Raw genomic sequence first — 59011 nt, 5'->3', positions numbered from 1 at the left:
TTCCGAGGCCTAATTAATTTCTGCTCAGAAAATTTTTAATCTATTGATTTTTTTATATTAAATAATTATTTCCACGTAAAAGCGAATCTGGCAGCCGAAATAATTGCCGGGGAATAAATACCCCAAAAAACGTGTTTTTATAGAGAAACTATACGAAAAATTTAAAATAACCAAAAAATGCTTTTATTCGATAAATATAGCTGCAGGCATTATTATTCTTTCATTTGATAGGCTTGAAAATTTACGCGTGCAGTCTACATTGTTTACAAACCAGTCGACAGTATAACACAAAATTTCTGATTTTCATGCTATTAAAATAGGGAAGAAACTGAAAGAAGGTAAATATCAAAAATTCTACTGAATAAAAGACAAATAAAACCTGCCGATGTCATAAAAATCATCCAATAGTATTTTAAAAAACTGTACCGAAGTCAAAACGGTCCTATAAAAGTTTAGAACGATTTAATTAATTTGGTTAAAAAAAACTCTGATAAAAAACAATCAGGCAATTAATATGATAATTAATAAAACATCATTAAAAACTTTCGCGGCAAAAGTAATTAATAAAATTTTCATAGGTCATAGATAACGATGTATACGTACTAGCCCATACATTTTTGGAAAAGGACCGTTTTTTTCGTAACGCTACGTAAACTGTCCGAGAGGGCAGAACTACGTAATTCGGGCGAAGAACTTAAGAATATCTATATAAGTTCAAATTGAGTTATGACACAGGTAAAACTTTATAGCAAGCTATAGAAAAAATTAAAATTTATAATGGTTCAAAATACTCACCCAGCTGTTGCAGTTCCTGTATATCATCCCGTAGGTGGTTATTTTCAATACGTTTTTTCGTACGAGCGACTAATCCAGCCGTTTCTTTCCTACATATTTTGCATCGCACCCTGCATGCCGGTTTTCACGGATTTCCAGAAATTAGTTTGTACTGGTTCCAGATATTATCGAGTCTTCTTCCTGCACTCATTTTTTACTTAACAAGTAACAACGACGATAATAATGTCTTTTTCCATCCAAGTGATATTACAATACATTGGCTGTATCGCTAACAGTGTGAACTGGCATGGAATCAGGAAAATGTCAGGATATCTCCTCTTAGTGATAAAAGTCGGCTTGTCACGTGCTTTTATGACCCATGACAGTGAGAAAAATTTCCCATTTTCACATTCATGTTTAGCTCACAAGTCAGAAAAAGTTTATTTACTAAATTTATGTAATAAAACATTTTTTTAAATTTAAAACGTTGTTTTAAAACAGTATTTTATAACGTAATATAAAACTGTTTTAAAACAAAACAAAAACCAAAGGTTTCTAAATAATTTATGTTTTATTTGAAAAAAAAACGACAAATTTGCCAACCCTGTCGTATAGTGGGGAATATGACGGATTACGAAAACATCAGATTTGCATTAGAAATGTGAATATACCGAAAATTAGAGGTAGCATATATAATTAAAATATATAGACAATATATTATATATTTTTCAGCTGTAAACATCCGTTCGAATGCGCCGCTGCGAAGGTGATTTACTATCCTCTTTAAAGTGCGGGAAGATATTCGGTTTTCTCGCATTTATGACGCCATTTATGATCTTAAGTTTCTTCTCGTTACTGTTATACTACGATTATTGTCTAATGAATGAATAACTTCAAAAAGTTTATGGTTTTTTTTTTTTTTTTTTGTGTCGCGAGCTTAATTCCAACAATAAGAGAAGTTTAATAGCATTAATGTGTATGACGATAAACGGTGATTGACAGATTAACCAGATTAGTCTTCTCTTGCCACGATGTATCGTTTCCCGCCCTTATGTTTATAAACCTTGCGACGAATTCCCGACAATTTATTCTCCTGGATAAAGACTTTTTTCTTTTGGACTGAACATTTAAAGTGACGTCATCAACATTTTTCCATTTTTGTGACAGTCCGCGGACCACAGTTTGAGTTCATATTTGACAGTGACGATTTATTATTCAACATTAATTAACTCTGTAAAAGCGGAACAAATCTAATAAAGAATTATAGAATTATTTTAAAATTCAAATGAAACGCTTATAATCCTAAATAAATAATTATGAACTTGTTACCTAAATTTACAAAAATACAGTATAGTTTTTTATATAACTAAATTATATAAAGCTTGAGATACGAAATAATTAATTGAACAAATAAACAATCGTCACCTAATTTGTATTGAAAAACAATATTCTCCTTGGATTCATTCTTCAAAATCGAGACCCCAAAATGGCCGAAGAAGAATTCACTGACATTTTTGATTATACGTGCGCCGTGTGTATGGAAATTTACGTAAATCCGGCCATAACAGAGTGCGGGCACGTGTTTTGTATGAATTGCATCGATAGTGTCATGAAGCTGTCGAGTCCGTGGTGTCCGATTTGCAGAGCCCCAGTATTTCGCATAAAACGAAGAGGAAACAAAATAGACAAAATTAAAACTAGCATGCGGAATCACCATGCAATGTGTAACCGATGTAAAAAAGCAATTATTTTAGCAAAATTTCGTAAGCATGCAGAAAAATGCGAAAAGGAGAAAAAGGCAAAAAAAAGAAAATTAACTGTTGAAAAAAAAATTCTAAAATGTCTTTTGTGCAAAAAGATAATTTCTGAAAATAAATTACTAAAACGATTAGGAAGAAAAAGGGGCAGGAATTCTTTTATTTGCGCAGAATGTTGGTCGAAAAATCTGTTCCAAAGATAATTTCGTAAATTAATAAAAGTTTGAATGAAAATTCTACATCAATAAAATTTGATTAATGTTAATTATGGATAATTTGGTTTATTTACAACAAAATGAACGAGGGTTTATACGTTTATTAAGATTCGTAATAACTTTTTGTTTTAACAAGAATTTCGCGGAAAAACACGAAATAATTTGTCAATTCGGATGAAAACATAATGGCGCGCTGATTTATTCGGATGGCAAATGAAAAGAGACCCGCCAGTTTACAAGTCCCAAAAAAATTAATTTTTTTTCCTTATAATCTTATGGTATTTTATTCTAAATTAGGTTAATAATTGAATCTATGAAATAAGGCAAAGCAACGTACATACACGTAGCGTACAGTACATACATACGTAGTTCACTTTCATAAAATAACGTGAACTATGAATAAAATTAAGGTTATTTTGAAAATATTTGAACTCGAGTTAATTCTTTGAAATGTCTAATATTCTGATACTATTGTGAGAATACGGGGGTCCTTACTAAAACCTTGTAACGCGTTCATCCTATCGAATCGTTAGATCCGCTCACTGCATCTCGCCCTATTAATTGGATAGCCTTTCTATGAGTGGTAATGGATGATCGAGGTGGTGAAACCCGATCAACGTCGGGATGCCGACACCAGATAAGGTTGTGAGTTGACGCCCTATCACGCCTAAACTAAAGATGATTTCTAGGAGAGCTTTTCTATTAATGGAGTGTGTCGCGGTACTGGCATCGTACGAGCTCAATCGACCGGACCATAATATACAGTAAACAACAACAATATTTAATAAAGCAAATGAAATAAAATACAATATACTGAGAGATTAAAATATACTAATCTAATCTATGCACGTGAGAGAGGTTTCACATAAATCTGCATATTATACTACCTTTACAGTATGAGGCTTATTCTTGTCTTCGGTTGACTTTGCGTTCGTTATATTGGGAGAAGATCGGGAGAAGAATGCGAATCTTGTAGCGTAACTTCTACGTGCGCATTGTAAAGTATTGCCGACTTCTATGTGGCTGCCCTACGGCAGGTCGAACCTTCGATCAGCCGCTGCCCGGTTATTTGGCGAATTCTGTCTTCGAAGAACTGCGTGAAAAGGCGGGAAATCTACCCCTTTTTATAGGGACGGCTGTATAACTGACTCGTCGTCTTAGGACGGTGAGTAGTTTTTAGTCAGTCTAGAAAGGAAGTTCGTTTCCTCCCTTTCTCGGAAACAAAAAACGTACATCCATTTTGTTAAAATTTTATCAAAGAAATAAAATATCTTGTTATAATATTTTATAATAATTAATCCCTTAATTTGTGGATCACACACTATTAATTGGATAAAGTCCAGAATAGCCTTTGAATGAAAAGAAACTAAATTCGGAATTATATAAGGAATTTCTGGAAGGAACTCGGGACTCATCATTGCTATCTCGATCCAACCTTTCTCTTCCATGCAGACAATATCTTTTACTACGTGATTTTTCTGAACGTATCTACAATAGTATCACAATTCTGTAAAATCCCAATCGTCTGCACGCTATTTTCATATTATACGGGGTTCCTTCGATTCTGTGAAAATTAGCTTAGTATGTGACATTCCAAACTATGTTACTCATTCTTATATCTTCGCTTCTTTCGTACTTTTGATCAATTATTTTAAGTACTTGGTTAAAATTCATATTCGAATATAAATTCGTACTGTATATGCGTATTCCCAACGGAAGTGCCGTTTGTCGAATACGGAACAGCTTCCACGGCGAAAATATTTGAATGGTGTAAAGATTTTATGCATTCGCGCATACGCTTTACACAGCACCAACCTCACGCGGCCCACCAGTGGCCCAGCGGTCTTTGTTCTCCGAACACTGGGAGTTCGGTCCTGGGTTCGCGCCTCGTTCGGACAGGCCGGTACGTGAAGTTTTCCGGATTTTCTCCACGTCTGTAACGCCTAAATAGGGGACAGTTTCCCTTAAAAAGACCTACCGGAAGGCACCTACCGGAAGGCACCTCCCCCAGGCAGATCGCCCAAGTGTCGCGTTGCCTATAACTAAACAAACCAACTTGGCGCAATTTAGCTGGTGGATATTACACACCGAAATATCGCATAACCTTGCAATGATTCTATTAATTAGTCACTGGTAGGGAACTATTTGACTAAGTGCATTATTTTAAGATTTAAAAAGTAAAGAAGATTCAATGTTATTTTTTCGTGCGTATCTTTACAGCAAAGCTATATTTAATGATGATTTACTTTTAATTATAATTATACTGACAGATTTACAGACGTGAAATCTTTATAATTTTATCACTTTTACACGTTAATAATTTTAAATATTATGAAATACAATTTTCTGAAGAGAGTTTTAATTCTGTAAGTAAATTTTACAGAGAATTTTTTGATTTATCCGAAATTACGAAGTGAATTGCAATATTCGTATCCGTGTCCAGACTCTATTGGCGAGTCAGTCTTAGACGTAAAAAATATTATAATTAATGACAATCCGAACAAAGCCGTGCTAAAAGAATTATACGATTTAACATCATTAATTTTTACGGTACCATCTACCAGTGCGTGTGTCGAGCGCTGTTTTTCACCGGTTAAGCGAATCGATACATCGGCGGGGGGACACTCGGTTTGAGGAAAGATTGTCGTCATTAGCGTCGCTTTCGATAGAAAAAGAGCTTTTAAATACTTTGACGGAATCGACGACCAGCGATTTTTACGATAAAGTAATCGAGGACTTGGCAGAAAAAATTGCCGAATAAAATTTGTTTTTAAAAGATAATAAAAACAAGTTTTTGTATCTTCGTTTCGTGCCAATTATCTATTTTAAAATTAAAATAAATAAACTGTTTATTTTTGTCATTTTTGGTGTTTGTTTAAAACTTTTATGGAAACGCAGCTTCCCTATCACCAAATGTCACGGCCATTGGTACTACGTAAATTCCCGTGTATGCTAGTTACGCTGCTCTTTATTTTTTCAATAAATTGTAAGTTTTCTGTAGTGCTGCTATTTTCATAACATGCCAAGTGTATTCTTTTTTTCACATTTATAGTCTGTTTGCTATAATTTCGTACATTCTTCCTCATGAAATAGTTTATAAACCGTGTACTCTTTCTTAACAATTGTATCCGGGACTAAATCTATAATAATTAACACTCCCACACGACTGTTTTGACCGCTCGACCGTCGTGACCTCTTTCCACCCAAATCGGCTAACCTCACAATCGGAGCGAACTGGAAATTTCGATTACTAGGGTTCAAATCTCGCTTTGCAGGTTCAAAAATCGTAAAAGGGAAGATCTTATAAAGGATCTTTTATATACTTGAATAAATGCTCAGAGTTTTAAAATTTCACTACTCAGACACCTTATACCCCTGAGAAATTATTAATTTAATATTGCAAACGTTTTCCACCTGTTCCACAGGTCATCTTCAAGCAATTTTTACTTTTGGAATGTTATCTCGTGCAGGTTCGAATGTATATGCGCAAGATATTTCAAATTTTAAAAACCGTTGGAACATTCCATGTAAAATATAAAATATAAACAATAATAAAAACAATCCTCATACCGGTACATCTAAAATCCAATATAACTTCTTAAGCCTTTTAAGTTTCCGGTACCAAAGACAAAAATTAACAACCAACTAACGTTTTCGATTCTCCTCCGAGATCTTCGTCAGGTTCTTTGACGGTTTTGAAATAGAATGCAATGAAAATAGAATGTTTTTGAAATTCAGAGCACCAGCGCAAATTTGACCAGCGCACGGTGGTCCAGTACAACAGAGGTCTGCATGCCCTATACAAGGAAATAGCGCGGAAGAAGGGCACCAAGTTGGCGTACTCAAGAACCCAATCGATCTATTCGCTACTCAGAAACGCCAAAGACAGGCCGGATTTTCTAAGAGCGCCAGGGTTATATAGTATCCCGATAAGAGATCACAGGTCCCAAAAGGACCTAATATACATCGGATCTACCAAGCGGTCCGTTCAAAGAAGGATCTCGGAACACAAGTATGACGTTGCCAAAAACGACACACCACCGCCCTGTCGACGTACGCCACGGACCCCGATATAAAGGCAGATTTTGATAAAACCAGCCTCATCAAAACATCATTCGATACGGACCGTATCAGGGCCTTGGAGACCCTTGAGATTTACAAAAATCTCAAGAGGCGTCAAAATCGGGAAAGTGTATTAATTTCAAAGATGGCAACGTTTTATCGTATGCGTGGCGATATATCTCCGAGGTGCACCCGCAATAGTAGCCGTGTAGTATTCCTGTACGGATGGACAGCGTCGTTTTTATGATAGTATCATGTATATTAAATGCATGTTAGATCAGTCTCAATGATTGCACGCGGGAGATGTTCTATCATTTGAATTTCAAAAACATTCTATTTTCATTGCATTCTATTTCAAAACCGTCAAAAAACCTGACGAAGATCTCGGAGGAGAATCGAAAACGTTAGTTGGTTGTTAATTTTTGTCTTGGGTACAGGAAACTTAAAAGGCTTGAGAAGTTATATTGAATAATAAAAACATTAATAAAATTAATTAAATAAACGTATTGATCCGCTAAATAATAAGTTAAGGGATGTAAGCTGACATAATATATATCTATATTTTATACGGGATGAGAATATGCTGTATGCTTGATTAAATGGGGTGTTTGTCAATCATGAATTTTCACGCAGTCGGCAAATTCGTCGCGTCTTTATAGTTCAAACATCTACCTGTTGTCCCTGATCTGTATATTTCAAATTTTTCCATGGTTAAAGCTAACGGTGGTGAGCTTACTTGTTTGATAACTTTGGCTTCATTCCAATTAATTACTGATCCTTCCGTTTGTGCCATTCTTGATAAGGTGGTAGTGCAGTGTCCTTTACTGATGTCATACATGTGTTTTTTTAGTCTTTTGTTTAAGCCTCTGTTAGTGACTCCTATGTATTCTTTATTCAGGCCCAATTTCGTATGGTATTTTATAGACTCCAGAGCATTCATCCACTTTTGTGCTATCTTTGTCGTTCCTGAGGGCACTGTAGATGGTGGATGCCCGCTTATAAATCAGCATTGCATTCTTACATTTCGCTATTTCCTTCATTATGGTGGACAATCCTTCTCTGTACGTGAATTTAGTTACTTCTCCGTTTGAATTCCCTTTCGGTTTCTTTTTATTAGGTGTTATGTAAGATTTTATTAGGTTTTCGACCATTGACTTTTTAAATCCTAGGGTTGTTGCAATGGTTCTAATTCTATTCAACTCTAGTATTCTGTCATAAACGTTGGAGCAATAGGCAAATGCTCTTCTAATAATGGCCCTAAATGCCGATAGTTTGTAAGTGGGCGGATCGTTTGATGTGGAGGGAATGTATAGTGGGTCATGCGTGGGTTTGATATATACTTTCGTGGATAAGGAACCTTATTTAAATGTAACACTGATATCCAAAAAATGTACCTCTGTTGCGCTGAGCTGTTCCAGTTTTAGCGTTAGGCCATGGTTATTCGAATTCATCGCATTCAAAAAATGTTGTATTTTTTCGTCTTTCTTCCATACAATTAGTATGTCGTCTACGTATCGTTTGTATAAAACGATATCATTCTTAAATGTTCTAATAGTAGTTTGCTCCAACCTACTTATCACCAATTCACAAAGTAGCCCAGACATTGGGCTGCCCATGGACACACCTTTCTTTTGCTTATAAATCTTGCCATCAAAAACGAAAACTGAATGGTAACATATTAGGTCAGCCAGTAGTTTCATGTCTTCAGGATAGGCTGTTACCCTTGGGTCTAACGTGCTGAGGGTGTCCATCAAAGCTTGAAAACATGCATCCAGTTTAATTGATAGATATAGATTTTCGAAATCCATAACTGAAGCAATTTCTTCTTCTACTAAAGATATGTTTCAAAGCTCGTTAACCACGTTCGACGGGTTTTTTTGTGAGATATTGGTTATTCTCAATGTGCTCCGACAGATATCTATGCAGGTTCTTTTTCTAGTTTGTAAGTTGGTCCTTTGTGCTTTTCAACCACTGGTCTAATCTGCTTTTTATCTTTATGCGTTTTAGCGAATCCGAAGAGTCTCGGTATACTTGGGCCTGTTATACTTGTTCCTTTGAGAAATGGAAGTATTGTGGTGATTGGTGATTTCTGTAATTTTTTGACCTTCCTGTCTAGGTTATCAATTATATTTTGATCCACCCTTTCGCATTCTGTATTTCTTATATATTCTTCCAGTGTGTTGATATAATGTTGCTTATCCATTATTACTAAATGTTTGCTTTTGTCTGCTCGTGTCAATATTAAGTTGTTGTCGGCCAACCACCGTTTCGTGCGCTTAATTTGTTTCACCTCTGTTTGCCTCGGTCTTTGGTTCATGCTCTTAAGGGTTGTTTTCCAACGAAAATAGTCTTTGTTCACTTCTTCCATGCCTCTGATTCCTCTTTCAATTTCCGCCATGGTGTTTTTCCAGTCCTTGGTATTGTCTAAGGCATAGTTGGGGCCTTTTTCTAGTACGCTTTTAATATCCGGTGGAATCGATATCTGGTGCCATAATATATACCGAACTGGCTTGTCCTTTGTAATCTTCTTTATTTGCTTGGCACATATCCAACTAAATTTTTCCTTATACTTCATTCTTAATTTATGCTGTAGTTTGTCCGTTAATTTGGTAACACCCGCGTTGATATCTACAAGCACACTACGGTCTTGTACATTTATTTGATTCTCTAGTTGAATAATTTTATTTAGAGTTTTATACTTTACATTCTCGGTGTGTCTGACTGACCTATTTAAGCAAATCTCTTGTATTCTTCTTCTTACTGATTTGCATTCTTCTGGCAGTTTGATCCGAAATATTGACATCGGGTTCACCCCATTTAATTTGCACTCCTTCAAGAATTCCAACTTAGTATCCATTCTTATCATTTTAACTGCTATCTTCCTATAATTCCTATACAGTGTGGCCGGTGACGCCATTTCTATACTTGAATAAATGCTCAGAGTTTTAAAATTTCACTACTCAGACAACTTATACCTCTGAGAGATTATTAATTTAATACTGCAAACGTTTTCCACCTGTTCCACAGGTCATCTTCAAGCAATTTTTACTTTTGGAATGTTATCTCGTGCAGGTTCGAATGTATATGCGCAAGATATTTCAAATTTTAAAAACCGTTGGAACATTTCATGTAAAATATAAAATATAAACAATAATAAAAACATTAATAAAATTATAACTCATCTTAGACTGCATACCTTATTAAAACACCACACTCAACACCTTATAAATTTGCAGCCGTGTTTATTCGGTACAAACGAACGTTTTCGGTCGTATTTAACGACCTTCTTCAGGAAATATCCAAAAAATCGAACACAACGAAAATCTGCAGTAACGAACAAGCGTTTGGAACGTTTTTTAAAAAATATTCTAAAGAGAATTGCGTGCGCCATCTCTACATCGATACTTATTAAATAACACAATACATGAGAATAAAATAAAATAAATAAATAACAGACAATGAAAAGTAATATGCCCCTTGGAGACATTAAAAATAAAATACGGTGCAAGCCGAACGGCGCAAAGAACATAGGGAAAGGAGAGGAGCTGTGCAGAGACAATAACTACGGGTTCTGTCCATGAGTAAGCTTCCGTTTATCCGCTTTTCTGAAGTTTACATATCGCCTGAGCGCCAGGCTGCAGATACTTTACTAGCCTCTCTGAAGTTGATAGATTGTCCTTTCTGGCTTGCTTTGCAGATATGCCAAGCTTCTGTATAACGGAGGTACTTTATGTTGCGAACTGTTTGTATTAATCTTGCTTGGGCCCATTCAGCTTGGACTTCTTGGGGATCTGCCAGGACGTAAGTCGCCAACGCTGTGCATGGTTGTTCGCTTCTTATATTTCTCTGATCGTCCGCCAGCCTTTCCTTGAGTAATCTTCTGGTGGCTCCGATGTAAAATAGTGTATTCTGCCTCCGTGTGTCCGGATAAAGACGCCATGGACACTCACTCCCTTCCGGGGGTTCACAGAATCCCTATTACGAAAGCGGTCTCGGCTCAGGTAAAAGGTGTAATAATAGTAGATACTTGTATTTACAGGCAACAGATGGCGACTCCGGACGACTGCAGGCGGCAGACTTGGCCCGCGGGCCGCTTGCGAGACGGCGGCGGCGCGGACAGGAGGGGAGGCGCGCGGGGGCTAGGAAAGGGGGTGCGCGTTTTTTTTAAACACCGAGAGATGTAAAAAGCGAAAAAAATCCGTCACGTGATCACGACCCTTTTGTCCGCGAAGCCCCGTGACCGGAACTGACGTAGGCGCATCTTTCGAGAGCTATCCGCGCATTCTTTTATTCAGCGCGCTTGCAGCGCTTTTAGCGCATGTGTTCAATTATTAAGCCTACTGCCAGCGCGCTTAAGCTACGCTTTCAGCGCACTGGCAGCACCTCTCGACCACGCTAAAAATACTGCTTACAAGATGGACGCCTCCGTGAAGAAGTATCTTTTTCGATTACCAAACGATAAACAGTTTTTTTGCTACATTAAATGAGCAGATTTTTAACTCCTTTGCTTCAAGTATCTTTTTAATAAATGTGAAATGTATAATAACAAAACGAAATATAAGAATCTATTATTATTGTCTTTGTTTATGAAGTCAAACCTACCGTTAAAAGTTGGTTTATGAAATACTGTTTCTAATTTTTATTTACAGATTCTAGCAATTTACTGCAATATTTGAGAGAGAATAAAATTTTGCCTTCTGAAGTAGACTTATCATCATTAAATTATTTAAAAATACATAAAGTGTTAATAGAATCAGTCAACGCCAATGACACAAATAAATCATCATTTCTACGTTTTCTTATAAAAAACATCGAACTTAATGGCTTTTCTTCTAATAATACTGAACAAACGCACGTAAATATAGCAGTAAGAGAATCATCGTTTACATCGGCCATTTTGAGATAGCTTTCTCTCCAGCAAAAGTGTTTTCGACCGTCAGCAGCAAAAACGTCACTTCCGGTAGCAACTGCTCAGCGCACTGCTGAATAAAAGAATGCGCGGTATGTCTCGCGAAGGGTCACATATAGAGGTATGGTTCTTTTGATTTTTTTGCTCGCACAAGGGAGATATACAATTTTGGGGAGCCCGCCCTCTCACAAACATCTAGAATATTGCCCATTTTCTCTTGTGTGAGAAAGGATTGGAAAGATTCTTAAGGCCGCCACACACGTTAAGGAAATCCTTTGAGGAATAACTGTGCAGGCCTGGCCTTGAGGAATTCCTGAACGTGTGTGGGGGAAAACTGTACAGTTTCGGCAGCCTGTACAGTTCACCGGAGTAGAAACGATAAACCATTTGATTTTCCTGCACAGTTTTGGACTGCGCAGGCCGACCGGAATGTGTGTGGAGTCGTGTGGTTCAGTTGTGAGGGAGGCCGCTGAGTAGTGAGAACAATGTCCCGTGAATTTTTGGAGGAATTTTTAAAAATTTACGAGAGCGAACCATGCCTTTGGCATGTAAAAAATAAAGAGTACCACGATAGAAGCAAGAAAGAAGCTGCTTATTTACGTTTAATTGAAAAACTAAAAGAAATGGAGCCAAACGCTAATAAAGAAAGCGTTGTAAAAAAAATAAACAACATCAGAAGCGCATACAGAAAAGAAATTAAAAAAAATTAAAGCGTCAATTAAATCAGGAGCAGGAACTGAAGATATATACAAACCAAAGTTGTGGTATTTCGAATTATTAAGGTAAGCTTAAATTTTTAACAATCACATGGAAATACGATCCTCTTTTTTTAAAGCCACTCTTTACACCATAGACTCCTACGCACATGTTTTTTCTTGCGAGTTTTAATGCAATTCGTTGCCAATAAGCACCCAAGAATAGCCAGTACGTCGTCATCAGATGCCATGGTCGACTGACGAACTGAGAGATTAAATTGTACTTGCGATAATGTAAAAAAGATTTATACAGGAGAAACAAAACGGATGTCGAACGACAAATTGAAAGAATACAAAGTGGCAGTTTGATTTGAACACGTGCACTGTTTCCACGAATCGAACCCTTCTAAGTGCAATAAAATGACAACACCGACTTAAAATCGGGGAGAGAGCTTTTGTTTACAGGGCAATAAAACAATTTAACTGAGAGATTTTCCTCCTCGTATGTGGGCGACAGGAAATTCTGAATTTCCTCAAGGCCAGGCCTGCACAGTTATTCCTCAAAGGATTTCCTGAACGTGTGTGGCGGCCTTTAGGAAAACTTTTCTATGAATCTCACACTTTGTGCCCTTACCGTACATTGTTCTCGACATCTGGAAACCATTAAACGCAATGTTTCCTCTTAACTGTTTAACAGAGAAAAGGGAACGGCTGTCAGTGACCCCGACTTTTGCCTTCGGTCACCGTTCAGTACCCTGCCTCCAGCGCCCCCTAAATTTACTTACCGTCCACAAGGGGGCGTTATCGCACACTTTGAGAAACACTGTTCTAACCTAACCTAACCTATTTTAGTAAATTACCATAATTATTAGCAACAAAATGATTAGAATAGGTTAGGTTAGGTTAGAACGTGCGTCCCACTGTTTTCCTCGCTGGAATCAGACGAGCCGCCATCTTGGAACCATAGGTAACATTAGCCGAAAAATGCTTTATATAAAATTCTTAAGATTACGTTGTTTTGATAAGTAACATTATTAGAATAAACATATTTAAAATTAATAACTTTTTAAAACGTTAAAATGAATATTTGGAATTCCAGACGACGAAACGCTTAAAGCGTATTTCGAAATTTCGAATGCAAATCGAATTCGGTTAGAATAATTTGGGATTCGACGGCTAAGCTATCATTTTCATGCGAATAGTTTGGAAAAAATAAAGAAATGGACGCATCTAAACAAGAATTTAGCGAAGTAAACGACGGTGAAAGCGCGAAAGACGTGACGATTCCTCTCGGGGAGGCGAGAGGAGCCATACTCGACCACGGGGACATTCTGCACCATCTCCCATAAAATTCGGGAAAGATTACAGAGAGAAATCGCCGTATCTGTTTGGACCCACCAACTGGATTAGAAGAATCGCCCGCTATATCGTCACTCACAAGTTTTTCGATAGATTCATCATCGTACCTGTTATTTTTAATCGCATTTTATTGGCGCACAAGTCCGATTACAATTTGGATTATTTATTTGTCTCCATTTATATTCTCGAAGTAATGCTGTATTGCATCGCTCGCGGATTTGTGATAGGAAATTTTACTTATTTGAGATCTCCGTAAAGATGGTTCGATTTTATTATGGTGGTAATGACTACCGTTACGTTCGGCTCGAACGTCTTCGACTATCGGAACGAATATCTGAACGGAATAAGATCGCCGAAAGCCATTATAATTCTGAAGATAATTTCCATCATATCGGGTCTTCGCACCATCGCCATCGGAATGCTTCGATCCATTAGAGCTATGGCCGGTATCGCGTTGCTTACCGTCCTTTTCGTAATAACTACCAGTCTGGTAGCCAAAGACCTGTATGGGAGTCCTTTTACAAAAATGCGTTTCCGACAACATCCCGTTCACTTTGTCTAACATTCAAAACAAATCGTATTGGTTGTCGGACGACGAGGGACATCCTTTAGAGTTTCACGACCTTACATTCAAGTAATGGGGCCGCACTGCGGAATAAACGATCGCGCCCACGTAAATAACCGGATAATTTTGTTTTCCAATTAATTAACGCAATGGTATAATTTTAATATTAATTACGTACAAGGAAACATTTTAATCGAAGGCGATCTTTTAATTGCAAAACGTAATTAAAACGCATCGGGAACCAGATTAGGCGACGGAACGTAACCTCGAAGAAGGATTTCGCGTCGTCGACGTCGGACGTTTTTCGCATGGAGTAGTGAAACGAACTTCATCTAATTTCATCCGCATTCTTATTAATCGTTTTATCGAGAATAAATTAGGAAAATGTTGGGAAGAAGCTGGATATTGCTATTACTGATTTTGCCTTGGACGTTTCTCCTCGGACGAGGAGGTAAGCAAACATGGGAAAATACATCGACGTGGCATTGATCCCGTCCTTTTTATCCGGCATATTTCTCCGCTAAAGCCTCGGTTACGTCTATAATTTACCTAATTGTCCTCGTCTTCGCCAAAACAAAGCGACCAGCGCCGGTTTGCCGGCTCCGCGTACGTAATCGTGGCCACAGCTGTTGGCAGATTCCACGTATTCCTACGGACGAGTCGCGAAATGCTTACGTCGTTGCTGCTTTTTCCGGAAACTAATGTCTAGGAGCGGTAATGTTAGTATGTGGCATCCTCCGGCATCTCTACGTTGTAATGATCGTCTTGTCGGATACCGTGCAAACATTAGTCAGAAAATACGCCGTTCTAGGAACGTGCGTAGCTTTGTGCAGAATAGAAACTCGATATAATACGAGAACGTGCAAAATATAAATCTTCGTGTGTTTCTCTGCTCCTCTTTGACTGCGTGCGATGACGGTCTTGGGTTGCCCTCTTCCTGCCCGGCACTTAAAAAATTCGGAGGGGACTGCCTTTCCGTGCCCGTCCGTCTCGGACTGCCGCAAAATTTCGGTTTGCCGCTCGGATAAGAATTCTGCCGCCGCCGACCGACGACTTTGTGGCGTCGGTTTTTTGTTTTTCCGTTTGCAAATGCCGTTTTATAATGAGATAAAAATTGTGAGACTGTTACGAAAACTCGATTTGTCTTTGCGTGACCAAAGACAGAATGATACTTTTATAAACGTTAAGTTTGTAAGCCCTTAAGTTGTTTAATGACGTGTATTTTTCTAGTTATACAATATTTGTACTTCTCTGATAACTAGTTACGTATTTATTTGGACGCAATAATTTTTTGACTTTTTTTTTTTACAATTTAATTTTTCAAACAGAAAGATAGCTCATCCAACTATATTTAATATAAAATGTACTCTTACAAATAAATGGCAGTTGGCATACGTATGTGGCTATTAAATAATTTACGAGCGTTTGGTCTCGTCGCGTGGTTAGACGTCGTCGGATCGGTTATCTCTGTTGCCATAATGCTTTTATTTTCTTGTTACCTGCGACAATCTCCTCGTCGACGAGTGTTAAGTCGGGACTTTTTAAAATTGGTAAACTTTTCTATATAAATGTCGATTAACTCTTACTTTTATACTAAAAATATAAAAATTGCACATTCATTCTGTATTAAACTTCTACAATTAGTGTACTGCAAGAAAATTCTTGGGAGACGTTAATGCAGACATTTGGTATGTTATGTACGTACGCTTGGCAAGAACTAAATGAATATTTTTTAATTGTAAAGTGAATTAGGTTGAAATTGGAAAATTTATTTGAAAAAAGTTTATTAGGTTGAAATTGGAAAATTCTGAAAAGATTTGTAAAAGTGTATTATATAACTTTAAAACTCATCGTAGACTGCATAACCTATCAATACAACATACTCGGAACACTTTGTAAATTTGCTGCCGTATTTATTAAATACTAACGTTTTCGGTCGTATTTAACGACCTTCCTCAGAAAAAACAGCAAAAAATCGAACACTTAAAACATTTGCAGTAACGAACAAGCGTCTTGGAACGTTTTTAAAAGATATTCTACAGAAAATTAAGTGTACCATCTCTACAACGGCTAACATTAAATAACAAAATAAATAAAAATAAATAAAATCACATTGGAAAAATAATAGGCTCCAGGGAAAAAATAAAAATAAAATACAAAAATAAAGTGCAAACCGAAAGATGCAGCTTGGCATTCAGCGTTATGTAAGCGTCAGAAAAGTGGATAAGAAGAAGCTTACTTAAGGGCAGAACCCGTTAGTTAATGTCTCCACCCAGCTCATTTCCTTCTCTATGTTTCTTGCATTTTTCGGTTTGCACTTTATTTTTGTATTTTATGTTTATTTTTATTGTTTCCCTGGAGCTTATTATTTTTTCAATGTGATTTTATTTGTTTTGTTATTTAATGTCAGTCGTCGTAGAGATGGCACACGTAATTTTCTGTAGAATATCTTTGAAAAACGTTCCAAGATGCTTGTTCGTTACTGCAAATGTTTTAAGTGTTCGATTTTTTGCTGTTTTTTCCCGAAGAAGGTCGTTAAATACGACCGAAAGCGTTAGTATTTAATAAATACGGCTGCAAATTTACAAGGTGTTCCGAGTATGTTGTATTGATATAACTTTAACATTATCATCTAAATTATATTAAGATTTATCCTTATCTCGATCGATATCGATTTGTTATAAACACTGATTACGGTAAATAAATTAATGCAATGTCAGCAGACTAGTTTGGATAATTTCTTTGCAAAACAGATCAGAAAATTGTGATGATAAGTTGTCAGTTATAAATTGTCTTTCTTAACATTGTTTTAATGAAAATACAGGTTTTCTAAATGTTGATTTTATTTATAAAATCTCTTAATTTTTCAATTGGATAGTTTTCTTCTAAAAACTTACTTTGTTACAAATTTAAACTTTCCTTTGTAGTTTCTCAAACATTTGAGCATTATTTAAATGATTAAATAATGGAATTTTGTATGCTTAAGTATCAAATCTTTAATATGATTTATATTAAATTTTATTATGCAAACTATTTTTTTTTTTTTTTTTTAATTTGTGCATGATGTATTTCCAAACTTAACTGAAATATCTAATGCTCTGTTTCCTATTGGCTATTTTGTAATATAATGTTTCATTTAAGTATTAAATTTTTAGTATGCTGCATACATTATTAAAAAAAATGTACACGTGTTACGTTAATATTTTGAATCACATTAATGAGTGAAAATGAAAATGTTACTTAATTTTCAGCATTTGAGAGGTGTTGCGTTAGTAAAAAGAAAAAAATGCAATAAATTTTTATTTTTCGTTAGGTCTTGGCACGCCGGGTTTTGCTTTAGCGGACGACGTGGACGTGGCCGAAGGTGAAGACGAGGAGGAAATTCAAGTGGAAAGCGAACCGGAAACTACTCCCGAAACCGAAGATTCTGTGATACCTACAGGTGTAAGTTTTTTCATATATTAGTTAAAATTTATATCTTTGTCAAAGAAATACTTAAAAATTTGTGGAAATGTTTACACAAATTTTTTCACATAAAATATACAAAGCCATCCTCTTACAACTCCTTTTCAAAAGTTTAGAAACTTTGTTATTAAAAGTATTGATATCTACAAGCAAAAATACTATTTATACAGAAATCTAACTTTCTACTGTATATGTATAAATAGTATTTCTCATGTAAATAGCATATAAATGTCTTTTAGTGATTGTAGATTACAGTATTTTATATTATAATTTAAAATTATTAGCGTAATTTTTTGCAAAAGACTATGCAAAGATTCTTTCAAAAGTATAACAAGCACTGTTCTTTGAATGTTGAAAGTGCATAATCATCATCAGATTTTTGTTGATTGCTGTGTATGCTGATATATTTTGTGTATTTTTTTGTAGTTCGGATTAATATGGCAGCAGGCAGCGTTGCTTTGAAGCTAAGAAATTAAATATTTTAAACAGATTTTAGCTTTATTTTAACATTAGAAAATGCTTAAAAATCTATATATACATACAAACTCATATATTTGATAAATATTGTAATAAAAATTCTCTCGTAAATGCATCAAATTGTGTTGAAGGTTTACTTTCGTCCATATTTGAACCCATAAATGATTCAAATCTGTATGTGTAAACGTGAGTTAATAATGGACAGATTAATTGATAGACAATTTGTATTTGGCCAAATTGGCTTTTTGGCAAATTAGGTGGCTAAACAAATCAAAGTTGTTATTAATCATTACTTCTGTTAAGTTTAAGTTGGGGAGAATTACAATGAGGCAATTTTCTCATACTTTCTGATCCTTGTGTTTGAATGAGTCATAGCTGCTAGTTCCATTAAATTAATTAATTAAGCATTTTTTTGACTGCAAATAGTAATATCGATGACGGAAGTGGAACGTATGTCTCCCTTTCATTTCAAAACGTGAAGCTTAGCTCCTGGAACCTTTAAAAATTAAAAGCAATGGTTTACTAGAAATTTCACTCAATTAAAAATAGTTAAGATGTACTAAATTGTCATATAAGTACTTGCTGATCATCCTGTGAACAGATTAATGTATTTTGTTAGTGATTAAAGTTGAAATATTAATAGAGAAATTGAAAAATGATCAGCAAGAAGTCACCTGACTTTCTCTGTTATTTTCTTTTGCTTGATTTATAAATTTTTGTTTCTTATATTATTATTATATATGTAATTGTTATTAATTATCCTTAATATTTGTTTTTATATCTGCTAAATGTAGTCGTGATAATAGTAACGATATAGTATTTTGATCTGTTGTAATTTGACTGTAAAATATAAAGGAATTCTGCTCATAGTTAAAGAATACAGTAAAACCTCACGCAGGTATTTGTGGCTGCCCAAAATTCTTCTGTAAAACTGAATAAGTTTTAATATAAATCAAACTCTGTCTTGACTGTCACCTCAGTTAAACGTTCCAGATAGAAACATTCAAAAGTGACGTTTATCCTCATTTATGTGGCTGACGGAACAAGAAAATCTCGCATTACTAAACTCGACATTGTTTAAAGAACTTTAAATTAATTAAATCTTTTTGCTGTGGTTCTTGACTGCATTCAAGTAAAATATGGGTATTCCTCATACATCACAGTTGGAAAATTGGGGATATCCCCCATACAACACAGTTTCCAGTTTTGCTCTAACATGGTTCAAGAATTTGGAAAAATTCTCCATGCAAAATGTCACAATTTTTAAGTCAAAACTCTGCTATTTGAGAATTTTTTCTTTGAATAAGCATGTATATTGTCTCAAATTTGTTCACAGATTTTACAGTATTGAAGTTTTCAATTTGTTTTGTGTCTTTTGTCGGATTTACTATAATGAAAACCGATAGTACAATTTTTCCTTCCTTGTCCCAGCTTACCTATCAACCAGTATTATTGATGTTTCTTTCGGACTTTAGCCTTTAAGACTGACATTGTATTTTGATTTTATAGATTAATCTTTGTATTTAGTAAACTTTTTTTGAACCCATCATTTCCCAGTATTACCTACAGGTTGACAGAGGTTTGCAACTTTTTTAAATATAAAATTACAAGATATAAAAATAAAAAAACTATCATCAAAATATTTAAAGTAAGTAGTATTTATACTTTTTAATGGAAAACATTGACATCAAATCATCTCTCAAAATGTTTCAAATATTTCAAATTTGTTTTGCATTTTTACAACTTACATGTGTTTTACAGTATTTATACATGAAAAAAATATGACAAAGGGAAAGTATTCAAATTTTTTTAATTGTATCTTTTTCTCGGAGTATCAATCGTACATTATTACTATATTATACTAACAAAATAATAAATTATGTTGATATTTTTTACTGGGAAATGTATGAACTAAACTGCTTTTTGTTTTCAGTGTATAATGATTCATTTATTTTTTTACTTGATCTTGAAGTATTAGCATGGGAAGGAACATCATTTTTGTTTTCATCTGAAAATGGTACAGTCACCAGTGAAGACAGTGGGAAAGACTGAGGGCAATTTTGTTTGTTTTCCTAGTCAAATATTACATTTGCATGTGGAAATGCAAGCCAGGGTTTCCAATATAAATTCTAAAGATAAAAAAAATAACCACTGAACCTGTTGCCAAGAAGAAAAAGGAATTCACAATAAAGTAGTAGTTGAACAATATATCTGTTTTTAATTCTTATGTGAAAGGTGATTGCAAAAGTTTTTGGCAAATATCAAAATGGTCTAAATATCACTGAATGGTTTGAGTTGTTATATGGTGAAAACATTACAATATTGATGGACACTCCAGCTGACCACATAGAAAGGAATACTTGCAATGATAGTGCATATTGTTATGACTTCACACAAAAAATGTTCTTGAAATGCAATATAGGTTTGCATAAAAACTTCTTTATAAAAACAAATTCCACAAGTAATAAGAAAGTCTTAAACTTTTTCTTATAATAATAAAGTTTATTCAAAGATAATTTGTATTTTCTTATCACTGTTACTATTTACATACTAGGTTTTATAGGATGCATGATACAAATATTGCACAGTGGTAGGTGACACCTAATTTTCTGAAAAACTAAGGGATATAATTTTTTTTCTCTGACTAAAATTATACTTTTTGTACTATTTTCTTCTTTTTTTCATAATATTATTTCAGGAATGTATATTTTTTCATGTTATTCTTATTCTCTATTATATCTGAAACACTTTTAATAAGGTTTTTCATATAGCAACATCATAAATGTAAAAAAATTAACTTTTTACCAGAAGAAGGGAAATGATAGGGGTTCTTAATAAGGTATGGCAGCATAGCCTCTATTAGGAGAGAAAAAATAAAAAATATGTATAGAGTATTTCTTGTTGATATAGAAGCACTACTGACTGTTAATTAAAGATAGTCATTCAAAATACTCATTTTTAATTTATATTAACCTTTTACTAGGATTCAGTATGGTACTCTAATTATAGTTCTGAATTTCAGTTTGAGTGATCAGAAATTGTATATCTTAGAGATGGCCACATAAGTGAGATTTTATTGACTTGAATAAAATTATTATTAAAATAGCAGATTATGGATTATTCAGATTTTAAATACAAATATGTAACATAAATAAATTTGTTGGCATTTCAGGAAGAAACAGAGGAGGAGGAAGAAGCACAGTTGAAGCCTTCGCCGGATGCAGATACATTTTTTCTCTTCACCAAACCGTCTCGAGCAACATTAGGTAAGACATGCAAAATTAAATTGCTTTGTTCTTTTTTTTTTTTTTACATTTTAAATTGTAAATTTACATTTTTAAAATTTTTTACATTGTAAATTTTAAACTTTAAAATTGACAAATTACATAAATTGCACATCATAAAGAAATAATGAACTACAGTAGAACTCAGTTAAGAAGTTTAATTTCAAAACTTTCAATTTTTTCCTATAAAAGATGTGTAAAGTTTCCCATTTAAGAAAATTTCCCATGTAAGTAAGAAAAAAATTTTACACATTCAATTGCATTAGGAAATGCACAGTTTTGCATATCAGTTTGCACATGACTTTGGCTACTTTAAACATTGATTTTACAATTTTTTTACACAGTCATCTGCAACAAGTGGCAAGTTCTAAAAAACACAATCACTTTGTGGGTTTTACTGTAAATCAAGTTTAGTACATAGACTATTTGTAGATCTGTGGCTTTGTTTGTGGGAATCATAACATGGATGAAGCAAGTTATATTAGACAAATACAGTAGAATCTCTCTAATTCACACTTGTCAGTCTGAAATGTTTAGTAATTCAACACACCACAAGGTGGCACGTGTAAAATTTTTGTTACTTTGTGTCGATGTATGTGACCAAGAGAGACTGATGTACAATATATGTATACTGTCGGTTGCTAGTTGTTTATGGGTTCGGAAAAATGGTCACAGTTGTAATTCATACAATAAAATAACCCATAAACCAAGTGCATTTTTTGTAACTTGGTACGTACATTACATACTATACTGTATTCTGGTAATCCACTTGCCAGTGTCAGATTACAGAGACATCTGATGAATAGATATTGTATAAGTCTAATTCACTGTTATGCAGTATAACATTGTTTAAAAAAATGTGGAGTATTGAATGAAAAGTTATTTTATTTTCATTTCTACTTAAGAAGTTTTTTTAAATTTGTCCCACAAAAAACTTCCTGACTGAATTCTGTTATGTTATGTTTAGTTACAATCTATACCTTATTTATGAAATGCATTTGTTTCAAAGTTACCTATTGTAATTTAATTTCACTTATAATATTTGAAGAACAAATTACAATAAAACTTCTCTAACTCAAATGTCTAACTTGAAGAAAACGAAGCACTCTAGGTCTCAATGGAGTAGCGTAGGTCAAAAGACTTCTGTTACAGATATTTATTACATAAAACTAATTCAAAACTTATTTACAGTAAGGATAAGTCTATTGTTCATAATAATCTGGATTTTTTTCAATCATTTCACATACATTTATGTAAAGAAGTGCAGGAATTTCTTTAAAGATCAACTTAAATTCTGTTTGAATTTTGCATAAATCTTCAAAGAAAATTACAATTTAATGTTGTATAGATCAGTGGATCTCAATATTTCTTGTGTCATGGATCCCTAGGGGTCTGCAGACCAATGGTTGACAAGCGCAGATATAGATACGACAAAGAAATGTTTCTGAAGTTTTGCCATGGCCATTATGTGAGAAACCTACCTAAAGTGTCATTGTAAAGCAGCAACCTTTTCTATGGTATTCCTCTCCCATCAGAACTCTCGTGCAATAGCACTTCTCCCAGCATACACAAGTGTTTATTACTCTGTATTTAGTATTGATCTTCTTTTACTACAAATTAAATGATACCACTAAGGTTTGATTGAAAATATGAAGCTAAAATACAATTGCATTACTACAAATATAGATATACCTACCTATAGATCTTGCACAAATAAAATTTGTAATATCTGTACAACCAGTTTATTCCTTCTGAATAAAGTTATAATAATATAAATTTAAAAAATGTTTTGCATATTTTCATAAACTATAAACATCTATGTGAAATTTGAGCTTATTTTGAATTGCACAAATGATCGATGTGTGTTTCTAACTGTCAGTCCCACGTGCAGTCATTCTCCATATTAAGTCAATTTATGTACGTTGTTTTAATTACTGCCATTACTGAAAATCTAACTTTGCACAGCTAGCTCGTTCGAAATTTAGAGCATTTTTTGTAATATCTGTATACTCACTTCAAACTGAAAGTCAAAATTCCATAAGTGAAATTTTTTGAAAGACTATTTTTAATATCTTGGCCCTTGAAAGTTCAAGTAATTGCTCTTGACCAACCATACTTAATTCTGGAATATCACTCACTGATACGAAAAATGGATCTTGAATCCAATCTTGGGTGTGGCTGTCAATCTGAGGAAAGTAGTCTAAACTGATTTTTCAGTGCAGAATGGTGCACCACTATTCTTTCTACAACAGAATTTATAGCAGAGGTATCATCAGCTTTCTATAATATGAATTTTGTAAGCAATGGAAACATTTTAGTAACTTCACAGTTAACGCAAGCTTTCCGAAAATTAACTTTTTCATGAAGCCTTCAATTTTGTCCTGCATATTCGGAATATTTGAGTTCTTTTCTTGCAGTGACACGTTCAAGCTGTTTAGTTTTTCAAAAATGTATACCAGATAGGCCAGTGTTGCTAAAAATTTGACATTACACAAATGTTCTGTAATTTCATTTTTCCCATGCAGAAAAATTCTAAATTCATCACACAATTTGAAAAGGCACTGTAGAATTTTTCCATGTGACAGCCACCTGACTTCACTATGAAAAAGTAGATGCTTATGTTCAGCCATTATACCATTTCTTCACAAAGTTCAGTAAAGCATCGAGCCTGTATTGGCTGAGATTTGACATAATTAAAAATTTTAACAGCATTTATATGAACACCATATATATTTGATTGCATTTTTTGGCAGCCAAAAGTTTTCAATTATCATACAATGAGTCCATTTTACTGCTAGAGCTACAGCTTTCACTGGAGTTACAAGACCACTATTCTTCCCTGTTGTAGCTGCAGCACTGTCGGTGCATAAACCTATACAGTCAATCCAAGTCAAGCCTTCAGCACATACAAATTCATTAAGTAAGCAAATATATTTTCACCTAAAATTGGAATCAGTTTACAAAATGGTAACTCTTTTCTTATATTTCCTTTTGTGGCATATCTCGGGAAACAAATAAGCTAAGCCTGTGATGAAATATAGGTTGATTCAAAGAGCTGCAATGCAAATATTTGACTTTTTTTTGTGTGTTGAATTAACTGTGTTTTTAAATCCATAGGCAAGTTATCAATTTTCTGTGGAATTGTATTATTTGACAGTGAATAGTTCATGCCTTTGCAACTGCCTCTCCATTCATAATGCAACACATTTCTACAACTGCCAGAAGCAACAAATTCTCAACAATAGTGTGGGATTTCTTATATTTAGCAAGTTTTATATCTTTAAGCTCAAAGACCGAAATCACTCATTGAGCGAAAAAAATGACCACAAGATGTTGTGGTCATTTCAAAATGGCCACGGCAAATTTCGCTTCGTGGCCGTTTGTAAAAAGGACCAAAAAGCGAAATTTGCGTTGTGGCATTTGTAAAACGGACACAACACGTTGTGGTGATTAAGAAAAACCAAAACGTGTTCTGAATGTTAGCTGATGCAACCACGATACGAAGGATAGGTTGTAACTTGTCAACGGGCGCATTGCAAATACTTGCGGAGTTTGTATTGTGTTCAATTTTGACCAGTGCTGCCATTTCTAGGGTAATTACCCTTTTCTAGAGTAATATCAGCCTCTCAGAGTAATGTTTCGGGTAGTCTTATATTTAGGGTAAATCTAGGGTAAAACTACTCTGTGTTCTGTGGTTTTATTACTCATCGTGCCACAGGTGTCGCTGGAAAAAGTTTTTCCCTATAACTGGAAGGTTTTAGGATAGGACAACAGAAGCCAAAAGTAATCCAGATTGATGCTAGGTATATGGATGTACACTGTACAGTGATACCTCGGTTTTTGTCGATAATCCGTTCAAAAACAATCAGCGAAAATAACTCTGCAACATTCTCGATTCTCATAAAAATGACTGATTTATTAATAAAAGTTCCTGACGAACTAATTATTTTTAGTAAATTAGTTGTTAGAAAACGTTGACGTCTCAGAGCACTGTAACAGATTTTCCTTAATGATTAAATGCTGAAAAGTAACAAAGTTACATTTCTGTATATGATGAATAATTTTGTTACCTACTTATATAAGATGATTGAAGATAAATAAATCATAATGAAAAAGAAAGTTTTATTTTCTTATCATCACTTCATTATTAGTTGACATCCAGAACTTGTGTTGGCTTTTAACCATAATAAATCCGTCGCACAGTGGTTTTTAACTTTAGCAGCTAATTTTTATTTTATCGTGTATCAAGCACTTACAAGTAGTTAGACCTTTAGCGCTTTTTAGCAAAACAAAAGAAAAAGAATGTGTATTTTTCTCCATACATTTTTCTTTTAAATTTTTTTAAGTATGAAAATTAACTTTCTAGGAAAAGTTATAGAACTAATGTTGTTTGGTATTAAAAATTGTAAATAAAAATGTTTCAAGGCTAGAATCCATATTTTAAAGTTACAAACCACTGTGCGTTGTATGATCCTCTATCGTGTTTACATCAGCTAACATTCAGAACACATTATGGCTTTTCTTAATCACCACAACACGTGGTCAAATATCATGAAAGCCATGACACAAATTTCGCTTTGTGGTCGTTTTGAGTTAGCCACAACGCGTTGTGGTTGTTTTTTTTGCTCAATGAGTGATTTCGGTCTTTGAGCCTAACATATCCACTAAATAAAAAGCTTTTGATGCTTTCTACAATATCACGGCTTCTTTTGACATTACAGTCTTCTGTCATTTCAATTTCATTTCTTTTCGAACAAAAAAATCTCATGATTTTGTGTACATAATCTTCATATAGTGTTTTCACGTGTCTTTAAATCTTTGCAAGTCTAAGACTGTCATTGATGAGAACTACAAAGCAAATGACACGCTGGGGCTGTCGAATGCCAAATTTGCTACGAAAACAAGAAAATTCAAATTGGATATAACTTTCATCAAATTGCATTCACTTTTTCTTTCTTTTGTCAGTGACTATACTTGGGTTGTCTGTAGTAATGCTGCTATTATTACTAGTTTCACTTTGGTCTGTAGATTCTGCATTACTTGTATTTTTCTTAAAATAATGGTATATTCTAAATATCAAGACAATGGGTTTAGTTTAGTTAGCGGATTAATTAAGCAGAATTTATGGCTACAGTCCTAAGGAACATTATTTGTGTGATGATAGAAAACAAATTAGAGTGATGGAAAAACATGTGCTTGTGGAAGACTATCACTACCTCTTAACCTGTTACTGGTGTGTAATCCCTCTTCATCAAACTCGTAACTCAAAAATAGATGTATACAAATTTTTTTGAACCACAAACGTCGGTTCTTCCTCAGGCAATACGAATTTCGTTGGAACTGCCGTTCAAATCACTTCAAATTCTTCGAAATTATGCTCAAATTTACGTTTCCCATTTACGTAATACTGAGGCATGCGCATTAGGTGACCAACTCGGCTATCATAAATTACTATTCATAAGGGCTAGTGAAAGCGTAATCTCGTCCTTATAATTAATGCACCGATTATCCTTAAGGCTGGCTAGGTATATGGTGGCCGCCTCCTGCCATTTGATATGGTGTGGGTGCACCCACACCATATCAAATGGCAGGAGGCGGCCACCATATACCTAGCCAGCCTTAAGGATAATCGGTGCATTAATTATAAGGACGAGATTACGCTTTCACTAGCCCTTATGAATAGTAATTTATGATAGCCGAGTTGGTCACCTAATGCGCATGCCTCAGTATTACGTAAATGGGAAACATAAATTTGAGCATAATTTCGAAGAATTTGAAGTGATTTGAACGGCAGTTCCAACGAAATTCGTATTGCCTGAGGAAGAACCGACGTTTGTGGTTCAAAAAAATTTGTATACATCTATTTTTGAGTTACGAGTTTGATGAAGAGGGATTACACACCAATAACAGGTTAAGAGGTAGTTATTATTATTTTCCGGTGTTGAGATGGAGTTTAGTGGAAGACTATCACATTGTGTTTGGAGGAGAGTCCATTTTTATCCACATACACTTGCTTGTCAGTCATACACTGAATAGAATTGTGCTCATTGGCTCATGCCTCACCAGTTAGAAGTTGCTGTTCTACAGTATTTACAGTATAATTAGTATTTATTGTTGTGGCTTCTGCCACAATAAGTACTAATGATATTGGCTTCATTTTAAACTGCTGGTCATCATTGTGATAAAGTTATTTTCAAGTAAATATTATGTATCAAAATGTGTATCTTTTTATATGTTTTAAAATTCATACGTGTAATAGATAAAATATGGATATTTTTTAATATATAAAGGTGTGTATGATTAAATAAATCATGCTTTAAAAGCGGAATATCTGATTTATTTAGTTACACTTGACTTTTGGATTTAGATGTATAACTAGTTTCAAGTTCTGCTGTATACCTAATTTGATTAACAATGTTATCATTTAACTACATTATATTTTGTAAATAATTATTTTATTTTATGTGAGTCAATATTCTTTCCTTGCAGTAAAAAGAATATCAACTCTCATAAAATAATAATAAAGAGTCTCATAAAATAAAATAATTTGCCATTAAATTACTGCATCCAACTATCTGATATTCTCATTTGTCTTTCTCCAAATTAATTCTACTTGTCCTTGTTGATTCTTTTCTCTTTCTGTTCTTTTGATATGTATGCACCATTGATTTTTATTTTGCTGTATTACATTTTCTGTTCCTTTCATTTCTTACTTTACAATTTTTCTGACTGTGATTCTTCTTGATGATTTATCTTAATTGTCATTGGTGTTCAAATTGAATATATGAATATAGGTACATAAAAATGCTTTTTATAGTTCAAAAATTTTTAGATTTCGCATCTTTTCTGATATTAGAATGCATATGGCCTGCTGTTCTGGAGACCGTCAGGTTTCAGTCCTGCTTGGGAAACTTTCGTGAGCCTCGTCTCTTGCCAATGCCTATTATTCCGTTTGCCATTCACTCTTAATTTTTAAAGTGTGCATATGAATAATACATGTTTTCATTTTGAATATGAATTGCAACAGTTATTGAATTAAGTAAATTATTATTTAATATTTAAGCATTATTAAATGAATTTAAGAATTTATTTATATTTCTTTGTAACAATTCCTTAAAATTAAATAATTAAAAATAATAATAAATTTTTATTGATTATTCAGAATATTTATTTTATATATATCTTGTAGAACTTCCTGCTGGAAGAGATGTTCAGTTTTTGGTGGGATTTACGAACAAAGGCGAAAAGGAATTTGTTTTGGAGACGATGGATGCCTCTTTCAGATATTCGATGGACTTCAGTTTTTACATTCAAAATGTTAGTATAGAATTTGACTTATTTTATTATTTTAGTCACTATACTACATGTTAACTGGGTGATTTTCAACTGGGGTGCCACGCTGTCACTTGGGGGCATTTAAAAATGGTGCTTAGCAGTGCCATAACACTTATGTGTATTACAAAAAGTACAAAGAACACAACAACTCTACATTCATAAAGAAGTAGAGGTGCTCCACATAAGAAAAATTACCAGGTTGGGGTACACTATTAGAAAAAAGGTTGAAAAAAAATTCTTAACTAATTGAATATAGTGTGTACTGTACGTTGTTAATTCCCAATAAACAGTGTTAAGTGAAATAATGTAACTTGAGCTCTTTGTCTCTCACAGATTTGATATCATAAAATGAAATTATATTTATATATTCAACTGCATAAAAATTGCTTTAATGGAGCATAAAAATTTTAAACAAAAATAAATAAATGCTCTAGCACTTACAAGCTTAATGTTCCGTCTGAGGTGTGTGATAGAAAAATGCTACTACTATAGTTTATTCCATTTTGTTGCTGAGAAATGTTTTCACCCTGGTTTTCGTGATATAAAATAACAATGTGTAGAAAATCTTTCAGTATACTCATATATTTTAATCTGTATTCTTTACCTATACTTGTTTTATCAGTGCTGTTCTTACTATTCAATTTACTAAAAGCACAAAAAAGAATATAAAATATTCACATAAGATATGGCATGATATTGTTTTTTTAAAGTAAAGAATAATAAAACATTTCAGTTTTAATTTTCTTTACTTTAAAAATAGCCAAAGACAACATTTGACATAAAACTTTTTTATTCTTATTCAGATAAAGCAAATATAATGTTTTCTTTAACAGTTTACCACACTTTCTTACAACCGTCCTGTGAAACCCAAACAACAGGTCACTCTCTACTACAGTTTCTACACCAGCGAGTCATTTAGTGCCAGGCCGTTTGGATTGACCGTCAATCTGTTGTACAGAGACGTGGTATGGTGCTTTTTCTTATACAAGTTTCCCAATTGATATCTATTTGATTATTATATATTTTTGTTTTCTGTTTAGGATGGAAATCAGTATCTTGATGCCGTTTTTAACGAGACTGTGAGTATCATAGAAATTGACGAGGGCTTGGATGGTGAGACGTAAGTACATCTTGTTACTAGTTTAAATTCAATCAGAAAACTTTCAAATTAAATTCTATCAAATTTTATTGGCATTTTGTAATAAACATGAATAAATTTATTGCTAGAGACAAACATTTCTTTTTGACTAACATTTTCTTCAAAGATATATTGAATGCACAGAGATTGATTGGTCTCATCACATTGAAATATTGCATTTCATTTTAAATTGTACTTGCTTGCTTGCCATAATTATATGCCTGTGTGCAGTAATAAGAGTAAATATTACATTTGAAATTGTAATTCTCATAATCATTCTTTCAAATGAATTTTTATATAACTAAAAGATGTCTCAATAAATATATTTTTTTTAAATTAAATTTATTTTTTTATTTTTTTAGATTTTTCCTGTACCTATTTTTAGCAGCTTTTGGCGTCCTCCTGTTGGTCGGGGGTCAACATTTTCTCGCTACTTACCTGGTATGGAAGTGTCTTGGTTTTATTCATTTGTTAATAAAATGTTAAATTGATCTTATTCTTTTTGTAGAAGAGACCCATGCAGAAGCCAAAAATAGAAATGGGCACTCAGAATGCCAACGACGTCGATTACGACTGGTTGCCGAAGAATACGTTAAACGAACTCAGTAAGTTGGGATTTTTGACAGTTTTTTCATTAAGATTCCTTGTTTATAATTAGGGAACAGATCTGTAGGTCCAAAAAATAGGTCAAATGAATTGCTTTGAAAACCAATAGCACCTAAAGTTTACATTAATCCGATTTTTAAAAAAAATACATCACAAAACAAATGTATTGTCCTGAAACATTCAAAAATATAGAATGGTGAATGTAAAACTCAATCATTTGTCTGAAAGAAAGTTTATATGCATAAAATGTGTGCCATATCTGCCCCTGTACGAAGGCTACATACTTTATTTTAATTTGAAATATCAGAACTTTTTCAGGCTAGATTCCAGTTATTTTGTCTTCTAATAATTTCCATTGTTTCAAAGTAGTTGCCTCTTTTCAATTTAACAAAATGAATATTATAATTTGGATTCCTAATCTTGGTTGTCAACTATTTTCTTTGCAGCCTCATATCTGTCAGTCTTTTCTGATTACCTGTCTATAGATTGGAAACTATATCAAGAAATATTAAAGGACACTTTAACAAATAAACTACACAAATAATTATAGTATAAATTGTCTAATTTTACTGCATATTCAGATATTTTTGTAAAGTTCTCACAGTAGAAACCAATGGTTTAGATCTACCATTTTCATTGTGGATGACCCAGAAGTGGTGGGTCTGGATGCTAAAAGGACATTTACTCAGCAAAATGCATTAGTTAACTTCATCATATTTTGTGCAAATTGTATTCACAGCCTACAGTATAGATGACATGGTCTAAACAGGCAACATGCTTAAGGTTAGGGTATATTAGCTCTAAAGAAATCCTGCACTTAAGATATACAGGCAAACTAATGCAATCAATGGACCAGGTGTAACATTCAAACTGTAACACTTCATTAGATCATTTCATTTCATCTACTATGAAATATACCAGGTGATCCTAATTAAAGTGTTCAGAGAATTCTGTAGCTACAACTGATAATCTATTGAATAACATGTACACAAATTTTGATGTCAAAGGATGCAGAAAGGATTTTGGAAAGAAAAATTTTAGTTTTAAAACTGTCCACTACAGGATAAATGGCACTGCAAGCAGAGATATATAATATGAAAAGCAACATTGGCAGACTTAAAGGACAGTTATATTGCATGTGTGAAGCAATACTGGGAACAGTTGCAGTCAGTTACTGAACACACTGTGCATTTGTTCAAATGTTACACCTAGTGGTTGAATGGCTGATTGCAACTGTTTCCAGTGATGCTTCATACATGCAATGTAACTGTCTTTTAAGTCTGCCAATGTCGCTGTTCATATTATGTGTGTCTGCTTGCAATATCATTTATCCTGTAGTGGATAGTTTTGAAACTAAAATTTTTCTTTTCAAAATCCTTTTCTATATCTTTTGAATTGTATCAACACCAACATTTTTGTACATAAGCCTATTGGTTGGAGCTACAAAGTCCTCTGAGCAGGACAGCTTCATCTTGTGTATCAATCATAATTAATTATTGGAAATAATGCTTTAAGGTAACAACACAAAAATATTAAATTGTCTCCACATAGTTCTTTATCAAATTACTCTCATTGGGAATATTTTTATTGGTGGATGAATGAATGCTGCTGCTGCTGCTGCTGCTAAACCAATAGGAAACATGTGTAGACTTTTTACCCACTGCAGTTTGAAGCGTTCAGTGATAAGTGTTACATTACAAAATCAGAATTTTGAATGAATTGATGTTTATTATTTTAGTGTAAATATATACATGAAGTAGTGTGTTGCTTTGTTATTATACACTTTATTATGCAGGACAGTCTGGTTTTGAATGATTGTAACATATCTTGTTCATCTACCACAATATGCAAGAATTTGTTGCACAATTTTTAAAATCAACAATGATATCAAACAGAAGTTCACTACAGTTTAAACAAATCACTATATACTGTATTTATTTATTTTAATAAAACTATGTACAATTAATTTAACAAAAATATAACATTTGGCTCAAGACAAAGCTGTATTTAAGTCCAAAGTCTTGCCAGATCAACCAACACCACACAATAACAACTCTGTCTGGCCTGTTAATCACATATCTAAATTCAGTGTACATTTAGCATTTAATGCATCCATTTTATAAGGTGAAGCTAAGATATTCAGAAAAAACATGCAGATTACTTTATACTCTTAAACATTTGTTGTCATTTACACGAGTATAGTTTATTCTAATGTATTAAATGGTGCAACTTGAACACTAACTATATAGTGTATTTACTTGGACACATGGCAAATTTCATCACTAATTTTTATTCAGCTGAATAAAAATTAGTGATGAAATTTGCCATGTGTCCGAGTAAATACACTATATAGTTAGTGTTCAAGTTGCAGAATAAGTACCAGCACGGTTTTCATAAATACTACAGTATTAAATGGTGTTGTGGACACCTTGTTTAGCAGCATGACACAATGGCTTTTAAGCCAACATCCATTTGGAACTTTTAAAAGATGACAAAATAATTGACCAGTCTTTGGCTTGATTTTTCATGTCATCCATTAGTGTAGACTACTCCTTGAACAATTTTAATGAAAGTGGTCAGAATTAGGGTATGTTTGGAGAAAAGAACTGATGCCCCACTCAATCTACATTGCTTGAGTCCAATATGCATAGCAAGCAGTGGCCAGATAGGGCCAAAAAATATTTCATTGTTTGATTTGAACACTATTCAATCTCTTTTCATAACTGACAACCAAGTATATTGTGGTTTCTTTTGGTCTGACTAAGCTAGACCAGCAACTTTTGTCCAAATTTTGTCATGTGAATCTTGTCATCAATGAAGAGAGAAATAAGTAAGTTGTAAGATGAAGTGAGTTACACCTTTTATTCTTGATTTATTCAGGAAAGGTTAGTATTTTTGGTACCTTTGAAGAAAAGAGCCAATTGCTATTCTTGGCTTGGATTTTCCAAGTACTATGAATAAATAAAAGTTGAATGAAATAGATGTGCATTTGGCAAATGAGTTTAGAGATTGTGAGACTTTTAAACAGTCTCTTGTAGTTTTTCTACAGATTGAAAGAAGTGCTGGAAAATTTATGGCTTACTCACATTTTCATTTTCAGATATTAGTATAATAGAGCATATATAAATATATGGGGATTACAAAGCCATCTCAAATGAATAGGAATTATTTCTGTCTTGTTGTTTAGAGTAGTTCTACGTTACGTGTGCATGGTGAAAGAGAGAATCCGGAAAACATTAACAGGCAATAAACCGAATTTTTCTCTTGCCAAGACAAATGATTTGATCTAGTATTAGAAATATATCTTGATCACAATTGTGTTTTGTTTTTCCCATGGCATCCATGCAAGTTTATACTTTGACTAAATGAAAATATCTAAGATAAACTAATATTCTGGATGGGAAGTTTATCAAAAAGTTTATAGGCTTTTAATGTTGTTTAAGATTTTATTCTTATTTTTTTTCTTTTTTATAGTTGGAAAGGTTTAAAATCTGGAGACATTAATTAAAAATTCATAAATACCTTTATTATGTTTCATTGTCAGCATCGGCAAATCCAGCAATTTGGCATTATCATTCAGTCAAAGTATAAACTTGCACGGATGCTATTGGAAAACCCAAACGCAATTGTGATGAAAATATATTTCTAATACCAGATCAAATCGTTTGTCTCGGCAAGAGAGAAATTCAGTTTATTGCCCGTTAATGTTTTCCAGATTCTCTCTTTTACCATGCACACGTAAGATAAAGCCACTCAAAACAACGAAACAGAAATAATTCTTATTTACTTGTAATTGTCATATATTTATTAATGCTAATCTAATGAATTTTTTTACAGAAAGAAATTCATTAGATTAAAAATAAAGCTAATGTCGGTAAACAAAGTTACATAATAAAATGTTTCTGCTGTCAAATGACAATATAAAGATCTATAAGAAGTCATTGCTATTAAGATAACAAAACCAAATTTGAATGATAAATCTTTCAAGTAATACATAGATTAAATTAAATTTTATATGTACACATGTAGTTTGAAAGATTTGGAATGACAAATTTGGCGTAGGACGAACAATATCGTAAAAACAATTCTCTATATTAAAATAAGAATGCTCCATATTATCATCAAATGTAATATATAATACAGAAATGGTGTTTGCTGCCATTTCATATTTACAATCATATTGAACAAAAAAACAAATAAAAAATTTCATTTCCATATACAGGGTGACTGCAATCGTTTTTGAGAGATGTTTTGTCAGCTGGTAGGAAACATGGAATACAAAGTTTCCCCATACACTTTTTGTGGTTTGGCCTCACTTTTCAGTTATATGCAAAAATTGTCAATCTATTTTTTAATATTACCAGTTACAGTTACCCAATTTTCACTAAAAAAATTTTTTTGTTGTTATTTTTTCTTGAACGAAGGCTTATTATTCTTTTCAAATAGATTTTTATTAATCGAGGTAGTAATTGGGCTGCAATTTTTGAAAAATTGTAGAACTATAAATTCCCACAGACGTCTATCATCTGTCCATTCTTCCTTACTCTCGAGAAGAGTTACATGGATGAAAATCGAGACCAGACACGGAGAGTTTATATACGAACTTCTGGTCCCAATCAAAGTCAAGTTATTTTAGTACAAGGAAACTTTGTATTCAGTGTTTTTTATTGGCCGGTGAAATACCCCAAAAAGATTGATTCACATGTATATAATATGTCTGTAAATTTTGCATGTTTAAGCTACCAAATATTCAATTTTAAAATATTTTCAGGCATTACATAATCTAACAACCACATACAGAACAAACTTAAATTCAATATGAATTTGATTTAAACTCTTTGGTACTGGGTGTAAATTTAAGTTTTAAGTGATTACTTTTAGATAAGCGTGTCGATAGAAACTAATAAATTTTCCTTATTTTCTCAAACAGACAAATCGCCGAGACGTTCTCCGAGGCTAAGAAAGCTGAAGAGGGGAACCGGGTCGGGGGAAGACTGATGACGGTCGTCAAATCCCGAGGTGGCTTAGTTTATGAATTGGACCTTTTTTTATTTTTATACCGGGGAAATGCGTCGAAGTTTTCTATAAAAATGACGGGATTGTGTAACCAGACATTCCACCAAAGCAGATTGTTTATATTCCTATTTTTTCATAACCCAAGCCATTTGTAATAAATGTTGCGACCGTCAAAAGTTTTTCTGCTCTTCCTTTACAAATTCCAGCGGCAGAAAATGCACTTCTCTGTCGTGTCCGATAAAGCATTTTACTGCAATGTTTAACACGGATGTACGAGTACAAATTGTTAACATGCATTGTATGTTTAATTAGCCAAGTTAATCACCTAATGCCGGATTCGTTGGGCCTTAAGTTGCCGTCTGTAAATCTTTCATTTAATTAATTAAAACCCTTCAAATGCATTGTTCCGGCACTGGGTGTTAAAGTTCGGACTAGCCACTCCTTAAGATATTATTCTTCAGCATTGCTAAGTTCTGAAGAGCAATATCTTAAGGAGTCTCACTCTTGCCCTCTTCGTCTTCTTATCTTCAGAACCTAATAACTTTGCAAAAAACGTAAGGTTCGTTTGCTTTCCTTGGTATTTTCATATAGCACGAAGGTAAAAGGGCAGAGAGATTGAGGCTTTTTCCAATGCTGCGGACCGAATCGAGAGGGAACTTCCGGTGCCAAAACAATGCGTTTGAAGGGCTGTTTATATGCCATTATCGAATCATTTGTTCACGGTGTTGGAGCAAAGATACGTGGAAGGCCGTTTTGGGTAGCGTGCAAGGCTTCGGGTCCCTCCTACCATGGCGTTGGGACATTAATTATTAAACGGGAGCGATCGAGCGATAAATTTGCAATTTCTATCTGTTTATTGCCGCGCAAATGGAATGCGTTAAGATTTTTTAAGGAAAGAAGCCGAAATTAGATTATGCAAGAAGGTAGAGCTCTTGGAAGTAAATTTATATTCGGGAGATAATTATATTACGGAAGAATGTTTTCAAATTATTCTGCATTATTATAATGAATTTTAAGCCTGCTCTGTTGGATTTTATAAGCAAATTTATATTTAAAACTACACAGAAATTGAAATTCCTTTGTCGATGTACCGAGGTACAGAAATTAAACGCTTAGAAAATCCTATAGTGTTCCTACTATTAACTAATTGCCATTAATCTTTATACCGTGACAAGAATCCAGTTAAGACGAAAACGCTCAAATAATTACTAGAACAGTAGAAATTTTTCCTACTAGTTACTGTATTGCTCGGTGTTCTTGTAGTTTTATCCTACAAATTGCCTATCCTACAAATAGTTTTATCCTAGAAATTTTGAATAAGGAATAAAATGAAGACAAGTTTGTTAGAAAATTCAAAAGTGTTCGTGCAAAATACAGAATGGGAACGTTGAAGGATAAACGTTAGTAGTGTGTAATATGTAATTTACGAAGAATTGGCAATTGTAGCGCGAGGAAAGGAAACGAAAATTGATCTGAGAAAGCATCTGTTTTAATTGGCACTCGTTAAATATGCATTTGTGGGATGAGAATGCCAGTTAACTTAGGCCCAATTAATGGAAATTTAATTACTCGCAATAAAATAGTAACTTGAAATTAAATTAAAAGGATGTAACGTTTTCGTCGGTCTGGCGCCAGATTTCGTTAACGATAAAATAACTGCCATTTACATGAAAGTCCTATGGGCACTCGTTTGCTCGTACAACTTTTGGTTTCTTTTAATTAAGTTCTCGTCAAAGAAATTAATTTTAATATTTTGACACGCCTACTGACAAAGTACTATGCAACTGTTACTCGGTCAATTATATGTGCTAACAGTTATTTAGAGTTATTGCAAATAATTAACGCCGGGCACAACCAAATTGATGTGGCCAGACACGATTACGAGATCCGATCCATCGAGATAGCGTGGTAGAAGGTCCCGAAATGTACTGCCGAAATCGAGAATTATCATTTGATGCAAATGGACAAATTTGGGATTAACTGGTGTTCTGCAAAATTAACCTCCCATTTATGCAAATAAGCTGTAGACACCTAATTTGCACTCGTGCTAATCAACATCGGAGGCTTGCTTAAACCGAAATGTACATTGGAACATTTTGTACAGGTGCAGCAAATAAATCGACAAATCAGGAGGAGCAAAACGATGGTGTCGTTTCTCTTGTCTGAAACTGGTTTCCCGGTCAGACGTCACAAAAGGAAGTGTTAGTTAGCTGACATTCGACCGACAGCTCTCGCACAATACACTATACGGATGTTATGGATTTTGATGACGTGTTGCCCCACATCGGCGATTATGGATTCTATCAGAAACTGATGTTTTGCGTTCTGGCCATACCGGCCAACATACCCGCTGCCTTTTCTGTCTTCAATATCGTGTTCATATCGGCGGTACCCGATCACTGGTGCCGAGTGCCAGAACTCGAAGAGCAAAACTTAAGTTTGCAGTTTATCAAAAACGTCAGCATTCCTCTAGAGCTGAAGGACGGAAAATGGAAACACAGTAAATGTAAGATGTACGACGTTAACTATACGCAATTAATCGAAGATATTGCTAACGGATACACCCCGATTAAGGAAGATTGGGCAGAAACCGATTGTAAATATGGATGGAACTACGATAGATCTTTGTACCATCGTACCTTACCTTACAGAGGTAAGTTATTAAATTTTAAAGCGTTAAACCTGGTTAAAATCCTCCGATTCCCCTATTTCCATGACAACGGAGCAAAGTTACCACAAAAGCGTTAAAATTTAGTGATATAGACTTAAGAAACTTTAAAGGTTAACTCGGTTACACCAAAAGAGATAGAAATTAGCAGAAAACTGTATTTTAAAAAAGCACTAGGGACAATTTGGACTCGTAAATTTCCGTTAAGAAGTGGGCATTGTGTAGACTATCCGGTTTAATTTAGATACTCGAAAATCCATTCGACTGCGAGTAGTTGTTTAGATGGCAGTTTTCTTATTTATGAGGCTATAGACTTCTTTAATACAGAAAGCAACGATATAGATACAATATAGGTTAATGGACAAAGAAAACAAAAGGTTTTCTGTGATGCAACACGTCGATTTTCAAGGACGCAAACACAATCGAACAATGATTACTTCTTACTCGTAAGAATGTCTCAGATTAATCACTAAATTGGGCCATTTAGAAAGAATAATTTAAGTATAAATTAATTTATAAACGCAAAAATCGAGGTAATTGTACCGCAAAAAATCGATAATTGCGCCATCGTGACACTGCAAATATGCAAATTAATTAGTTGTTTGAAGTTAATACAAATTGGTTTTAATTTACACAATTGGGGAAGAAGATTTTTCTATACAAAAAACAAACGAACCGATCTCTCTTTTGTTCATTATATTCATTCAGAACATTAGTTTCCTGATTAGACCGGGCTTCACAGGCTTTGCAGGAAATTTAATTAACTTGTATCCTCCGTATTAGTTGGCATTAAATTGTCTTTGTGTCTAAATCATTCCTAATTACGGTATTTTAAATGTTCGCACATATTTTAAAGATGAAGACTGACTAACAAGAGACGACCTCGCTCGTCAACTCGACTTTTTAATGATTTTTTTAAAAAATATATCCTCTTAACGTAATCAGTTTTAATGCAGTTCGTGTTGTTTTATAAACATTTTAAGGGATATTTAAATTTCCCGATTTCCTTCGTCGATATCGAGCATTGCAATATCTAAACTTAGAAAGTTTAGACTTTGAAATTTTGAAAACAGAATTTAATTTAATAGGCAATTGAGTGCCAATTCCAAAAGTGTCATCGATTACTTCAATACCTCTTTAGTTTTCGAGATATTGGCAGTTAAAGTTGACGATGCCTGCAAGAAAAAAATAATAATGCTTCCCCTCGGCATTTCCTCTGTCGCAGCTTGGCTAGCTGCGAGAGTGAAGACAGCATTAGGAATGTATTCCAAACGGACAATAGTCTCTAGCATACACATTTAAAAGAAATATATTACAGACCGATTCTGGAAGCCCTGCCAACAGAAGCAACTGCCTTAATCACTTTGCTATTAAAGATGTGCGTGAGTAGGCAGGTTTTTTTTTTCCTGTTTTTTCTTGCATGCACCGTCAACTTTAACTGCCAATAGTTCGAAAATTGTGGGGTGTTGAGATAATTAAGGGCATTTTTAGAATCGGCATTCAATTCTCTATTAAACAGAACTGGGGCCATATTCTAGTTACCGTCTCTCGTCTCTCACAAGCCGGTCGCTGATTGGATAATCCAAATGATTAGCCAATCAGCGACTAGCTTGTGAGAGACGAGAGACCAGAATACGGCCCCTGGTCTGGTTTCAAAGTTTGGAGTCACAATACAATTCGTTTCTTTGTTAGTACTTTGAGCGCTAATCTTGGCATTTACATATAAAAGTTTTGCTGTATTTTGACCCGTGTCTAAATACGGGGCTAAACCTTGATGTTTACGTACAGTACGAGGCCTGAACTTATATATGTAGGCCTACATACATAAGTTTAGCGCGTCTAAGTAAGTACCGAAAAAAGTAACCTTAGCGTTTTAAGCATTTCATGCAAACTCGGACATCAACGATACAGAATCCGCGCGGTGAGTGGTAAAGTTTGATGATGATTTCTACCCAGATTTTAATTTCGTTAATTTTTCTTTGTGCCAAAGAATATTGATCGTAATCGAACCCAGATTAGGAAAGAAAACATTACAATTTTTGAAGTTAATTAATGAAATTAACAAATTTAAAGACGACAACGATGCAATTTTCCGTTTTTGTATTTAAAAATATTGAGATAATTTTTAAATTTTTGAAATACAATTTACTGGCATTTTTATGCCCTTTTAACGATTTCTATACGTCTAAACTTAATCAAAAAAATTGATTTTGTAGTAAATAAAGTTCGATTTTGCATCACTAGATGGACATAGTATGCGACTACCGATGGATGACATCGTTCGCCAATTCCATGTTTTACGTCGGAAGTTTGGGAGGAAGTCTAACTTTCGGTTACCTTGGTGACAAGTAAGTGATTACCCCTTTAATTTAAAATGATGATAATCTTATTATTCGCAGACGTATTTATTCTCCGAAATAAACCAATAAAATTAAGTCTATAAATAATATAAACAAATCATCGCACGCGAGGAAGGCGTGTAAAATAGTAACAAATATAAAAATGATGCTTATCCCCAAAAAATTGAGGTCGTAGAAAGATCACGTGAATCCGAGTAGACGGCCGGAAACAATTTTCCACATCCAGAAGTCGAAAAAGGTATTCTTTACTCAAATTTATTTTACAACGTAAACAATTCTTTACATTTTCTACATTACGAATACAATTAATGGCAAAAAGTACGATTGCGCATTAAACTTGCCCATTAATGGGTAATTTTTGTTGGCTTTCCTAAAATAACCAGTAACGTTTAAATATTTTTCGTGCATGCAGGATTCTTCGCCGGTTTTTGATGGCCCGATAGGACTGGATTGCCGGACTCGAACCCGAATCCTCAGAAATTTTCTCGAATGGTTTGATCTGTTTTTCAGTTTATGCCGCAAGATAATACGATGGTCTTTTCGGCATACTAAAAGCGGTGCTTGTTTATTCAGCCCGATTGTTAAGGATGATAAATCAATGTCACACGCGAATAAAAGGTTTTCCAGCAACGAGACACACCTTTGTTAACGGCTCTCGCTCGTACAAACGTATGGCATCAATCGTTGCTTACGCAATTTTAAATGTTTTTCTCTAAGGTAACTTAGAAATATTACGATTCATCAACACGAACTTGATCGTAATGCGGTATTTCAACGGGTGGTTTCACGGTTATTTTATTTAAAAATAAGGTACTCGGTCCAAATACAGTTCGAGGCTGGTGAAAATTAATTAATATATCCTTGAAATTAATACAATAACGCGTGGTTGTCGTTTGTTATGACTAATTAACTATATTCTATTATACGGTATAAATTCTTGTTAAGGAAAATTACGAAATGAAATTTATCCGTAAGTTTTCTAATAAGATACGAAATGGGGTTTATTTATTTGAATATACTGTATGTCACTACATTTTAAATCGTGTGTATACAGTATATTAAATAGAATATAACAAACGTCGTAACAAAGAAGTTTAATAAGGGTAATTTTTTTACTCCCCTATTTATGCTACTGAAAAATATTGCTAAGACGTGCGCTTATTGCTTGATCCCGGGTTCGTCCGTTCGGTCCAACAATGCATACAATAAATACATTTTGAAGTGCAGAATTACAAATTCAAATATAAACTTAAAGCATTAGAGTGAGGAGATGCAAGCGTTACATAATGCAAATAGGCTTTTCATACTCGAACAAAGTTGTAGCACCACGTAATGTACGACAACACAGAACACCTTCGGGCATTTGATGGCAAATCTGCATAAAAAGACAAAAATGATTGGTTTCCGTACGGATTAGGACTTCAGAGAATGTTCGAAACAATTTCAATATTTTCATCAATATTAGTGAACTTCGAATGAAAATGTGAATATATAGGTAGGCATATAATTGTTACAATTGTGAAATGTGCTATCCTTCACGTCTTAATAGAAAGGACTACTGATCGCTAGATGCAGATTTTATGCTTCCATTAATGGAAAAAAAAAAATCGGCCATCTCAACGTAAAATGCTTGGTATTTCGGAAATATCGTGAATCGCGCAGAAATTTTGCATTAGAATTAAAATTAGTGGTAAAGAAATTTATCATCATTTATACTTAAATTTATGAGAAAATCGATTTTGTTACAGATACGGAAGACGACCGGCCTTCTTTGCCATGTTAATCATTCATTTAATATTCGGAATTCTGGCCTGTTTTCCCCCCAATTACACTTTCTACATAGTCTACAGATTCATGATTGGCACCTGCTACCCTTCTTTGTTTCAACTTCCCTTCATCATGGGTAAGCATTAATGGAAAGTGAAAGTTGTTGTTCTGTTCCGTAACGCAGTCCTTGTTTATCAGTTTTAGAACTGATCAGCCCTGGCAAAAGAGCTCAAAGCGGGATGGTACTGTGCATTATTTTCTCTTTAGCAATGGTTTTGTTAGCTGGTCTAGCATACTCTGTCAAAGATTGGTTTTATTTATCCGTCATCTGCTCGTTCCCTTTCGTTTCGTTGCTTTCGTATTGGTGGTAAGTTGTTTAATTCGATAGAACGTGCGCCGTGTTTACGACGCAAATATCTAAATTTTAATTTATAATTCGTGAAATTTTTCAGGTTTCTGCCCGAATCTCCAAGATGGCTGCTGAGTTGCAACAGAATCAACGAAGCCGAAGTAATCGTTCAGAAGATATCGAAGGCCAACGAGAAAAATATTGCACCGGATTTTCTGAAATCCATTATGGTTAGTTGCTGTTTGTAGATATTATGAGGATCTCGGGAAGGAAGTTTAAAAGGCGGGTTATTTCAGGAGAAGAAAGGAGTGTTGGTAGAAGACAAGACACCCGATCCTTCCATATTCGATCTATTAAGGTACCCAAATATTCGCAAGAAATTTTTAATCGTCAGTTTCGGGTGGATCGTCAATTCAATCGTGTACACGGGCCTCTCTTTGGGAGCCACCCTCCTAGGAGTCAACGATTATTTGGGCTTTGCAATTTCGGGATTAGTAGAGATACCTGGACTTCTGATATCTTGGTTCGCAATGGAGCGGTTAGGAAGATGTTGGGTCATTTGCTTAACCATGGTTATTGGTGGTTTAGCATGCATGTGTACAGCTTTTGTACCAGCAGGTGAGATCTATTTTCCAAAGTTCTTTTTTTTTTTTTTTTTTTGGAGAGGTTGCGCTTAACTAATTATAGCCTTAACGACCATTATAAATGTGTGCATTATAAATCACATGGCAGTTCTTTTGGTAATAGAAATCACTTCGTTTATTAATCGAAATGTACGTAAGAAACACGGTACTAAACATATTATACTCTTTCGAATGCATGTTCTCATTAGAAATGACAAAATTCTTGAAATTCAGAGAAAATGTCGAGCCAAATTGTCTTTCGTTCGAAATTATTTTCGGACTCTTTCTGTGAAGTGTGCAGTCAACTAGGAATTTATGCATTACAACGCGCAAGAAATTTGAAAAATTAGCCTAAAGTAATGATTGGACTATATAGTACCTTAATTTGGTCCAATTCGGACTGATCCGACCCGCGAAGGGGTTGCCTGGCGCGTTAAGAGGAGCTAAGATTAGTTGATCTTTCAATAAAAAATGATGCCCGACAAGTGTCTTCTTCTACCGAAGAAAATGCACTTCTCATTCATTAAGCTTATCTTTCGTTGAAAATAGTGATTTTAATGAAAAATGAAAGGTCGAGAAGTGCCGCGCAACGAATTGTAATTAGTTACGGTATTTGTTACGTTGTGGTGCGTCAGAATTAAAATACAGTAAAACCTCGATTTAACGGCCGTCCCTCGCCCCCGAATTAGTCCGTTAGATCGAGGTTTTTCTGTGTTTATTTTCTCCTCGGAAGATAACTCGTATTGTTCTCTACCTTGTAATTGTCGTTTGTCAATTAGCATTTCCTGAAGATGCGCTATTGTACTTGTATCGTGTCAAGGATGAAATATTAGCGTTTCCGCTGGAGGAGTAAAATTACTTTCTTATAGTAGTGTCTTAATATTCGAAATTTATACGTCTTACGTTTTGAAACCTATATTTACTCACTGTATTATAAATATAGACGTCAGATGAATCCCCAAATCAACTAAATACCTATCACTGTCTGCTGTGTAACTTGTGTTTGAAATGTAAAACATTTTTGGAGGTTTGCAATATTACAAATGAAGTTTTCTACCGTCGGCACGAGTATAACACGTTTCACGGGCCATATTCTACCATCAAATCGCGTATCTAAAGTAAAAATTTGTGTAAATTCTAATTAGAATTTATGGTGAGTCAACGAGTTTTAAAAATAAATGGCAAAACTTACTTCGTACAAGTGTCTAGTGCATTTGTCTGTGGCAATTCATAAGCCATTGCTTTCTTCCCTGTTTGTCGCCTGGAAACCCGAGCATTCCAAAACCTTTCTCGTTCCTCGAAGGGTAATTGGGAGCTGAACATATTGTCGTTGAAGCACCACTCACAAGTCTGCTACTAGCGCCATTTTGCATTCAATATGGCGGATAGGTAAAATTGTCTATATCTGGTAGCCTCATTGCACATCGTCTTAGCGTTACGTTTTTAGGCATTCTTTTAATACGAGGAGAAAAAGTTTGTGCAGAAATTATTCAATTTTGTTCTATTGTTAGATTTCGTTAAAACAAAGCGCACATTAATTCGTTACATTTAGTTACTATTATGACCGTAGTGACGGAATGAAGGTCGTAATGCAAATGTACTCGATTTTCATTTCGATAAATTTATGTCGTTACGTTAATTTTACCGCTACGGTTACGAGGAATTACATAAAATTCTGCAAATTTGCATACAAATTGTACGCGAGACTTTTTATTGTGACGACAGTAGCATCTGTTAAGAACCTTTTGGATCAATGCAAACAAATTAAACTTTAAGGCAAAGTAAACCAAGGGGCTGATTTTCTTCTTACTTTGATTCTAGGCAGCAAAAATACATAACATGGTAAAATGCCTAATTTATCGGAATTCGTAATTGTTCAAAAATCCGCTCTCGTCTTAAAAGACGAAGGGCCAAACCGTTAACGAGAAACAACCCCACAGGTCAGGGTCACGACCTTTGCGCATTCGGAATAATTCACCTTATCCACCACGGGATTTCGTAATGAGTGGAATTAATGGTAATTGCAACGAATTGATAATTTTTCTGTGTAATTACTACCGTAGAGCATCGTCAATGCCCCAACGTAATTGGACTATTAATCGTAATTATATATTTAAAAAATAAAAATTGCGATATAATCCGTAATTTAGTAATTTGGAATAAATATTTCAAGAATTCTTACATAATTCTGCGTAGTTTTATAATAATTATATCCCAAGTATATTTTAAGTATATTTTAACTGTAAAAATTTTAAATAAATAATAATATATCGAAATCCTCTTGTTAATTATAACAAAGCTACAGTAGAGAGTCGTTAATCGGAACGCCGGTAATCGGAACGATTTTCAGTCGGACCGTGTCGTGCTGAATCGAACGTTTTTGATACTAAATTTACTTCTAAAGTATAATTTTCATGTTTTTATATTCTTCAATATATTTATTTTGTTTGTACAAAATGCAGAAATAATTTTTAACGATACGATAGCCTCGATTATTATTATAAAAATTTTCGTTAGGCTTAAAATCGACGAAAATTCAACGCGAAGCGACACGCAACGGAGAAAAATTTGAACATCGGACAGGTTATTATATTTTTTCGTACAAAGTCGGTAATGGGAACAAATGACTAATCTGAACACTCCCAGTCCCCAATTGATTCCGATTTTCGACTCTCTACTGTACTTTGATCAAACTTCGATACAGCGCGGTTCTAAATAGAAGAACGTTGTATCGAAGCGTGATCAAAACACCTAATAGAAGAGCGTCGACCTCGAACAACGCCAGTCAATGCTTAAGAACGAATCTTTCCGATAAATATTAGACTAAATAAAACCCTTTGCCGTACAAAATCGTAGACATTAAACAGATTTTCAATTCGAGCTGTCCGCCATTAAGAGCCTGCTTTTTACACGCGTTTCGGCCACATCCTGGCAGTGCCAAGTGGTAAGGATTTCCGGATGGAAATAAGGTAACGCAACACCTAGTCCGTCGAACCAGGTGGAGACTTTGTATGGGAAACGTCCCATTTAATTGTAAAATGCCGCGTATGCTAATTAAACCAGGCTTTTTCTAATTCTAGTGTTTTCGTTAATACGTCTTGTTCGCTTCCTGATATATATATTCGACGTGTTTGCAGATTTTATCTGGGTAACAGTTACCCTCTCTAACATCGGGAAGTTCTGCATCACCGGTTCGTTCGCGGTCATCTACGTCTACGGATGCGAGCTCTTCCCTACTGTTTTAAGAAGCATAGCGCTAGCCACTGCCTGTTTTATCTCCAGCATCGGTCTGATTCTGGCTCCTCATCTGCTGACTCTGGTGGGTATCCGAGGATCTTCGCTCCTCTCTTCAATCTGTCGCAGTACACGCAACGGGTTTTCTGTTTGCAGTCGGAGTCGTACGGTCGTGCCATTCCCGTCATCGTAATGGGTGCCATATCTGCAGCCGGAGGCCTTTCCATCTTGTTTCTACCCGAAACTTTAAATTCCCACTTGCCACAGACCATCGAGGAAGGCGAGAATTTCGGCAAAGATGTCAAATTTCTGAGTTGTCCCTGGACTAAGTAAGTGCTTTTTGATTTATCCGGCCGCGGACTTACGCGCCGTTTCCTATTGTAATTTTAAAAACCGTTTAATTAAAGGAAACGCCAAGAAGATCGGCGGAAGAACGGCGTGTGTCTTCACGATTTCAAAGAAAAAATTTAGATCTCTAACAAAGATTGCTTCGGTTTCGCTAAAGAATTAGCTTAAATTAAATACTTAAAAAGTCATATTTATGGTTCTTACTATCGCATATAACAATAAAGTAGTGGATTTTTACTTATATTTATTGCTTTAGAAGCGCAACAAGTTAGCAAATAAGCAAAAATGTTCTCTTGATCTCTAACTCGACCGACAAAATATTTATAAACGATTTGATAATAAAAATTGTGTAAGAAACCTTTAGACCGCTCTTCGACCTCACCCGTTTCCTTTTATGCAGCCCTAAGTAGTTCCAGTTTGCATTAATTTACGCCGCGTTAATGGAATCAATAAGTAGATTATTTAGGTGTGACGTAACACTCGTCTCCACGCTTTAAATATATGTTTTTTTTAGGTGTAGATTTGGTGTATTTTCAATAAGTTACGTCCTCTGTTCAAGTAGTCGTTAATCTCGGATGCTTTGTCGAATTTCCCGTGACGTAAATTCACCGGCGCGTGTAATAAACGACGACTACTTTACATTATCCTCAACGGAAACACTAGGAAGGTTAGATAAATTCAGGATGTAGTTTGTAAAGACGATGTCGAGCAGGAATCGGAGCCGATTAAGCGTATTTTAAAAACCTCATAATAATCGTTTGTGGTTCGGAAATGCGTCCAACGTCCCTTGTAACTTGGAAGCATCCTTTCTTACGATATTGGAACCAATGAGGAAGTAGGCAGACTTCGATCACGTGTCGGGCCATATTTAAAATCGAACGGCCAATTGCGGCCGTGTCAATACGGATTATAAAGTATGGAGTTCGACGAGGTGCTGCCCCACGTCGGCTCTTACGGCAAGTACCAAATATTACTGTTGGGTCTGTTGGCTCCCGTGGCCAACATACCTTGCTGCTTTACTTACCTTAGCGTGGCCTTCGTTTCCGCCACCCCCGATCACTGGTGCCGAATTCCGGAACTGGAGGGACACTTTCCCCAAGACGTAATTAAGAACATCAGCATACCGCTCGAGACCAGAGATGGCGTCGAAATGTACAGTCAGTGTGCCATGTACGACTACAATTACACTCGAATCCTGCTGGAGGGTGTCCCCTCTGACGTGGACGTCCCTCGGGTACCTTGCAAGAACGGCTGGAATTACGACAGATCCGTCTACGAGAGTACCTTGGTTACCGATGTAAGTCCCTCTGTTTCGATTATCTTTTCAAGTATACGAGTAGCCTAAGAGTCGGTTAACCGAGGTATACTTTTAAACGCTCTTTAAGCTTCAAAAATTGTAAATATCGGTTAACGGACTTCGGGCTACTTTGATAAGCTATTACTCCGTAATTTTGCCAAATCCCGAAAGTAATTAGGTGTACTCTGAGGATTTTTATGTAATTTTTTAAATTGTAGTATTAAAATTCCCGCCTATTTACAGGTTCTCACTTATTTCGCATCCAGTAACAGGGCGCCTTATACCCGTTTACATGCAGAAAAGTCCAAATTTACCGTCCAGTTCATCGTTATAATAATAAACAGAGATGATAAACCAGAAGATAATTATCAAAGATAACCTTCTGAAAACTGTTTTAAAATCTTTATTTATACTTAAATTTATGAAAATAACTATTACATCATCGATTTTAAGCAATTAAAACGTAAATATTTACCAGCAGAATTAATTAAGAGAAAAAATTTGAGTAAAACGGAGTGTAACAACATAAAGGTCTTTACGAATTACAGGAATCCCGTGTTATTAAAGACTAAACATCGCTCGACACCTCATAATTTTAAAGACTCGTAAAAAGGACAATTCGAACCATTAAAATAAACTCCGATTATCGATCTCGAACCTCTGAACTTTAACCTAATTCGTTAGGTATGACATAATTATTACTGACACGTGCGTGTTTTGTACACTTATCTTTGTATAATACTAGGCTAATTATGTAATTAACGATGATTAATTCAATTAATTGTAAACAATATTGTTTACCATACCAAATAATTGTTCTCATTTTGCATAAAATGTATATAAGATAACTTTAAATTTTAAGAATATTCACTTACTATTGTGATTTTCGTACATTTTTAGTCGATTGTTACATATATTTTGAGTTGGAGTAAGGTGAAATCGAACCCGGAACCTTACGCGTATTCTATAATTTTATAAATTGCGGAGTATTCATTTCATGTTATGCAGTTTACCTTACTAGAATCGAATTATAAATTTGGTAAATTCTGTTTTTCTTAACGAAGATGGATGTCGTATGCGAAGACAGATGGCTTCAATCACTTGCAGAATCCAGTTACTTCTTTGGGACCATCGTAGGTAGCATCATTTTCGGCAATTTAGGGAACATGTAAGTCATTTTAATGGTTAAAATTTTATTTTAAAGATATTTAAATACTGAAGTAGCTCTATTTTCTTTAGTTATGGCAGGAAACCAACCTTCTACGTGCTGCTCTTCCTGAACATCGTGGCCGGCATTCTGTCTGCCTTCCCTCCTAATTACACGGCATATATTGTTTATAGGGCATTTATAGGCACTACTAGCATTGTCATTTTCCAAATTCCTTTCATTTTGGGTGAGTATTTTAATATTTTAGTCCACGTAGTGATGAGGGTGGTGATGCAATCAGCGCGAACTGTTCTAATAACCTGTCGACACTGGACATCAGTATGCTTAAATAGTTATATTTCGTGCTGACTGATAAATGATTAAGAGTTAAACGCGGGTGACAGATGAATGAAGCGAAATGACCTATTCGCTCCCATCTAAGATTAACAAAGTTAACCTTGATCGAATGTTTATGAGGAAAAACTTGAAAATTGGTTTCGACCGGTTCCAATCAAACATCGCCAATAATCCACATCCCCTTACGTCAATTCCTAACGAATTTATTCTAGATATAACTACCAAAAGGCCCTTAATTCTTGACGTCACAGTGTGGGTATTGAAATCTAATTCGCCAGGAATTGTTCTAAAGACTAGAAATTGGGAGCCATACTTTCTTCGTTTCGCACGTAATTTCCAGCACATTTCATAAAGATTTTACGATAAATTTATAAATACTGCACCTTACCCGTTAATATTATGTACAGTACGTATTTTGATGGTGTAATTTTGAATCCAACACTCGAAATTCCAGTTCAAAAAGACCTCCACGCTATCGTTGAACCTTTCTCGACTTCATTCGTAGCCATTTTTGATTCTACGTCACCCGTGAAAGGCCTGGTATCGGACCTCTTGGAGATCGAATTTTTCAAGTCCCATTGTATTAAAGCATTTCTCGAGTATTTTCAGGCCTGGGTTAAAAGCCTTAGTCTTAGTTCCTTCGCTATTTCACCAATATTATTAATATTTCACAATTTTTCCAGAAAAGTTTTAATATAAAATACATCAAAAATTAATGTAATAAATTCAATTCTTATTATTTACTATTAATTAGAGAAATTTTAGTGCAAATGTCTTTAAACTGGTATCTAAATTTGACATTTAATAATTATTTTTCATAAATTAAATTCTTTGACAGTTAGCCATCGTTAATAACACGTCGCCATTAAAATCTTGATGATAAGAGTTTATCTGAAATTCGTCCGCAAACACATCACCTTAGTCCGATATCGTAAATATTCAAAGTTTTGTAACTAAAATATTCATTCAAATAAATTCGGTATGAAATATTTTATTAGTGAACGTTTTAATAAGAAAAATGAAGAGTTTACATTAATGCCAAGCCATTTCTTATCAATGATGCAATGTTACGTGTCCATCATTGATCATCACGTGTTTAATGTTGATATTTGATGCGACGATACGATGACGATAAGCTCTATTTTTAAGGTGATTTTCTTTAATAATTTAAATAAAATCGAAATTAGAGAAAACATTACACACAAACAATAACTTCTCCTCATCGTTACTTTCGAATCGCCATAGAAATTGCCTGCAACAGTTATCATCGTCGTAAAAATTCACGTCGGCACAAGCCATATATAACTGGTGGCTAATTACGGAACGATTCCGTAGCCGTAGTTCTGTTCTTTACCACGAGAAGTCGCTACTTCGTGACGTCAAGAAGCTGGACAAGCATTTATTCTAATTTACGGTCGGTTGTGACGTCACCGAATTACGTGACGGAACGCAATCGGTGTAAATACACCACAGTCAGAATTAATTTATTACAAACAAAATTTGCTACCGTTCGTTTCTCGAACGGCAAAATTGTCTGTTGTCTAATATTCAATGTTTATATTGTAGCTTTAAAAAACGACTACTGTTCATTATTGTTGTAAACTTTCCTTCTTAAATTCTTTTAAACTCAAGGTTTTCCTGTTGAATTTTCACTCTTTTACTCAAAATTTTTGTATTATTTAATAAAATTATTCATTGTTTTTTAGAAATAATTTAAACGTTTTATATTAGAAAATTTGCAATATTTTATTTTACAATTAACGTTTATCTTTGAAATGTTCCACAAAACCAAACTCAGTTTTCTCCACGGGCATCCTTATTTGGTTTTCACCAGATTTTTAAAAAACCTAACCCTGGCCAATACCAAGAGTTAAGTGTATCCTACGTAATTTGAGTGGAGTCTTTTGAATCGGTAGTTTAAATCCATCAACAAATTATCATCGTCAGTAAAATATTAGCGAACTTTCTGCAGCCTCCTTTAACAGATCTGCAATGATTTATTTGAATGTTAGCCGAGAAAAAAGATTTATTGCAACATTTTTATATACACAATCTGTTACTGAATGTTTTCTTTTTGTAGGTACATTTCTGAATTGAGCGTAGTCGTGATCCCACGAGTACAATTTATAAATTCCATGATTTTTTAGTCGGTTCTCGACTCCTCTATGGCTTTCTATTCGTAGAAATCTGTCAAATACAGTACATAATATTTTTATTTACTACTGAATGAGCTGTTAATATTCACGAAAACAATTATTTTAAGATACATTAATTACATACAGCATTTTTAAAATTTCGGAACAGAATTTACTTACCCTTCGTATTTTTGAATTCCAGTTTCACAATTTCGCAGGCAAGCCCATGTGCGGGTACAGTACTTTTTCCAAATGTTCTCGTAATCGAAGGGAAGTAGAAAATCCTTCGGAACGTGAAGTCTCTCCACAGAATATAGGCTTTTCCTCCACCGGGATTTGCTATGTTCTAATCTTGCGTGCTTGTTAGTAAGATTTCCTTTTGAGAAGTGCTTATTGCATTGGATATATCAGAAATTACTTGTTGTTATTGCGATAATCTCCATAACGATTTCTTAGCAACGTAGCAGAGTTACTTCAAAACCAATTATCGATGATAAAGTATGGTTTTAAAGCTAAAATATCGACAAAAAATTCCAAGCGCACCGTACAGTACTACCTGAACGTCACGACACTAGCGGCATCTCGTGATAAAACCCAGAACTACGGCTACGGAATCGTTCTGTAATTAGTCGCCAGTCATATATGGCTTGTGGTGACGTAAAAATAATAATTATCTATCTTAATTATAACGGGGTAAGTGGAAAAATCTCTCTTAAAATCGACAACGAATTGCAATTTACATGGATAAACATTAAAATCCATACGTCAAGTATTTCGGCGGTAGCTGGGCCCTTGCAATTTTTAATATCTACAATTAGTTTTACAATTTAACGAAAATTTTAGGGGTGGGCCACACCCGAATTCATTACTGCATAGCTGTAATTTAAAAACTTTTAAGGCACATTGTTTCCATTCAAAAGATTTTCTGATCCGATATTGTAGATGTGTATCTGTAACCTGCAATTGAATAGAAGCTTATTCCTTGTCCGTGCTTAAGTTCATTAGGTTTACGTCAGCGCGAGCCTTATACGAATTTAACGCTATTACTGCAAAATGTCCTATTATCTCATACAAGATGAGATAATAGGACATTTTGAAAACCATGTTTTGAAACCATGTTAAATGTTACTGTATTTGTTTTGAATGAGAAAATAATGGAAGAGACGAAATTCAATTGTTTCAATTTCCTCAAAAATAACCTTCGAACAGTGACTGAGGGCAATGTAAATGCTCTTCCTTTTATGTAAAGTTATAATGTCTGAGTCTGTACATTGCAAGTTATGTGCAGTTTCTATTATACTCTAATGCAAGTTCTGTGCAGTCAAGTGTTGTTCTCGCATTCAAAACTTTCAAAAATCATTGAAATCTCGACTTTATGAATGTATACTAAGCTTTCGGTTGCCTATTCGGGGTTAATTTGCCAGTTACACTCACAATCCCTGTGTATATTACACTAGTAATAAAAAACTTACAAAAATATTTTATACGTGTAGTTAGTACTTACCAAGTTTATAAAAAGTAACTTTCATAAGTATGTGGAAGCAGCAATAAAGGTCTAGAAGAGCCGTATGCGGCTCGCGAGCCACTATTTCGCCATAATAATAATAATACATTAAAAAATCACAGTACAAATTAGAAAGTTTGCATTTTAATAGATCTAAAATATAATTTAATATATAATTAATATGATCTGTCATCTTAAAAAGTACAGTCAGATTTTGATTTTAGCGCCAGCATTTATCGTTTTTATTTAATATTTATGTGGCATGGATCTTCCGTATAAATAATTCGTTGGCGCTTTTACGATAGGGCACCATTTGGAAAGTCACCACATCGAGGTTTGTATGTTAGTAATAATATATTATACGAGGCTATTATATTAATAATTCAGTTAAGGCGATTAGGGAATTTGAGTTTAAAGGTGATAAAAATTAATTATTTCTATATTTACAGCTATGGAGATGATGAGTCCACAAAAAAGATCCGTATCGGGGATGTTCATATGCACCATGTTTCCAGTGTCCATATCTTTCATGTGTTTGTTGGCATACCTTTCACGCAATTGGTTTATATTATCGTTACTAACTTCCTTCCCTCTGATACTCTTCTTCATCATTTGGTAGTAAGTCGTCACCCGGAATAACTTCTTACAACTTTTTTTTTTTTTTTACATCAAATCTTAAGAATGAAATTCTTCTTAGTTTCGTTCCAGAATCGCCAAGATGGCTCATGACACAGAATCGAATCGATGAAGCCGAAGTCATCGTCCAGAAAATGGCAAAAATCAACAAGAAGAAGATCGAACCCAACTTCCTGAGGAACCTCATGGTAAAGCCCACAGATTCCTCCTTAAGCCATAAAACAATAAAAAATTTTAAGATAAATTATGTCATCGTATTTAGACGTCGAAGGGTATCAATCATCAAGAGGATAAAAAACCGGATAAGAAGTTAATCATCTTACAAATGATCAAGTACCCCAATATAAGAAAGAAGTTCTTCATCATCTCCTACGGGTGGTTGGTAAATGCCATCGTTTACGTGGGTCTTCTCTTGGGAGCCACCATGTTCAGCATTAACGATTATCTGTCCGTCACCATTTCCGGTTTGGTAGAGCTTCCGGGTGTCCTGATATCTTGGTGGGCCATGGACAGATACGGTAGACGAACCGTTATCTTGACAGATATGGTAGTAGGGGGGTTGGCTTGCGTCTGTGCGGGTTTCGTTCCCGGAGGTAATTCCAATTTCTCTCGAACACCAATCTAAAATGTTCGGTTCCATCAAGCTTTTTCTTTGCAGATTACATTTGGACCATTGTCATCTTGGCCAACATCGGAAAATTGTGCATAACCGGTTCCTATTCCACCATCTATTGTTTTGGAAGCGAGTTGTTTCCTACAGTTCTTCGCACTTTAGCCCTGGCTACCGCCTCTTTAGTGGGCAGTATAGGAGCGATAACCGCACCATACATACTCTACCTGGTATCCAACGATTCTTTATATATTTTGGTGTAGTTTGCCTTGGAGATTAATGCGGTTCTGTTGTCTTGCAGGGGGCGTTATACGGAAAGGCTTTACCTGTTATCATCTTAGGAGTGTTGTCTGTATCCGGCGGTATCTGTACTCTGTTCCTGCCAGAAACTCTCAACGAAAATTTACCGGAAACCTTGGAAGAAGGCGAACAATTTGGCAAAGATGCCAAAGTTTGCCAATTTCCGTGCACGAAGTAAGTTTATTGCATTTTTTATTTGAAAGTCGCAAAGTTAATCATTTAAAATACGTGCGAGTACTTCAAAATATTCGTACGCCTCTTACGGATATTTGCGTATAGATTTAGCATAAGGCAGTTAATCCCAAATATAATATTTCGTGTAATAAATTACAATATCCTAAAAAACTTGATTTTCCAGGCTAAATCCTTATAATTATTGAATAATTTTCAAATTTTTTCCATTATATATATAGCCATTTTGAGATTGCCAATTAACTCGTACACTGGAGGAATTGAGAAATTTCGGGAATTTATAAGCAATTACAAATTAATTTTTACCTATGCAATTAGTAAAAAGTAATTTTATTCCACTTTTGTCGAGGTTTCTATTTGGAAAACGATCGTTTCCGTTAGCATTGCGTGTCTGGAACAATGGGCGCATTGCTGGTTAAAGAAGTTTTCGTACAGCGGGATAAACAAGCCGAGCCAAGGGCGTTTATCCAGCTGTACGAGCTTTTCGGTATATCCGGTTCGGATAGGATTAGAACACGAGGGACGAGTTCGGATCCTACCCGAGACACGCTCATCTCAGCGTAAGATTGAATACGAATTCGTCAGTAAAATTCTACCGTATCCACAAGTTTCCAGAACGTGTTTCTGAATTCTGCCACACGAGGACGTATGTCTTGGCAGACATTAAGATACCGCAAGTCGTTAGTGTAGGTCTGCGATGTTAGTTTTTCATTGCGACTTGCCTTAACCGGTTCGGGTAGATTATGGCAGCCAACCACTACACAATATGGCCAGAATGTTTTTTTATAAGTGGTTTGAAGCTTATGCGATGTACACGAAAACGCGATGCATCGAAATTGTCCAAGTATCCAACTGTTCTAGTTACATTCATTTCCGTCATGAAAAAATAAGTAGAGAATGGGTAACCAACCATGCATGCACTGTACATCCAGCTAGATAAATAACTTTGCTATCATAAGACATAAAGGTCATACAAAATGATTACTTGCAGATAGGGTTTGTGATGGCTTTACATTTATCTTAAAAACAAATGTTTTGTGACATTTAATAAATATAAAATAGAAATACGACTTCACAAAGTTGGGACCTTGTCTTGTCTTTTACTTCCGCCGTTCACACCATCAGCAGTCCTTTAAAGTTCACAGTCTCTCGGAGACGACCTTTCTTTTGAGGCTACTGCCTCCGTAAAAGAATGTAAAACAGGTAAAAAGCGTCCTCTGGTGTTATCGCCACAGTTAATTTATCACATTTTAAGTAAATCATTAAATACAGGAACATGGCCGGAACGGCGGAAGTAAAAGACAAGACAAGGTCCCAACTTTGTGAAGTCGTATTTCTATTTTATATTTATTAAATGTGAATAACGCCGGCCATGTTCCTGTATTTAATGTTTTGTGACAGTATCAATTAGAATTTCACCTACTTTACCTCTTGAAAAATAATTGAGAGTCAAAACCCCTACAATTAAGCTTGGTAATCATGGGCCCTACTTTTAATAAGATATTCAAAGATAACCGTTATTCCACGATTTTATAGTACTAATTGGTGAAAACGACTGTGTTCGTTGAAGAATAAATTAAGTCTAATGCAAAATTTTCGGATATTCTGTGAATGTTTTGGACTATTTTATGAATTAAACGGCGATACAAATATTTCCTGATAGCTGATAATGGCGGAATATTAGTAAAATTACAGAAGCCAATTATTATTCAGAAACAAAAAAATAAATTAAGAAAAGTATTTATCAGTTTTAAAAGATTGAGAAAAATTTAAATTTGTGTAAAAACGATTGAGAATATTCTTTGTTAGTAATTGTAATATATTAAATTATAAAGTGGGCATTATCTATTAGTAATTTCAAAATCTATTATATTCTCACTGCAAGAACTACAGAACTATACAATTATCTTAATGGCATCACATACGGAAAAATACATAAACCTTCTGTGGCGACTTGTGGATAACCTGTATACTTTATACACTGGCGTTTTGCATACGACGCCTTTTTACTGTATATCGTAGAAATCGAGAAACTTGCCGTACGTTTCCCTTTCACGGTGAATATTTTTAGAAAATTAAGCGTCTAATTTATAAAATTCGGTAATCGAATACTCGTGAAAGACAAATAGAGAATAAATAAAAATATTTTTTTTCAGCCGCCAAAAGAAGGAACCGGTGAAAATGTCCAGATTTAGCATGCATAGAGATTCGAAAACAATTAGCCTCTACGACTACGGAGTGTAACCGTCCACCGTTACGTAATTTATAGAAAATTTAACAAAACTCTAGTGGTGAATATTTTCGCGGTTTCTGGTGAGTCGATTCAAACGTATCTTTTTCCACTTAATTCTAACTGGGTTATTGTACAAATAACATGTCTAAAACATTCGTCGTCGAAATACTCTATGAAATTATCTGCTAGCGAGGATTTTACGTGTACTACGGCTTACCTTTGATGACTTCTTTGACACAAATCGTGTTGGAACCGCAACGGAAATCCCGGATGAAATTTTTTCTTCTTCTAAATCTTGATAATCGTACGAAATTTCTCTATCAAGTTTCGTTGTATATTCTCTACGGGTGACCCGAAAATCGGTAAACAGTTTTATTATTCAAAAGAGATCGGATAGTTTTTGCAGAAGAATTACAAAATACTGTTAACTGAATTTTGGGCCACCCAGTATATTCATCGATAAACTATATTTTTGTATGTTAACTACTTATAATTAATACAATCCCGACAATAAAATGGCCGTCGACGTTCGCTAATAATCTTCCACGAATGGAACAATGGCCTAGTCTTCTAGTTTTTTCCTCTAATAAATCAATATTTTACTACTATTTGGTAGTTAAATATTGATACTCTTTCGATTTTTTATTTTTTTAATATAATAATTTGAAAAATGTTAAAACTATTGTATCTGAATAGTGTGTATATATTTTATTTTATTAAATTTTCAAAAAGTTAGTTGCTTGACTTACTTTTAAATTAAGAGGTTCCTTTAATGATTTAATATAAGAAAATATGTTGAAAATTTATTTTCTATAATGCTTATGGTACAATTTGAAGATATAAAGCATTTTATGAACGAGTGTCATATAAAATTTAATTCCCTATTACAGAACAATTCTTCCATTTTATGAGTTTGTATCGTTTTAAATATGATTTTCTAAATTATATCTGTTCCTTATTTAATTAAATTGTCAGCAAGCACAATCTATTTTGCATTATATATCGGGACTAGAGGAATCAAAAATTTTGAACTTGGCAGGATTCTTTTTATGTATGGTTAAAGGGCACAAATTGAGAGAGAGATAGGGTCAGGTGTCGTATCTGGAGTGGGATCAGACTTAATGAAAATTTTACTTGAGATTTTAAAAATATTGCAAATGCCATCTGTATCCTCAAAATTAAGCTTCTTCCCTTTTTACAATAATAAATAATATAAAAATTATTTTTTAATAAAATCTGTTAACAGATGGTGCCACACACTATTTTAACTTTAGATGAATTACTCCTTTTAATAGAAAGGTTTAATTTTGTTAAATATTATTTTAGAGCTTTTGTTGTTATACTAGGATATAAAATTTAAGTAACTGAAAATTACCAGATTCCCTAACTGTCTCCTTAAAACTGTTGCCCCTGCTAGTTTTCTTTTTAAATGTAAACACTCGATATGCTGCTTTAATAAAATGTGAAATGCCAGGAATACTTGTACTTGTTCCTTGTTTTTGTTTTTATTAATAAATTATGATATAATTAATCTACTTTGTAATAAAATGATTTTCCTTTCCTTAAATACATTTGGTAATACCAAAGATTTTCA

General features: G+C 34.4%; 3 protein-coding genes across 4 annotated transcripts; 2 read left to right on the top strand and 1 right to left on the bottom strand.

The window, feature by feature from the left end:
* Positions 1-8726: 8726 nt before the first annotated feature.
* Positions 8727-9725, bottom strand: LOC136980034 (uncharacterized). The gene has a single exon (XM_067276087.1). The coding sequence runs from the start codon at positions 9723-9725 to the stop codon at positions 8727-8729; it is 999 nt and encodes a 332-aa protein (XP_067132188.1).
* Positions 9726-14579: 4854 nt separating this feature from the next.
* On the top strand, positions 14580-35833 carry LOC136980315 (translocon-associated protein subunit alpha-like). Of its 2 annotated transcripts, none has more exons than XM_067276416.1 (9): positions 14580-14787; positions 17650-17780; positions 21451-21544; positions 28752-28879; positions 29731-29862; positions 29938-30017; positions 30398-30476; positions 30544-30640; positions 35572-35833. In XM_067276416.1, exons 1-9 carry the CDS (start codon positions 14721-14723, stop codon positions 35637-35639), a joined length of 876 nt encoding a protein of 291 aa, XP_067132517.1. In that variant the 5' UTR covers positions 14580-14720; the 3' UTR covers positions 35640-35833. The 2 variants fall into 2 exon arrangements, with proteins under 2 accessions (XP_067132517.1, XP_067132512.1); XM_067276411.1 differs by having other exon boundaries at positions 14581-14787; positions 30398-30484; positions 30549-30640.
* Positions 35834-37641: 1808 nt separating this feature from the next.
* Positions 37642-57479, top strand: LOC136980024 (uncharacterized). The gene is made up of 18 exons (XM_067276079.1): positions 37642-38310; positions 39631-39707; positions 40570-40673; positions 42434-42588; positions 42651-42819; positions 42905-43031; positions 43098-43419; positions 46562-46743; positions 46815-46987; positions 47919-48303; positions 49368-49471; positions 49543-49697; positions 53896-54064; positions 54144-54270; positions 54345-54675; positions 54741-54922; positions 54994-55166; positions 57341-57479. Exons 1-18 carry the CDS (start codon positions 37914-37916, stop codon positions 57426-57428), a joined length of 3420 nt encoding a protein of 1139 aa, XP_067132180.1. The 5' UTR covers positions 37642-37913; the 3' UTR covers positions 57429-57479.
* The last annotated feature ends 1532 nt before the right edge of the window (positions 57480-59011 follow it).

The sequence above is a fragment of the Centruroides vittatus genome, unplaced genomic scaffold, assembly GCF_030686945.1.
Source record: "Centruroides vittatus isolate TY-2023 unplaced genomic scaffold, ASM3068694v2 contig_1159, whole genome shotgun sequence".
Classification (NCBI taxonomy): domain Eukaryota; kingdom Metazoa; phylum Arthropoda; class Arachnida; order Scorpiones; family Buthidae; genus Centruroides; species Centruroides vittatus.
The sequence above is the reverse complement of the archived record's forward strand: the minus strand, read 5'-3'. Positions and strand labels throughout refer to the sequence as shown.

Excerpts from the sequence above, each read along its gene's own strand:
- LOC136980034 (XM_067276087.1), bottom strand. The coding sequence starts at position 9,725 with ATGGCGTCACCGGCCACACTGTATAGGAATTATAGGAAGATAGCAGTT.
- LOC136980024 (XM_067276079.1), top strand. The coding sequence starts at position 37,914 with ATGGATTTTGATGACGTGTTGCCCCACATCGGCGATTATGGATTCTAT. Across the intron at positions 39,708-40,569 it reads CTTTGCTATTAAAGATGTGC|ATGGACATAGTATGCGACTA; the intron begins GTGAGTAGGCAG and ends TTGCATCACTAG. Across the intron at positions 54,065-54,143 it reads CTCTTCTTCATCATTTGGTA|TTTCGTTCCAGAATCGCCAA; the intron begins GTAAGTCGTCAC and ends AATTCTTCTTAG.
- LOC136980315 (XM_067276411.1), top strand. The coding sequence starts at position 14,721 with ATGTTGGGAAGAAGCTGGATATTGCTATTACTGATTTTGCCTTGGACG. Across the intron at positions 14,788-17,649 it reads GTTTCTCCTCGGACGAGGAG|GTCTTGGCACGCCGGGTTTT; the intron begins GTAAGCAAACAT and ends ATTTTTCGTTAG. Across the intron at positions 30,641-35,571 it reads GAATACGTTAAACGAACTCA|ACAAATCGCCGAGACGTTCT; the intron begins GTAAGTTGGGAT and ends TTTCTCAAACAG.